The sequence below is a fragment of the Hemiscyllium ocellatum genome, chromosome 16, assembly GCF_020745735.1.
Source record: "Hemiscyllium ocellatum isolate sHemOce1 chromosome 16, sHemOce1.pat.X.cur, whole genome shotgun sequence".
NCBI lineage: Eukaryota > Metazoa > Chordata > Chondrichthyes > Orectolobiformes > Hemiscylliidae > Hemiscyllium > Hemiscyllium ocellatum.
The window spans coordinates 26,742,988-26,815,076 of record NC_083416.1 but is presented as its reverse complement, the minus strand read 5'-3'; the positions used below and the strand labels follow the sequence as shown (position 1 = coordinate 26,815,076).

Below are 72,089 nucleotides of genomic sequence, written 5' to 3'. Positions count from 1 at the left end.
TCAACAACTAGATCTCCTACAACAGCAGCAGATATTACAAGTATCTTCTACCTGAATCCAATCTCTGCCAGGAGTGGAGAATTCCTCTCAGCATCACTCTTAAGATCAATAGAACACTCAAACCTCTCCACCACAGCAAAATGGCAATTCATGGAAAGGTTAGTAGGTTATGCACCCTCTGAAAGAGTGAAGGCTTATTGATAATGGAAAAGGTCAAAAGGAGATTCCTCAAGATACCTCTCACCTGCTGGCCTTCATGGGACACTCCATTGCACAACACTTGTATATGATGTGTTCATTCAACCATTAAGAATGACGTTCTGGATTAGTGGTGCTGGAAGAGCACAGCAGTTCAGGCAGCATCCAAAGTGCAGCGAAATCGACGTTTCGGGCAAAAGCCCTTCATGAACTCTTCCAGCACCATTAATCCAGAATCTGGTTTCCAGCATCTGCAGTCATTGTTTTTACCTTATTAAGAATACGTACCTTACAGCCATGATGTTAATTCTCATAAACTGCTGCTTTTTCCCAAACATTCAGCAAGTCATGTGATGTCTAAATAGTTGAAAGATACCCAAAAATGTCATGCATACAATTAGGTCGCTAACACCATTTTCTTTTAGAAATGAAAATGGTCAAGGACTGTAACACCACCAAGTGTAATTCCAATACATGTCCTTTTACTAGGCAGGGGCTGCTTCCCAATTATCAAAAGACAATGTAAACAGTTACAGAAAATCCAAACCCAGCTCATTTCTCCTTGAAGCAGGTTTCAATGAGGTTATCTTCGATTTTTCATGCTCAATGATGTATTGTTCTGTCATGTTGTCTCGAATACTCCTTGTTAATATCTTGATCCTCAGAAAATTGCTGTCAATCTACAACTTATTCTGCAGCAAGGATATCTCCCCTCTGTGCAGTACATATGAGAGCAGTCCATGAATCAAAACTTTATCATAGGGAGACCTATGGTCTGATAGAATTGGGAGCAGTGTGTATTGCAATGTTGCTGTGTATACAATTTTAATATCATTTATTAAGTTTGAGTTTTAAATTTTGATTTAGTGACATATAGGTTTTTATTTCTGAACAGTGTGACAATTAACTTGTAGGTCTTCCTGTAGCCATACTTTATTAAGCTATGTAAACATTTGTTCATTAAAGTTTCTATTTGAAATTTCTGGATTTAAGTTTAATGGTAACACCCATAGTTTGAGGAGAAAAAAAAGTTTGTTTGGTTCTCAGTTTAGAGCAATTCTGCAAAAATCTTGGATAAAGATGTATGCATGAAACATGGCTGCTAAGAAGAGAAGATGATGTTAAAACTAGATTATCCTAGAGTAAGACATTTAGTGATAATCCCACATCAGAAGTGTTTGGAAACAACCCTGAAGAGTTTATATCTGTAGTGAGTGTTGGTTGCTTAAGGAATTCCAGCTCAGAGTTGATGAGCTGCAGTTTGAGCTTTAAACATTGCGACACATCAGGGAGGCAGAGTTACCTGGACAGTGAATTTCAGGAAATAATCACACCACTTATAGAGTCATATAGCATAGAAACAGACTCTTCAGTCCAACGAGTCCTTACATAATTCCAAAGATAATCCCAAACTAAACGAGTCCTACCTGCCTTGGCCCATATCCAAGTGCCTTTTAAACTAAGTAATTGTGCCACATCCACCTCTTCCTCAGGAAGTTTATTCCACATGCAAACGACCTTGTGCAAAAAATGTGCCTCTCATGTCATTTTTAAAATCTCTATCCTTTCAGCTTAAAAATGTACCTACAAGTCTTGAAATTCCCTGTCTTAGAGTTAAGGTTCGGCATATTTTTCCGATCTATACCACTCATTATTTTTATAAACTTCCATAAAGTCATCTCTCAATCTCCTGTGCTTTACTGAAGAAAATCCCAGGCCTTCTTTATAACTCAAACGTTCTATACCCGTCAAAATCTCTTCTGGGGGGATCCAAGATGGCGGCAACCCAGCAAGACTGAGTCCACAGTGCTCTACCCAAAACTTGGGCAAAGTGGACTATCCACCCCCACCACACTCACTAAACCATTTATAATAGTTGTTAACCTTAAATAGTTACCTATTAGTACATTTAAATAGTCTAATACTAGCTGGAAAATGAGTGAAGGGAAGGGAACAGGCGGCTCTAAGAAAGCAGAGACTCCTCCCCCACCCTCTTCCCTCTTCAGCTGCAACAAAGGTGTCTTCAGCTACTTCAGGAGATTTACCAATGAAGATGAGCTTTGAGGAGATGTTTGCCAGGTGGGAGGCGAAGATTGATGCTTTTATCGATGAATCTCGGCAGAGCAGAGAAGCACTATCAGCCGAGCTGCAGAAGCAGGGCAGAGACATTCAGGAATTGGAGTGCCGAGTCAGAGAGGTGGAGTCGAAGGCCGCAGCCTCAGAGACTGCGATAAAATCGGCAGCCGACCACATCCGTTTTCTCGAGAATCGAGTCCAGAACCTAGAAAACCACATTGATGACCTCGAAAATCGATGTCGTAGAAAAAATATTCGGTTGTTGGGCCTGCCCGAGCAGGAAGAAGGAGGTCAGCTGACAGCATTCTTAGAGCATTGGCTGCCACAACTTTTAAATCTGCATAATGGATCAGGCCGGGTAAGGGTAGAATGGGCCTACTGGGTCACAGTACGTGGGCCCGGCTCAACACAGCGCCCACGCCCGGTCCTGTTCCAGCTGCAGAGCTATAGGGAGAGGCAGATGCTCCTGGAAGCCTCAAGAAATCTGGGAAAAGATCCCCAAGCTATGACCCACAAAGGATCCAGGATCATGCTGTTCCAGGACTTCTCCCCAGCTTTGGTCCGAAAGAGGAAGGCATTCGATGAGGCGAAGAAGCGTTTAAGGGACTTAAATATTCAGTACTCCTTACGATATCCAGCGACGCTACGCCTTAGCCACGAAGGATCCATATATAACTTCGGATCACCGGAGAAGGCTAAGGAATTCTTGGACTCTCTTAAATAAACTGTAAGAGATTGTGGACGCTGGTCTGCCTTTCCCATTATTTTGGTTTACATCCCTTCATCTTTTCTTATCTTTCCCCCTATGTGTGTATGTATATATATATGTTGGGGCATTTGGTTAATGTTGATGGGGAGAGGTGGTTACCTTATTCTATTTTACTTCTGTTTTTAGGAGCGGGGTTGTTTTTCTTTCCCCTGTTATTTTGTGGTATTATATTTAAGTATTACATGTTGAGATTGTAATCTTATAGTTATATATGGTATTAATCTTCCCAAATATATTTAGATGTGGGTGTGGGTGGGGGTGGGGTGTTCACTGTTAACTCTAGCTTTATATTATATTTGAATTCTCCTCATTTTATTGAGGAACACCTGGGTCAAGGGTGGGGCACTGGTTGGAAGAGGGTAAGATGGACTGTGGGAGAGGAAGTGACGCTCCCTGGGAACAAGGGAGAAAATCTCCAATTCGGAATGTTTTATATCTTTTATACTTGGAAAGAGTTTTTTGTTATATTGTTTTGAGTGTATCAGAGAGTCTTTACTTTTGTAAATCTTGTATGCTCCATGCTCGGGATGTTCTAGATAGGGTTTCCCCTCCCGAGGGGTCTCGGATCTGTCCAGATGATTATGGCTGAACAGTCGGTTAAGTGGTGCACCTGGAATGTCAGGGGGAGTAATTCGCCAGTTAAAAGGAAGAAAATATTATCAAATCTTAAGGAGAGAGTTGATATAGCTCTCCTACAGGAGACACACCTGTTTGATAAAGAACACTTAAAATTACGACAGGGCGGATTTGATCAGGCCTTTTTTTCCTCTTTTAATTCAAAAAGCAGGGGAGTCGTTATCCTTGTCCGGAAGAACTTCCCTTTGAAAATTCTAAATCAGATAAAAGACGAATCTGGACGATATATTTTGATTAAAGCCCTCATAAATGGAGAGGAATATGGGATCTTGAATGTGTACTGCCCCCCGGCACACCCCTTTAAATTCATAACGGAAGCTTTTTCAAAACTGATGGCCTTTGGTGCCCGTCATACAATTATAGGGGGAGACTTTAATTGTATCATGGATCCGGAAATAGACAGGATTCCCAAGAGTGCCGCTGGAGTATCTCCCAGATCTAGACAACTGGCGGACTGAATAAAGAATTAGGATTGGAAGATGTATGGAGATGTCTCCATCCACAGGGTAGAGATTTTTCTTTCTACTCTAATCCACATAAATGTCACACAAGAATTGATATGTTTTTTGCCCCATCGATTTTTCTAAATTCTATAGCAACCTGTAAAATAGGTACTATAGCAATCTCTGACCATGCCGCTGTATACATGGAAACTAAGGTAAAGAACAATGGGACATCCGCTCGGCATTGGCGTATGGACCCCTTCCTGATAAAAGATAGCAAATTTTTAAAGTACTTCTCCCAAGAACTTAAAACTTTTTTAGAAATTAATACTGGTACGGCTAGCAATCCGTCAATGATGTGGGAGACCATCAAAGCTTATGCACGAGGTTTGATCATCTCCTATTCAGCGACCCAGAGGAAAATGAAGGGAGAGCAACAGCGTCTGCTCGAAGCTCGCCTAAAAGCAGCCGAAACAGCATACGCTGATAGACCTTCTATCACAAAATTGCAGAGGATTACAGCTCTTAGGACAGCTTTAAACACCGCGCTTACTCAAACGGCTAAAAGGGAAATATTATTTGCGAAACAAAGATTATATGAATATGGCGACAAACCGGGTAGATACTTAGCATTTCTTGCAAAGAAAAAGAAAGCCCCTCAAACTATTCCGACCATCAAGGAAAGTACAGGTACCCTGACTCATGATCATAAAAAGATCAATGCGACCTTTAAAGAATTTTATTCTGAACTATATAGATCGCAGGATTGTGAAGATAGGATTAGGAGGATGCAGTCATTTTTTAAAAATTTGACCTTCCCGGGCCTGACTCCGGAACAGGTGTCGGCCCTAAATACCCCTTTAACAGTCCAAGAAATACTTGAGGCAATTAGGCAACTTCAGAGCGGAAAAGCACCGGGCCCGGATGGTTTTCAAGCTGAATTCTATAAAGAATTTACAGGAATATTGGTTGACCCACTTATGGATATGTATAATTTTGCGCATAGTCAGGTCTGTCTCCCGCCCACGCTGAAAGAAGCAAATATTTCTCTTATCCTCAAAAAAGGAAAAGACCCAGAAGATTGTGCATCTTACAGACCAATATCCTTACTACATGTAGACTTTAAAATTCTCTCAAAAATGTTAGCACTAAGACTAGAAAGGGTACTGCCATATACTATAAAGGAGGACCAGACGGGATTTATTAAGGGCCGCAGATCATTCAATAATATCAGAAGGGTCTTGAATATGATCCAAGCCTGTCATCAGGGAAAGATACCAGGAGTAGTAATTTCATTGGATGCGGAAAAGGCATTTGATAGGGTTGAATGGTCATATTTATTTTACACATTGGAAAGGTTTGGCGTTGGACAGGTGTTTACCAAATGGGTTTCAACATTGTATAATGACCCCAAAGCAGCTGTTATTACTAATGGGTTAAGATCGGATGGCTTCAGTGTGGGTAGGGGCTGCCGTCAAGGATGTCCTCTCTCACCATTGTTGTTTACACTGATAATCGAACCATTAGCAGAAGCCATCCGGACTGATCCTAATATAACGGCCCCGAGGATTGGTACAGGTAAACACAAAATTACCCTCTATGCAGATGACGTTCTCTTATTCCTCAGTAATCCTTTAATGTCAGTGCCTCGTCTAATTCAAGTTATTAATACATTTAGTGCATTCTCAGGCTATAAAATTAATTTTTCAAAATCGGAAGCCATGCCAATGGGTGGTCTGGCTATGATACCCCACTTAATGGACGGATCCCCTTTTCCCTTCCGTTGGTCCCTGGAGGGCTTCTTATATTTAGGTATTTTTATCACGCCAGTATTTGATCAGCTGTATAGGGCTAATTTTGTACAATTAATGGAAAGGATAAGGCAGGACCTCCAGCGATGGAGAGACCTTCCGACTTCCTGGCTAGGGAGAATAGCATTAATTAAAATGAATGTTCTGCCCCGTCTCTTATATCCTATGAAAATGCTCCCGCTGATGCTGCCAAGGCTAGCCCTACGTAAATTATATGGCTGGTTGGGCTCCTTTATTTAGAACCATAGACGGCCCCTTATTAAGCTGAAGAAGCTACAGCTTCCACAGGCAAGGGGAGGACTGGACTTCCCAGACTTTAGGAAATATCAGTTAAGCTCCCTACTAAGTTACATAGCTGATTGGGTTTCATCTGATCCACAATCAATTTGGCTGGATATCGAAGCCTCCCAAGTAAAATACCCACTTATTAACCTTTTATTTTCAGATAAGAGGAAAATCATTACAGACCACTGTAAAAATCCCATAATATTAAACACAATTAAGGCCTGGAATATAATGCGGCAAAATGAGGGTAACTCACATAAAACATCCCCCCATGCACCAATAGTAGGCGCATGGGGATTCCAACCGGGGATTACAGATGCCACCTTTAAACTCTGGAGATCCAGGGGCATCTCATGCTTAGGGGACCTATTTAAAGATGGGATCCTGATGTCCTTTGAGCAGCTGCGTCTGAAATTCGGAATACCTAATGGGGATCTCTTTCGATACTTCCAAGTTCGAGATTATATACAGAGGAAGACTACATTAATAGATAGTTTTTATAAATCAGACAGAGAACGTAATGTCTTACGACCAGCGGGGGCATCCTCCATTAGTACTATATACCATTTGCTACATGATGGAGTCTCAGGAGACATGGATGACCTGCTTAAAACATGGGAGCAGGACTTGGGGCTAGAAATCTCTGAGGATATGTGGAATGACATTTGGGAAAATGCTAGAAGAATTGCTATCTGTAACAGAACTCAGGCTATCCAACTAAAGATACTTCATAGGGCCCATATAGCTCCGGCTCGACTGGCAAAATTTAAGGCAGGAGCATCTCCAATGTGTCCCAAATGCAAAATAGAGGTGGGTACTCTTGCACATTGTCTGTGGACTTGTCAGAAAATCCGCAGATACTGGACTAAAGTGGCAAATACCCTGACAGAAATTTTAGGAACGGAAATTAGGGTGGACCCTGTATCTCTCCTTTTGGGCTTTTCGAACCTCTCATCTCTGGATATGCATGGGAAGAGACTATTTTCTATTCTCTCTTTCTGTGCAAGGAAAAATATTTTGGTGAACTGGGTGGCTGAGGGCCCCCCTGGACTTTCAAATTGGCACAGATTAATTATGGAATATATCCCCCTTGACTTCCTCACAAATATGGTGCACCGAAAGACTGAATTATTTTATAAAATATGGCAGCCCTTTTTGAATTATATAAATGCAGATATTTCGGCTATCCTAACAAGGGCTTTTATTTAGTGAAGATTTCAGACCGGGCTGCTCCGGGGCCCCTTGGGAGAGGAATCCTGCGCGAATACGGGTTTTATTATATTTGATGTTTATACATTCCGAGCATGTAAGAGACTTAGGTATACACTCTGGTTAGTTATAGGTTAGATTAGTAGAAAGTTGAGTTTTTTTTTCTTTTTTCGTTTTTTTTTCTCTTTTTGTTTTCTTTCTTTCTCTTTACTTTGTTAAATTATGACTATTGTATATATGATTTAATTGTACATCAATGTTTGTATTTGAGAGTTTTGTTTATTTTTGTAAATTTGCAAAAATGTTAAATTTCAATAAAAATATCTACAAAAAAAAATCTCTTCTGAACCCCCTCCAGCTTAACAATATCCTTCCTATAATCAGGCAACCAGAACTGGACACAGTACTGCGGAAGAGGCCTCACCAACATCCTATGCAACTTCATCACGACTTCCCAATCCTGAGCAATGAAGACAAAAGTGCTAAACACCTTTTGATCACTCTATCAATATGTGACGCAAACTTCGGAGGATTATGCACCAGAACCACTAGGTCCCTCCCTCTGCTATACAACACTACCCAAGATCCTACCATTAACTGTACAATGGTACAGTTTATTGCACTAAAGTGTAAAATTTCACATTTATCCTGATTGAACTCGACCTGCCATTTTTCAGCCCATTGACTCATTTGATAAAGATCTCTTTGTAATCTTAGAACACCTTCTTTACTGTCTACGGTCCAATTTTGGTGTCACTCACAAACTTACTAACCACGCCTACATTGTCATTAAAATCATTCACAGAAATGACAAAAGAGGACCCAGAACCAAACCCTCTGGTACACCACTGGAGACAGGTCTCCAGTTCGAAAAACAACCCATCATCAACACTTTGTCTCCTGCCATTAAGCCAATTATGTATCCAAATGGCAAGCTCACCTTGAATCCCAAGTGACCTAACTTTACTAATTAGTCTATCCTGCAGAACTTTGTCGAAAGCTTTATTAAAGTCCAAGCAAATAATGTTTACTGCTTTGCCCTCAATTATTTTGGTAACTTCCTCAAAATACTTGGATCAAGTTTGAGAGATACTATTTTCCTGACACAAAACTACACTGATTATCCCTCATCAAGTTTTGGCTCTTTAAATGTTCATAAATTCTATCTTTTAAAATCACCTTCAACTATTTTCACACAACCAAAGTCAGACTCACAGGTCTCCAGTTTCTGAATTTCACCTTACAACCCTTCTCAAATAAAGGTACAACATGAGCCCATCCTCCGTCATCAGACACCTCACTCATAGTTATAATGATGCAAATATTTCTGCAAGGGGTCTCGCAATTTCCTCCCTTACTTCCCACAATATCTGGGATACATTAGATCATATCCCAGAGATTTATCCACCTTTATATTCTTTAAGGCCTCCAGAATTTATTCTTCTGTAATGTGAACCATTTTTAAAACATCAGGATGTATTTCGCTGCATTCTCTAGCCTCCATTTCTTTCTCTACAGTAAAAACTGGTGCGAAATATTCATTTAGGATTTAGGGTTCAACAGAAAGATGACCAACTTGATCTTTAAGGGGCCCTATCCCCTCTCTAGTTACCCTAGTATACTTGTAGAATCTCTTTCAATTATCCTTAATCTTACCTGCCACTGTTACCTCAAATTCCCTCTTTGCCTTTCTGATTTTTTTCTTGAAAATGCATCTATACTCTTTATATTGATTAACAGAGTCAATCGAACCAACTTGTCTCTTTAGTTTTTGACTGGAACCTCAAACTTTATTCAGCCACCATTGCTTAATCTTGCCAGCCTTACTTTCACTCTAACAGGAACATAATACTCTGAACTCTTGTTATCACACTCTTGAAAGCCTCCCATTTGTCAGACATTCTAGTCATAGAGATGTACAGCACAGAAACAGACCCTTCAGTCCAACTCATCCATGCCAACCAGATATCCGAACTTAATCTAGTCCCATTTGGCAGCACTTGTCCCAAGTCCCTCTAAATGCTTCCTATTCATATACCCATCCATGTGTCTTTTAAATGTTGTAATTGTACCAGCCTCCACCACTTTCTCCACAGCTCATTCCACCCGCTGCATGAAAAGGTTGCCCTGAGGTCTCTTAAATTTTTCCCCACTCACCTAAACCTCTAGTTCTGAACTCCTCCAACCTCTAGAAAAAGATATTTTTCTATTTACCCTATCCATGCACCTCATGATTTTATAAACCTCTCCAAGGTCACCCCGCAGCCTCCAATGATACAGGAAAAACAGCCTCTCCTTGTAGCTCAAATCCTCCAATCCTAGCAGCATCTGTGTAAATCTTTTCTGAACCCTTCCAAGTTTCACAACATCCTTCCAATAGGAGGAAAACCAGAATTGCATGCAATATTCAAAAAGTGGCTTAACCAATGTTCTGTAGGACCACAACATGACCTCCCAAATCCAAACTCAATGCTCTGTCCAATAAAGGACAGCATGCCAAACACCTTCTTCATTATCCTATCTACTCTACATGCACCTGCACTCTACTCTTCTCTAGGAACCTGCATTCCATAGTCTTTTTGCTCAGCAATACTCCCAGGACCTCACCATTAAGTGTAAAAGTCCTCCTCTGATTTGCCTTTCCAAAATGTAGCACCTCACATTTATCTAAATGAAACTCCATCTGCCACTCATCAGCACATTGGCCCATCTGATCAAGATCCCGTCGTACTCTGAGGTAACCTTCTTCGCGGTCCACTACACCTCCAATTTTGGTGACATTTGCAAACTTACTAACTATACCTCCTATGTTCACATCCAAATCATTTTATATAAATGTCAAAAAGCAATGGACCCAGTACTGATCCTTGTGGCACTACACTAGTCACTTGTCTCTTACCAATAATTTGTGTCTTACTCCAATTAAAAACTTTAACCTTTATGGAAGGCTCATCATTTTCCATAGCCATTTTGAAATTAATAGAATTGTGATCACTAGACCAGAAATGTTTCCTTTGCTTTTACTTCAGTCACCTTTCCTCCACTTATTGCCGTAAGATCAAACTTTGCTCCGTCTCTAGTAGGAGCATCCACTTGCTGACAAAGAAAATTTTCTTGAATGCATTTGAAAAATTCGACAACATCCAAATCTTTAATACCATGGTAGCCCCAGCTGATGTTTGGAAAATTAAAATTCTCCTTTTTTACAACCTTATTATGCTTACATATGTCTGAGATCTCCTTACATATTTATTTCTCAATTGCCTTCTCACAACTGGGGGAACTATAGTGCAATGCCATTAAGGTGTTCTTTCCTTTTTTATTTTGAATTTCTACCCATATATTCTCACTGGATAATTTTTCAGAAAGTAATGCATTCTTTAATCAAAAACTCTACTTCCCCTCCTTTCTTCTCTCCTTTCCTATCCTTCCTATAGCATCTGAAACATTAAGCGACCAATCTTGTCCATCACTCAGCCAAGTTTCTGTAACAGCTATGACATCCCAATACCATAATCCTAAACATGCCCTAAGTTCATCAGCCTTACCTTTACCTGTCAGACCCCTTGCATTGAAATAAACGGAACATAGTTCTTCAGAGTTGCGACATACACGGACTCTCTCATCTTGCTTTTCTAACTGACATGTTCTCTTCACATTCAGGACCTCTCTCAATCTTCTTATTTACACAGTTACTTATTATTCCATGACCTCCACGCTTCCCTCAGAGCACAAAGTCTTCCTTGATGGAACTAGCAAATCACCTTGCCAAGAAATTGTCCTTTTCCAGTTTGGGTTAAACCCATCCTATTTGAACAGGTCTCTTCTGTCACAGAAGAGATTAGCTGGCACGATGGCTCAGTGGTTAGCATGGCTGCCTCACAGCCCCAGGGACCTGGGTTTGATTCCAGACTTGGGCAACTGTGTGGAGTTTGCACATTCTTCCCGTGCCTGCGTGGGTTTCCTCTGGGTGCTTCGTTTTCCTCCCACAATCTAAAGATGTGCAAGTTAGGTGAATTGGCCGTGCTAAATTGCCCATGGTGTTCAGGAAGGTGTAGGTTAGGTGTGTTAGTCAGGGGTAAACATAGGGGAATGGGTCTAGGTGGGTTATTCTTCAGAGGGTTGGTGCGGACTTGTTGGGCCAAAGGGCCTGTTTCCACACTCTAGGGATTCTATGATGATGATTCCAATTGTCCAAAAAACTTAATCCCTGGACACCTCACCACCTCTTCAGCCATTGATTTACTTCATTTGAGTTTGGCATTAGGAGTAAACCAGATGTTACATTTAAGGTTCTATTTGTTAATACTCCATCTAACCTCATAACTTCACTCTGAAAATCTTTAATAATTTCCCTAAAAATGTCATTCCTACCTATGCATACAATATTAGACTAACTACCTCAAATTAGTATGACTACAAGCAGGGTAGAGGGAATCCCAGGGGTGGTGTTGAAGGACCTCAGCCCTTTAGCTAATCTAACAGGTTTGAGATTCTCGCACACTGTGTGGACAAGAACAGGGATCACAGGGAAAATGAGCAAACTGACCATAGCAACATGGTAAAAAAAGCCATTCAAGAGGGGCTGAAAAAAAAAGTTGTAATTGGGGATAGTATATTCAAGAGAACGGACTCTTCTGTGGCCACGATCAAGACTCCCAAAGGTGGTGTTGCCTGCCTGGTGACTGGGTTCAGGATATTCCATCTGAGCTGCAGAGGAACTTCATACATACCTACAATATAGGTAGAAAGAGGAAAATGGCTCTGCTGAGGGAATATGAGAAGCTAGGGGATAAACTAAACGAAGGTAATAATCTCCAGATTGCTACCTGAGCCACAAACAAATTGGCACAAGGTCAATAAGATTAAAGAGATAAAAGTGTTAGTCAAAAGATTGGTGTGGAAGAAATGTGTTTGAATTCATGGGACATTGGCACCAGTGCTGGGGAAGGATGGAGCTGTTCAGATCGGATGGGCACCAGCTCAATCATGCTGGGATCAGAGTCCATGGCAAAATCTCATAACTAGACCTGTTGATAGAGCATTAAGCCAAACAGTGGAGTGCTGGGTTCAGTTGCATGGCAAATTATGGAAAAGGTTCAAGGGAAGGAGGCCTCTGAAGACGTTATTAAAGACTTACAGAACAAATAAACAGGACAGAGAATATGGAAAGGGTCAGGAATCTAACTACAAGCACGGCAAATAAGGGGATAACTATGAGAAGGGGGTCAGTCAATGTAGGACTAAGGGTGTTGTATTTAATTATGCACAGTATAAAAAACAGGTAAAATGATTTGTTGCGCACACTGAAATTCACAATTATGTGGAAAAGGCAAGAGAACGAAGCTGAGAACCATTTCAAAATGAAACAGGATCAAATGGCAGAGCAGATTCTTTGGGTCAAATGGCCTGATTCTGCTCCCATATCTTATGGTGTTGCAGCAGTCATCTCTGAATGGTGTGAGGACCTTCAAAAGGCAGCAGGAATCTTCAAATTCTCTGGTGCATAATAATCATGGAAGCTCCCAAGATATCTGTTGCACCACCTTTAAGATTTGGCATCGATGATCATATACATTTTTATTGTTGATGGAGTGAGATTCGTTCCTGTTAATGATCTCTGTTGATGCCACTAGAATGCCACACAAGTCTCCAGTTGTTCCTTCAAATAAACCACTCGCAAAGAAGCTCACTTTCGCTGGACATTCACAGCACTGCAAAGGGATTGACACCCAGTACTTCTGAACCAGAGTCCTGCTCCAGAAGGTAACATAGTTTGGTTGCGATGGCCCAGGGCATCCTTAAATCAGCACCTGTACTTTCATTCAGGCCTGTAGATACAGGGTCACATCATTTTCAGCCCCTCCTTAGTTAGTCCGCATCTGCTCCTTCTCACTCTGGCTGTGCAGCAGCCATTGGAGGTGTTGTTGTTGTTGGGCTTGCTAACAAAGTTGCAACTGCTGTCTCTTTGTATGCTGTCTTTGCAGGTGAAGCAAGGGCCACAGGACTCCAAACATATGTTACAATGTAACTAGAAAGAGTGTGCATAATGTAATGGTCTGTTATTCCACATGTTGTCCCAAAATATATAAAATCTCAATATGACCATTAATATGACTAATTGCCTGATGAACAACTTTTCAGGACAAAGACACTTCATATCAGGTTTCATCAATAACAGAAAATAACAATGGTTGGAATCTTCCTAGGTACTAAATTGCAAGGGCAATGGCAAGATACTTGTAAGAACTGGGTGAGAAGTCTAGCAAGGCATTTCTTGACATTTGTTGCTCCCAATCATATTGTTCCTGAAGTTCTGAGTATCAAAACAAGATTCGCACTGGTAAGTGGAGAAAAGCCTTTTCATTGGGATTATCACCATCAATATTATGTAATTTCACTTCATTGGATATATAGGTTCCATTCTACCACCCTCTGGATAGAAACAAGATGTAGAGAATTAACATCATGAAAGTCAAAGCAGGTACAGAGGGCTCCTATGGTGCAGCAGTAATGTTCCTACTTCTGAGACAAGAGACTCAAGTTTAAATCCCATCTGTTCCAGAAGTGTACAATTGCATCTCTGGAACAGGTTAATCAAAACATATAATCAAATCAATTGCATAGGGCTCTTGTAGTGCTATGGTAATGCCCTTACCTCTGAGCCAGGAGACCCAAGATCAAGTCCCACCTGCTCCACAGTTGTGTCATAACATTCCTGAATGCACTGATCATGAAAAACCTCAAGGCAGATACATGGTGAATCTAGCTCACTGCCTGCTCTTCCAAACCTTGATCACTCCATGGACAGTAGCCACTATGGAGCCTCTCCACAGCATCATGGGACATCTCCAATCTTCTTACAGGATACTTCTGCACTTCAGAGTGCACCAGCACCTCTTATTGAAATGCTGCTACAAGGACATGTATGCAAGGGCAGGCACCCAGCTCATGGATCAGACCGTGATTGCTCACTTAGAGATGATGGTGAAAACATAGTTATAACATGACAACTTATGTACAGCAGTATGTCATTCATGCTTCCGAGTGCCCGCAGGAAGTCTTTTTCTTTCCTCCACCAACTTATCAGCAATCACTCACTAACAAATATGATGCCCAATTAGGAAATTCCATGTCACTAGTCGGTTCTGTGGATTCTGGTTATGGTTGATAAGCTTGATCGTAGAACCAGATCTCCAACCACACATTTGACAGATGTTTCTGGAATTTGGAAGTGGCTTTGAAATCATTGCCATTCCTCTCTCCAGTTTTTTTGGTGCACTTTCTCTTGCCAACTGATATTCTAAAAGAATTGTATCCCTTCATACAGGAATTTCCTCCAAGTGTATTGCTTCTCAACAAAGAACACCCATGCATTGATATCTATATTGCATTTCTTGAGGAAAGCTTTCAAGGAGTCTTTGAAGCAGTTCCTTTGTCTTCCTCTTGTTAGAGTGCCTTCCTGGAGTTGGATGAAGAGAATTGGTTTTGGTAGTCAGGACTTGGGCAACCTCAGGAGGAGGGAAGCCCAGCAGAGTTGGTTTCAGATTATCATAGCCTCAATGACAGTGGCAGTAGTTGTTTCAAGGATGCAGATGTTAGTACACATTGACCTCAGAGATGAGGTTGGGCAATCCCAATGGTGTTTTTGTCAAGAACCCAGACACACTGAGCTGGTCCTGCCCAGAGATAAATGCACCGCCTTTGGCTTGACTCCCACAGGCTGAAGGGTGACAGGCAGGGTGGAGGTGGAAGGCCCAACCACCTATGCAGCGCCCTGCAAGATGTCTGGTGGGCTTTTATGTGGCTCTTCCTCTGGATACCTACTCACACTGCGTTTCCTTGTGGAGGAGGAGACAGTGCAGGACAAACTCAAGGTCCTCATTCCCCTGTTATCTTGCAATTTATGCTGAGCATGAATGACTGGAGTAATAGTGTGCCAATTGTGTATGCATCAGAGTTTGAGGCTGAGAAAGAATATTGCAACCAAGGGGTAGAAATTTAGTACGTTAAGTGGAAGTAATAGGAGTGCAGCACACCAATGAACAATGCATCTTACTTGGGTTGCTGGAAATGGACGTTTCTGCATTCCCATAGGAGCAGTTCCGAGCTTCACCAGCCAATGCCAAGATCCTCTCTTGTCGAGGGTAAGGAGCCTATATCATTCAACCCATCAAACATACTGGCCATTTTGGTCCCGATCATCTGAAACGAAAGGGAGGGATTGAATGATATGGATGTGACGCACAGTTAATGCTGGAGCAAGTGGAGGAAAAGACATTAAGTGCCCCCAAGTGAGTGAGCAGGCAGTGTAGACGGCACGTGAGATACCAGGTGATAATGCGCAAGGGAAGATGTTGCACGTAATAATGAGAGCAGAGAACATGAACTTTGGTGGGAGGTGTGTGCAATATCAGAGATATAGAGTGACTGTGGGATAGAGAAGATGGTGGCATTAACCTGTTGGGAACAGAGAATTAATCTTCTTCCCACACTGGTAGGTGTTTTCTCCACACTGAATTGGGTGGCTACTTTCGACTAACTGGCAGAGTCTAGTGGTGTGGCGTCCACAAAAAGGATAGCCACTTCTACATCATCCATTCACCAGCACCTCCAGATTCCTGTCCCAAATTGCTTGTCAGCCATGCTCTGAGAGAATAAGTAAAATCATGGAGGACAGCTCTGTAATGGCAGTGAGATACCCTCTTAAATATATCACCAGTTAAAAATGCCAGGATATTTGTAGTAAGTAGTTAATGAAGAAACTTTCGGTGTTCATGTGAAAACATTTGCTCAACCTTGCATGAGACTTAACAAAGATTACAATTTTAAACATGTGAAGAGTCAACCTTATTTATTGTAACACAGTTAAAACTTTAACAAAAGTCAGGGAACAGAAAGGATTCCTAATCTACTATTATGCAACTTAAATTATTCCCCTTCAAGACATGTTAAGTACATACACATATTCACAATTAAGATAGACAAAAGGCAACAAGTTAAACACAGATACTACGGGTATATAAAGAATATAAACAGGTAAACAACATTCAGAATATCACAAGTTGAGATTTCAAGGGCAGATTAAATTGTCTGACTGTTGATTTTGATAGTTGGCACTGATGACATACTGCAAGGAACAGGCATTCCATGATTTGACAATTATCAGATGGACCTTGATTTTTTTTATCAGAATTCTCTCTTTTAAGCTTTCATGGTTTCTGCCCTTTACCCAAAAGGGCAGAAAGACAGAGAGAATGTGCTTGAGATGCATTCTGTCAGTTTGCAGGCTCTGAGTGTTTCTCTTCCATTATCTTGGCACTTACAGTTTTTCAACGCTGTAGCTCAATCAGAAGGCTGTCATGAAAGAATTTAATTCACTCAAAAGACTAAATCGGTGTCACTCAGTCTTGAATTCTCTATTTCACACTTTAACAGCAACAAGGAATTGCACAGCTCAAAAACCTCGAAACTTCATTTTCAAGTTAGAAAATGTTTCTATTTCAGTTTACACTCCCAAAACAGAAAAGAAACTGGCCCCTACAATAACAATGTCCGTATCAGATAAGCATGAGCAAATAATCTATGGCAAGACCAGAAAGATTACACAAAATATTTGTGAAGTGATGTCTGAGCCCTTAGATCCAACACAACAAAACCTCATACAAAGAACAAAGAAAAGTTACAGCCCAGGAACAGGCCCTTCGGACCTCCAAGCCTGTGCCGATCCAAATCCACTGTCTAAACCTATCGCCCAATTCCTAAGCATCTGTATCCCTCTACTCCCCACCTACTCATGCATCTGTCCAGACGCACTTTAAATGAATCTACCATGCATGCCTCAACTACCTCTGCTGCCAACGCGTTCCAGATACCTACCACCCGCTGGGTAAAGTACTTTCCGCGTGTATCTCCCTTAAACTTTTCTCCTCTTACCTTGAAGGCATGACCTCTCATTATTGAAGCTTTTTTTCCAGGGTGAAGGATTATCTCTATCCACCTAGTCTATACCCTTCATGATTTTGTAGACCTCAATCATGTCCCCCTTCAATCTCCTTTTTTCGAATGATAACAAACCTACCCTACTCAACCTCTCTTCATTGCTAGCACATTCCACACCAGGCAACATCCTCATAAACCTTCTCTGCACCGTCTCCAAAACATCCACATCCTTTTGGTAATGCAGCGACCAGAACTGTACGCAGTATTCTAAATGCGGCCAAACCAAAGTCTTGTACAATTTTAACATGACCTGCCAGCTCTTATACTCAATATCCCATCCAATGAAGGCAAGCATACCATATGCCTTCTTGCCCATTCTATCCACCTGTGCAGCCATCTTCAGGGTACAATGAACCTGAACTCCCATATCTCTCTGCTCATCAACTTTTCCCAAGGCTCTTCTGATTACAGCATAGTTCACTCTAGAATTAGACCTTCCAAAGTGCATCACCTCATACTTGCGCAGATTGAACTCCATCTGCCACTTCTCTGCTCACTCTCCAATCTATCTATATTCTTCTGTATTCTTTGACAGTCCCCTCCTTTCTACTTCTCAACCATTCTTTGTGTCATATGCAAACTTACTGATCAGACCAACAACGCCCTCTTCCAGATCATTTATGTATACCACAAACAACAGTGGCCCCAGCACTGATCCCTGTGGAACACCACTGGTCACCTTTTTCCATTTTGAGAAACTCCCTTCAACTACTACTCTCAGTCTCTTGTTGCTCAACCAGTTCTTTATCCACCTAGCTAGAACATCCTGACACCATGTGACTTGACTTTCTCCATTAGTTTACTATGAGGAACCTTATCAAGCACCTTACTAAAGTCCATGCATATGACATCTATGTTGCCTATCATGAAAAGCCCATTCTCTTCCAAATATAAATAGATCTTATCCTCAGCACCTTCTCCAGCAACTTTCCCACCACTAATGTCAGGCTCACTGGTCTGTAGTTACCTGAAATAAGTTTACTCCCCTTCTGAACAGGGGAACAATGTTAGCAACTCTCCAGTCCTCTGGCACTTCACCCATATTTAAGGATGCAACAAAGATATCTGTTAGGGCCCCAACTATTTGTTCTCTCGCCTCCCTCAGCTACCTGGGATAGATCCCATCCAATCCTGGGATTTTGACCACCTTAATATCCTTTAGCCTACCCAACATATTCTCTCTCCTTATGTCAATGTGATCCAGAGTGAACAAACTTCTATCTCCAATCTCAACATTCACCACGTCCCTCTCCTCAGTGAACACTGATGCAAAGTAATCATTGAGAATCTCAGCCATTTTTGATACACAAAAATTACCTTCTTATCCTTTAATGGACCAACCTTTTCTCGATTTACCTTCTTGCCTCTTATATAAGCAGCAAAAGGCCTTAGGAGTCTCTTTAATTCGGCTCATTAAAAAGTTATTTCATGACCCCTTTTAGCCTGCTTAATTCCTCATTTAAGATTGGTCCTACTCTCCCGATTTTCTTCCAAAGCCTGTTCCGTTCTTAGCTGATGTACGTTTCCCTTTTCCTCTTGGTAGTCGCACAATTTTCTCCTGTCATCCACGGTTCATGAATCTTGCCTTTCCTATCCCTTGTTTTAAAAGGGTCATAACTATCCTGCACTATCTTTGAAAGCCTCCCACCTATCAAATGTGGATTTCCCTTCAAATTGCTGCCCCAATCTACATTTCCCAGCTCCTGCTGAATATTGATATAATTTGCCTTGGCCCAGTTTAGTACACTTCTCTTGGGACCAGTCTCATCTTTGTCTACGAGTATTCTAAAAATTACAGAATTGTTGTCACTATTCCCAAAGAAATCCCCAACTTCTACTACTTGACCTGACTCATTCCCCAACACCAGATCCAATATGGCCCCTTCCCTAGTTGGACTACTGACATACTGCTCTAGAAAAAACTTTCCTGGATGCTCCTTACAAATTCTACCTTATCCAGACCTCTGACACTCAGTGTATCCCAGTCAATGTTGGGAAAATTAAAATCTCCCATCACCACCACCCTGTTGCTGCTATATCTTTGCATAATCCTTTTACCTATTTGTTCTTCTACCTCACGCTCACTGTTGGAAGGCCTGTAGTACAACAAAGTACCCTCCTTTAGCACAGCTGTGATATCATCCCTCACCAGCAATGCAATTCCTCCTCCACTTTTACCTCCCTTCCTGTACTGTCTAAAGCATCTATATCCTGGAACATTTAGTTGCCAATCATTCCCTTCCTTCAGCCAAGTCTCTGTTCGCAATAACCTCATACTCACAGGCACCAACCCAAGCCCTAATTTTGTCTGCCTTACCTAGACTCCTTGCACTAAAGCATATGTACTTCAGACCACCAGTTACTTTGCGTTCATCTGCTCTCTGCCTACACTTCCCTTGGTAACATTAACTTCATGATCCTGTTCCTTAGTCTACTAGTCCACCTCACTGTCTACTAATCTTCTCTTCTGGCTTCCAACACCCCCCCCAACCACATTAGTTTAAACCCTCCCCAACAGCAGTAACAAAAAATCCCCAAGGACATCAGTTCCAGTCTGGTTCAGGTGGAGACCAATTTGTAATTGTCCCACCATCCCCAGAACCAGTCTCAATGTCCCACAAATCTGAACCCCTCCGTCCTACACCATCCCTCAAGCCATGTGTTCATTTCTACACTGGCTAGCATGTGGCACTGCTAGCAATCCTGAGATCACTACCTTTGAGATTCTCCTCTTTAACTTCTCTCCTTGCTCCCTGAATTCTGCTTTCAGGACCTCATCTGATTTTTTACTTAAATCATTGGTGCCTATATGCACCACGACAACTTTCAGAATGCTCCGCAGCCAATCGGTACCATCCCTGACCCGAACACCTGGGAGGCAACATACCATCTGGGCGTCTTGTTTTCGGCCATAGGACCGCCTTACTACTCCCCTATGACTAAGGCCCTACGAGTCTTTTTCCTGCCTTTCTGAACAGCAGAGTCCGCCACGGTGCAATGATCCTGGCAACTGCTGCCCTCTCCTGGTCAGCCATCTCCCCCAACTGTATCCAAAATGGCATACCTGTTTTGGAGAGAAAGATGACAGCGGGGACACTTGCACTGCCTTCCTGCTTTTTTGCTGCCTTTTGGTCACCCATTCACTGTCTCCCTCAGCAATTCTAATCTGCAGTGTGACCAACTTACTAAACGTGCTCCAGTGAGAGCATCCGCTGCTCCAGAGCCATCATGTGGTCAGACAAGAGCTACAGTTGGACATATTTCTTGCAAGAGTAAGAGTCAGGGATGTTGCTGACGTCCCTGAGCTCCCACATCAAGCAAGAGATACATGCCACAAGTCTGAGGTCCCCTGCCATTGTAAGCCTTAGCTTTAACTCAACTAATACCAAACAATGCACTTAAATATATAAAAGAAAAAAAAACCTTACTTTACAGAGTCCTTTTCTTCTGGTTGAGGGGGAGGGGGGATACTACACGTGTAGTATCTGGAGATTAGCCGTTGCCCAAATATATTGTAAGTCTTACCTTCCTGGCAACCTCCTGGTCCCAACATCATCTTCACTCTGTCTCCTGCTGTTCCCAGGCACACGTTATGATTTTACACAGTGTGCAATGTATGTTTTCCAAGGAAGCCCACATCATGCCTAAATAAGGTACTTTGAGGTGTGCAATCTTATCCAAATACATGGAACGCAATCAAAGTTTTCATGCTATATTATAGGAACAGATTCTGCCAGTGAGCCAACACAACGGCCCTACACCACAAAAAGACCACCTTGCGCATCACAAAGTATGTTTCCGAATACTTACAGTTCAATGTAAAAATATATGAAAGATTAGGTGAGATTTTAAAATGAGTTCGCCTGATTGCATTTACTCAGCTGACAATTAGCGTTCACAATATAGTGTTCTTGATTGCTGGAGACTTAATTCTTCGTGTGTATTGTTTGACAATCAGCTGATGAACCACAAACTGAAGGCAGATGGATGGCATTACTAAGTCACTGCAGTTGTAATTTTTGCAACTGCCACTAGGAGGGCAAATTCTAAACATCAACACCTGAAGACAAAAAAAACCTTTACATTTTCAAACTTTTAAATAAATTTCACACACATCACCTGCAGCATCAGCCAGTTTATGCAGTTATTGCACAGTTGACTTCAGGATCAAGATGGCAAAGTTCCAACTGTACATTTTTATGAGTGATTTGTACACTATCTGAGGCTTAAGATGATCCCATCATACTTCATATTCCCTTTCGTGTTGCTGTGCCTGTGGCCTTTATACTCTTTCAGCTTTTCCATGTTTCTATGAATTGTTTTTCTACAGGTATTAATGTCCCCAGTCAACATCAGAGCCCATGATTTTGCAAATTTGTTTTCTTATTGGCCCCTACAGTGTGTGCCCACATACAGACTAGTGACCAGAACTTGTGAAAACATGTTCTCCCAGCCCCCAATAATCTATGAGTTCCAACCTCTTTAGAATAGCCCTATTCACTGTAATCACTCCCTCAGCAACCTAATGCAATTGATCCCATCTCCAAACTTTAGTTGCCTGCATTCCCCAGGACTACCCCCTGACATTATTGACCATTGCTACGGCACTGCCCCAGGCTAATTAGAAGCTAAGCACAGCCTATGGAATGTTGTTTCCACAGCACCCTGACTGTAGTCAATGGGCTATATTGATAGAACCAATCACCAAATTGCTGGACCTTGAAAAAAACCAATCACCTGACCAACCAAGACCAACCCAATGGACTGGAATTAGATAAGTACCTTCTTGATTGAGGGCCAGCCCTGAATAGACACAGTCTTCTTAAGCCCAATAATGATTGCTCCTCTTTCGTTTCCAGACATGAGCATTTTGGTTCAACCACATGCAATGCATTTGCCCATAAACTGCTGGCACATGCTGCAGGTGACATTGATGGAGGCCACTGGCATATAGTGACATGACCAGGCTCCTTGGATGCTGCCTGAACTGCTGTGCTTTTCCAGCACCACTAATCCAGAATCTGGATTCCAGCATCTGCAGTCATTGTTTTTACCATGCTCTTGCCTGTTCAGTGCTCTCCCTCTGCAGTAAAAGAAGAGAATGGTACGTGTATGAAACAAGCTGCCAGTGGAAGTGGTGAAGGTGGGCAAAATTACAACATTTAAACAATAGCTAAATGGGTATATGAATAGGGTAGGCTTAGGGGGATTTGCTGACAAATGGGCCGAGAATAATTGGGATGTCTGGTCTTTGTGGACGAGCTGGACCAAAGGGTATGCTGCATCACTATGACTCTATAACTGAGCATTTATGAAACTTTACTCTAAAAAGCAATACCATCCACAAAGGCGGCAGTTTCCATTTAACTGCAAAATGATTGAATGCTAAGAGCCATCAGGTGCATATTGTGTATATGCATGAAATGTGTGCACACCTGTGCATAACTAGCAGAAGTATGCATGTCATAGGTGCCCTGAACTCTAAACTACAATGTTGAAGGGCCAAAGTGGCACACGTGTCATTGGAACGGCAGGCATGATGAGGTGCTGAACTTGTTCATCTGCCACTGCCAATGGGTCAAAAAAGATATTGGCATTAACATGCAGAGAAACAGCAGTGAATACACAGCTGAATTATTGCCAGGCCAAACAACCAACAAGATGTAGCCAATGTGACTTATGTGCCAGCAATTTGCACCACTAGTTTCTCAGGGAATGTGAGGACAATTGGAAGTGGCATAGAAACAAGGTGAATTGAGCTAATAATGAGATGCAAATACGTGGAAATAAAGTAATTGACACTCAATATATTTTGAAGTCACAGCTTAAAGCGAAAATACAAATATGTTCTTGCTGTCGAGATTCTGACTTTTTCTACTCTTGCCACAGTGGACCAGGGCGGGAAAATTCTGCCCACCATTGACAAATAAGTTGGTTACTAAACAAGAGCGAAAACATTACCACAACCCACAGTGGCATAGTTATATACATTTGCTGATAATCTCCTTGTGGGAGTCCACTGATCTTCCATTCAAAGTACTGCAACTAATTTCCCCAAAAATCTCCATCCACCCACAGAAGTTTTAAATGATTATTCTAAAAACTACAAATGTTAAGGTTTATGATACAATTTATGTCTAATGATTCTGAAAGGGCATTAAATTCAGAGTTTGAATCACAAATACATAGACAACTTTATCTGAACCTACTTCAGCAAAATCTTAAATCAGTGAAAAGAATTATACATAATGTCAATATATTTTGCTTGCATGGTTAAGTTGAACATTTAATTGCAAACGTTTTAGGGATTCAAAGATATTTAAGTTCAAAACATACCAAACCTTTCTTTTTCTTGTCTTTGCTTTTTGCAGCATTACTGTTAGCTGGTAAAGGAAATTTGAAGACATCACAGTTTTCTGCAGTGTATAAACACAAATATACCTAAAATTACTATTTTTAAGCATTTTAGGCATTAACAATATTTGGAGTCTTCAATCCTTAAAATTCTACAATTAGCAAATATGCTATGCTGGATCAGGAATTGTATAACCAAAACAGTTATAGCTTACTGGAATGATTTTCTGCTGATATTGCCACTGTACTGCAACATCTTGGAAACCACAGGGAAAAAATGTGCGTACGTAAATGTAAATACTAAGAATTCTCCTCGACCTATTTAAAAATGTTAACTTATACTGGTATTTTCTCAGTTATAAATGGCAGAACATTAGTCTCTAACACCGATAGTAAAACTAAATAAGGACGAATCATATTCTTACCAAATACAGACAGTAAATCATTTCCCTATAGTGCGTTATACAATGTTCCTAAACACTGTTAAAAATCCACAACACCTCATGAAGGTTCAGCGCTCTGAAAGCTATTGCTTCCAAATAAACCTGGACTATAACCTGATATGTGATTTTTAACTTTGTCCATCCCAGTCCAACACCTGCAACTCCAAATCATGACCCCCAAACTCCTGCACAGTGAATTTCGTTATTATTTTGCACAATGTGAATGAGATACGTCCAACGATGGTTTGCAGAACTATTTGTTCCACGATATTGTCGGTATCTGCATATCCACTGATCCAGTCACCTTCAGAGAAAAAAAACCTGTAGAGGTAGGAGACGGATGAAAAATCATGATTTATAACTTCATGGATAAGTTATGACAGGAAACCAACCATTATTTTGAGTCAATGCTCCTGCATGAGTTTGTTCAAGCGGTAACTCTGCTTGTTTCGTGCGCTTTGGCGGAGTGAAGGTGGTTTTTTTCGTGTATCTGCGACTTTTCAAACCCACATCCAGCCTCACTGGGTCAGTGAGGGGACACGTACTTCCTTCAGGTGAACACACAACATTCCGTTCCTGCTGCTTCTGCTCCTTGGCTTCGTTGTGCCCGAACCTGATAGCCGTGCCGGATAAATGTCGACCGAAACGGTTCACATACACAGCGCTTAAGAAGCCTTTCTTTCCCCGGGGTTTCGCCTTGCCTCCTTCTTCCTGCGCCATTTCGACAATCTTGCCGCGAAACGGAGCGTCAACTGGAGATTCTGTTATCTCCAGTTCAATTAACGGATTCGACAGGATGTAAAGCATATAAACACGACCGTCTGAAGCACGCGCACCGCTTCCCGCCCAAAGCGGGATTGTGCTGTCATTGGCTGAAACGGCCCGCAGGGCTCCCGGGACTTAATATAAAACCGAATGAACTTCAGACGTCGCAAATTATGAACAAAAAAAACAGGAGTTACTGGAAAAGCTCAGCAGCTCTGACAGCATCTGTGCAAAGAAATCGAAGTCAACGTTTCAGGTCCGATGACCAACCTGATGCGTTAACTTGGATTTCTCTTCAAGGATTATGCCGGACCGACAGAGGTTTTCCAACGACTTCAGTTTTAAATCCTTCTCCCTGTGCTCGGTGGGATGGGAATGAGTTGAGCTTTGATTAGTTGATAGGCCCGGCAAGACTCACAACCCACGCTCTGATTGGTTTATACCCCACAGAGTGTCCGACATTGTTTTGTTATTGGTCAACTCACCCCGCGTGCACCTACACCTCAGCCAGAGCTCGCGCGATGGTATTCAAATAAACCATTGCGAGAACAGTAATACAGCCGCTTTTTAATTGTTTTTGAAAAGTTGACAGCTTCATTTAAGAACCAACAATTGACATTAATTCCAGAAAAGATTAGGTTTTAAGATCTCTCGTTTGTAGTGAAGTGTAATTAGGCTACTGTTTTCTCTCTTTCCAGGTACTGCCAGACATGCGAAGCATTTCCAATTTCGTCCTGTAAATTCTGTTATTTTGTATGTTTGACTAATTCTGTGGTCCATTCAGGTTCAATTATCAGTCAGGATTGCGACAGTGGGAGAATTGATTTAAAACATTTCAGCAAAACTATCTTTGTCAGTAGCAGTGTTTTTTTTTATATAAGACCACTTAAGTTTAACATGCTGTCATGGGACTACTTATTCTGTTTGTTTCTTGTTTGTGGCCAGAATGTCCTGCTGCACAAGGACTTGACGAACTCCGAACAACCTTGCACTTATGTCTCGGAATTGTATATCACTGAGTATAAATAGTGTGTGTGAAGTTAGCACATTCTACACCAGATGAGCATGAACCTAATAAACTACAAGTCGGGGTTTGATATGTCTATGTTTACTAAGTGTAGCAGTATTTAGTATTAACGTACAATAAATAGTGCTACTTTGAAGTCTAAACCTGAAGACCATTCTTGAGATTGTCTTCATCTCAACAAGTCTGTCTTGAACACAAGCTCCGTCGTATGTCACAAACCACACAATGAAAGTCGTGTGACTATCTCATCTACCAGTGAGACATGCAAGAACAAAAGAGCAGGTCCAAATATTACAAACAGAAAATGCCAGAAATACACTAACTTACCCTACACAGGAAAGCTGCTGCATGAGCCACTGTGGTGAACCATGTGTTAGTAGACTCAGATTTTCTGGAGTGCAGATTTTACATACATCATTCCTCCGAATCTGACTCAACATTAGAATTTATCACATGTAGTGAAGACGATCACTGTTACTGCAATCTAGACTTCCTCTCCCATCTGAGCAGGAAACCAGTGGATGTTGGAAAGCATTCCCTTAATCTTCTGTTACTTTTCTATTAAAAATCCTGTAAAAACTTAAGCCTGAGAAATCTAGTGTGACTGGGTTCTTAACAGTTATTGAAAGACTAACTGTTGCTAATCAAAATGTCATAACATTGAAAGAACGTATAATATGGTAAGGAGTAGTGGTAAACTACAGGATTGGGAAAGTTTTTTTAATCAAAAAAGAGAGAAAAATAAACTTTGAGGGTAAATTTGCAAGTGATATCAAGATGGACAGCAAGAGCTTCTGTAAATATATAATAATGAAGCTAGAAACCGAAGTAAACATAGGCTCCTGAGAGAATGAGGCAGGGGAATTAATGGGGAGCCAAGAATTGGCAGAGAAGTTGAATAAATATCTTCAACAAACACATCGACCTAGACCCAATATACCGGCCACTGCAGCGGACAGCAACTGACAACTGGAAGCAGCAGAGACACACCACTATAAATGCCGGAGGAATCAGCACAGAAGCGCTTCACGGGAGGCTCCCAAGCACTGAGGATGTCACCTAGAAAAGGGACGAAACGTTTGCAACATAAACTCCCTGCTCGGCAAACAGAACCACAACAACGAGCACCCGAGCTACAAATCTCACAAACTTTGAACTGATAGGTCTCCTAGACCTAATGGGACATAGATATTAAAAGAGGTGGCTACTGCAATAGCAGATGCACTTTGGCTGGAAGATTACAGCGGAATATTATTTGAATGAAGGAAGACTGTAGAAAGCTACAGAACAGAAGGATTTGGGAGTCCCTGTCCATGAATCGCAGAAAGTTGGCATCCAAATTCAGCAGGAAATAAGAAAGACAAAAATGATGTTGGCCTTTATTTCAAAGGGAATATACTATAAAAGCTGGGAGGTTTTGCTGAGACTATAATAAGCACTAGTCTAGCAAAGACTATACAGTCGGGGGGTGGGGGGGCGGCATGGTGGCTCAGGGTTAGCACTGCTGCCTCACAGCACCAGGGTCCCAGGTTTGATTCCAGCCTCAGGCGACTGTCTGTGTGAAGTTTGCACGTTCTCTCCGTGTTTGTGTGAGTTTCCTCCGTGTGCTCCAGTTTCCTCCCACAGTCCAAAGATGTGCAGGTCAGGTGAATTGGCCATGCTAAATTGTCCATTGTGCTAGGTCAGTTCGTCAGTGGGAAATGGGTCTGGGTGGGTTACTCTTCAGAAGGTCGGTGTGGACTGGTTGGGCCAAAAGGCCTGTTTCCACACTGTAGGGAATCTAATCTAATCAACACAGCTATGAGAAGATTGAAATTGGTGGATATGATGTTGTGAGCATCACAGACGTAGCTCCAAAGGAATCAGGGAACCAAATATCCAAAGATAGATGGGGAGATGGAGTAATTCCTTTGTTATTAAGAAATGAAATGAAATTGATAACAAAAAATAATATAGTGTCAGAAGGCATAGAACCTGTGTGTGTAGAGTTGAGGAGTTACAAAGGAAAAACGACCTTGATAGGAGTTATTTACAGGCCTCTGAGCAGTAGTCAGGATGTGGGCTAGAAAACAAATCAAAAGATAGAAAAGGCATGTTTAAAAAGGCCCTGTAACAACATTCATGGGGAATTAAGTGTGCAGGTGGACTAAAAAAAATCAGGTTCCTAGTAGATTCCAAGAAAGAGAATTTGTGAAATGTCTGTGAGATTTTTTTTTGCAGCGGCTTCTGGTATTGACCACAAGGAAACAGGCAATTCTAGATTATGGGGTATATAATAAGGCAGATTTGATTAGCATGCTTAAGGTGAAGGAACCCTTAGGGGGCAGTGACTATAATGTGATAGAGTTCACCTAGCAGTTGGAGAAGAAGAAATTTGAATCCAATGTAATGGTATTACAATTGAGTTAAAAGTAACCACCAACATGTGAAGAGTTGACCAAAGTTGATTGGAAGGGGGTGCTAGCATAGAAGATGGTGGAGAAGCAATGGCAGAAGTTTCTAGGGGTAATTCAGGAGGCACAGCAAAAATTCATCCCAAGGAAGAAGAAGCATACCAAGAGGAGGATGATGCAATTGAGACTGATAAGGGAAATTGAGAACTGTATAAAAGCAAAAGAAAAAGTGTAAAATGTGGTGAAGATTAATGTGGGAAGTCAGAGGCTTGGGAAGCTTTAAAAATACAGTAGAGGACAACTAAAAAAGCAATACGGGGATAAGTGTGAGGGTAAGCTAGCTATTAATATAAAAGAAGATTGTTAGAATTTTGTTTAGACAAATAAAAGGTAAGACAGAGGCAAGAGTGGACCTTAGACTGCTGGAATATGTGGCTAGAGAAGTTCCAAATGGGAACAAAGAAATGCAGAGAATTAGGCACTTTGCATCAGTCTTCATGATGGAAAACACCAGGCAGTTAACAGTACCTGAAGAAAGATAGAGGCAGGGATGGTTGTAATGGCAATCACTTAGGAGAAGGTGCTGGGGAAGCTGAAAGGTCGGAAGTTGAATAAATCTTCCAATTGAATGGATTACACCCCAGGGTTCGAAAATAACTGAGGAGATTGCGGAGGCATTTGTGGTGATCTTTCTGGAATCAGGGAGAGTTTCAGAGGACTTGAAAGTGGCTAATGTAATAGCCCTGTTTAAGAAGATAGGAAGGCAGAAGATGGGAAACGACAGGTCAATTAACCAGACCTCAGTCATTGGTAAGATTTTTTGAGTCCATGATCAAGAATCAGATTGCGGAGTACTTGAAAGTGTATGGCCTCAGGATGGCTCCCTCAAGAGGACATAATGCCTGACAAATCTGTTCGAATTCTTTGAGGAGCTAATAAGCAAATTAGAAAAAGGAGAGCCAGTGGACATGTTGTATTTGGATCTCCTGAAGCCCTTTAACAAGGTATTGCATGAGAGGCTGCTAAATAAGATATGAGGCTTTGCTGTTAAGGGCAAAGTACTGGCATGAATAGAGGATTGACTGACTGGCAGAAGACAGAGAGTGGTGGTATAGGGGATTTCACAGAGTAGATGCAGAAAGAGTGATTCCCATTGTGGGAGAGTCCACAACTAGAGGGCATAATCTCAGAATAAGAAATCACAATTAAGGTAGGAGGAGGAAATTCATCTCTTATTTGGTAGCCAATTTGTGCAATTCCTTTCCACAGATGGCTGCTGAATCTGGGTCATTAAGTATACTCAAAGCTGAGAAAACACAGATTTTTAATCAGTAAGGGAATCTCAATAGTTAAAAGGAATATGAAAAGTGGAGTTGAGGATTATCAGATCAGCCATGAGCTCATTGAGTCTGTTCCTCCATTCAAAGTGTGAATGGCTTACTTCTGCTTATTGTCTTATCATCTTATTCCTGGGCAGGAATACATAATTTTATGTTTGTGAAAATTGTCCAATGTCTGCATTATGATTCGTTAGTAGCTTTCAAAACATTTTTGAAAATAATATTTGTGTTATTTCAATTCTACCTTCATGCAGTATGTATATTTCGATCTTTATTTTCTTCTAGTAAACTCAGAAAAGTGATTTGATTTTTAATGCTTTTCTTTTCCTGGTTGTTTGCCAATGAGAATTGTTTAATGTGATTGGCAGCTTCAAGAGCTTGACATAATTGCATGCAAGGCTGAAAATGTGTTGCTGGAAAAGCGCAGCAGGTCAGGCAGCATCCAAAGAACAGGAGATTTGATGTTTCGGGCATAAGCCCTTCTTCAGGAATGAAGAAAGTGTGTCCAGCAGGCTAAGATAAAAGGTAGGGAGGAGGGACTTGGGGGAGGGGCGATAGAGATGTGATAGGTGGAAGGAGGTCAAGGTGAGGGTGATAGGCCGGAGTGGGGGTGGGGACAGAGAGGTCAGGAAGAAGATTGCAGGTTAGGAAGGCGGTGCTGAGTTCGAGGGATTTGACTGAGACCAGGTGGGGGGAGGGGAAATGAGGAAACTCGAGAAATCTGAATTCATCCCTTGTGGTTGGAGCATTCCTAGGCCGAAGATGAGGCGCTCTGCCTCCTATGCATGCAATTCCATACAGGAAATCCCACTCAAAAACACTACAAGCCATTGTATGCCAAGAGGACATAAATTGGAGAAAGTGAGGACTGCAGATGCTGGAGATCAGAGCTGAAAGAAGGGCTCATGCCTGAAACGTCGATTCTCCTGCTCCTTGGATGCTGCCTGACCTGCTGCGCTTTTCCAGCAACACATTTTCACCACATAAATTGCTCAGTCTCTCAGCAAGGCTTTCTTTGAGATGAGCAGCAAGTACTCTCAATTCGCATTGACCACTAAATCCAAGCCACAGAGGAAGCTATTAGTATCCTTTGCACCACAAATTCTATTCACAAACTGGAGTTAAAAGGTGGGAAAATAACTTCATTCTGAGTGCATTTTAATCAGCTACTTCACAACAGTGATGCACTTGCAAATTCCAGGTAGCTTGAAAGGGTCATAGAGATATACAGCACAGAAACAGACCCATCAGTCCAACTTGTCCATGCCAAGCAGATACTCGACATTAGTCTAATCCCATTTGTCAGCTATTACCAAATATCCCTCTAAGCCCTTCCTATACCATCCAGATGCCCATTTATTGCTGTAATTCCATATGCATACCACCCTCTGCATGAAAACGTTGACCCTCAAGTCCCTTTTAAATCTTTCCCCTCTCACCTTAAATCTATGCCCTCTAGTTTTGGGCTTTCCTATCCTGGGGAAAAGGCCTTGACTGTTCACCCTCTCCATGCCTTTTTTGATTTTATAAATTTCTGTAAAGTTACCCCTCATCCTCTGATGCTCTAAGGAAAATAGCCCTAACCTATTCAGTCTATCGCTATCGCTCAAACCCTCCAACCCTGGCAATATGCTTGTAAATCTTTTCTGAACCCTTACAAATTTCACAACATCTTTCTTCTCCCAATTTTGATTGATGTGATAGACGTTTAAAAGTATATTTGACGTTTTCATTCACTCGTACTACATTTTCCTTTCATCATAGTTTTAAGTTTTTCCAGACCAATGTGAATGATGAGCAAACAATAAAATCAGAAATTAGCTACACTGGTAAGATATTTTGTAATATGAAAGGACAATGCTAAACATCTTATCAAACTAAGAATGAAGAGAACTTTTGAACAGAGGCAAAAGGCAGGCCACATATTTTAATATGGCATGTTAAGCACAAAAAAATTAATTAAAAATACTGAAATCATTCAGAACCAGAATTGATAAAATATAATTCATGACTACGTCATGACCAAGTACATTGAGCCATTATGAGAGAAGATGAACATCCTGACAAAATACTAACAAATGACCCAGAGAGCAAACAAATCATGGAAGTGATCTTTTGAATGATCAGGTTCAATACAATCTTGGTTCAATAACAAAGAGAATTGACAGGCAGGTATGTAAAACATCAACTTTATTGGAAATACAGGTGATTTACTGTTGCGAGTTATTAGATGAAAAATAAACTATTGGTGATTTGGTTTTGGGAATAAAATCATTCAGTTGTGTGTTAAAGTACTTCTGAATATAACAAAAAAAAGGCCAACTTAAGGAAATAAGTAAAATGTTTAATAAGTTAATTTAGGAAGTTTATTTAATAGCGCTTGACAGTAAGTCAGAAAAAAGAGGAAGATTCTTCAACATTTTTTTCTCAGCCTAGTTGCAAAGGGTGCAAAGCATAATTTCAAAGTTACACTGTGCTCTATTAATCAGAAAAGTGTTCATGTCTACATGCAGACTTCTTATTGCCAGGTGGCTGGGAAGATTGGTACACAAAGAAACAGTTGTGACTGCTTCAAACAAACTTGCATACAGTTATCTGTGGTGACAAACAAGCTGGATGACTTCAAAATGGAATCCAAAAGATTTCTGGATAGTGAAAGGGAATCAAGCTCACAAGCCGTCTCACTGTCAACTGCTATCCAGACCCACCTTGCCTTGCCACTGACCATTCCAGACCTTGATGGTGCCGCAATGCCACTGACTATTCATGTTCTGCCTGGGTGACGATTTGCTGAGCACCAAGACTTTAGCCACTGCCACGCTCCAGGCCCAATGCTATTGTCTCCACAACCAAGCTCTCTCTCCAGAAGGTAACTTTAAAAAAAACTAACTAAAAGTTATGATAAGAAGTGGATGAGCCCTGGGCTCAGAGCCTGGGCACTGCCTAGTCTGCCACCCCCAACTTGCTATATGTCAGCAGTCAGGTCATCAATGTAGATTTAAAATATCATCTTGGATCTTTGGCGTGGAGGAGCCGGTGTTGGACAGGGGTAGACAAAGTTAAAAATCACAGATTATAGTCCAACAAGTTTATTTGAAAGCATTAACTTTCGGAGTGCTGCTCCTTCATCAGGTAACTGTGGAGCAGGACCATAAGACACAGAATTTATAGCTAAAGATTAGAGTTATGCAACTGAAATTAAAGATTGAACAAACCTTAGATTGCTGTTAAGTCTTTCATCTTTTAGAATGGGCTGCAAGTTTTGTTTCATTAATACATAAATCCTAGAACTTCTTTTAAATCACATTCTCGAGCATGTACACACGCAAACTCACACTCTGTCACACGCACTCACGCACACATTTACATGCAGACACTCACTCTCTCTCTCTCAGACATGCACACACACATATAAGTCTGTGGGGTGAATTTGCATTTGCAGAAATATATTTGCTGATATACACAACACATAGTGTTGTGTGATTTTTAATCTTGAATCTTGGAGAAACTTGTAATGCAAACAAAACCTAGTACTCTCTCATCCAACTTTCCTGACTTTGGAAAATATTGGAGCAGTCTTTTCTGGTATCGAGCATGTAAGAGACATCAGATATGATGGCAAATAGTAAACTGGAAGTATTTGTGATGTCACCTGCTGCAGCCTGGAATAGTCACACACCATAAAATATAAAGGACGACAATTTCCTTGGTAAAATGAATATGCCCTGATGCTTTGTTCCTCAGGACAATTAGGTTAGGAGAGATTCTTCCTTAAAACCTATTATGTGCATCACCTCCTCATCAATGTCCTTTTCTTCCGTCTGATTCTAGAGTGTTCTGTTTTCATCGTCCACTAAATTCAAAAGACCCACCTATCAGACTACCTTTGATTTCAATAAAACTGGTTTGAAACAGAGCAAAGTTGCCTGGGATTACAAAATAAATTGGAACAGAAGTTAGAATAAATTGTGGAATCAGAAAAGTGACTTATTAGAAGACCTCAACCAGAAATGTTGTAGATGAATGCTTTAAACATTGTGAACTTGCTCACCAGCTTGTGTCACTCGCACCATACATTAAGTTCTGGCCCAGATCACTTTCACAGAAGGGTCTTACAGCATATAAATTCATACAAAAAATTACAGTGAGGCTTTTTCATTTCAGGTTAGTTATGGGGAAAAGGGGTGAAACCGAATCTGTACCTGGTTACATTTCACAGCCACCCAGATATTGGACTCTTAGGTACAGGTACTACCAAACTGAATCTTTAATCTCTTGTTTAAAAGGAAACATCTAAAAATGTACAGAAAATGGAATTGAGATAGATGGGTCCAGTACAAACACTAGGAACTGTACACTCTCAGTGGTTAGCACTTCTGCCTCACAGTGCCAGTCACCTGGGTTCTGTGCAGAGTTTGTACGTTCTCCCCATGTCTGTATGGGTTTCTTCCAGGTGATCCGGTTTCTACCCAAAGTCCAAAGATGTGCAGGTTTGGTGGGTTAGCTATGCTAAATTGCCTCATAGTATCCAGGGATGTGCAAGCAAGGTGGATTAGCCATCGTAAATTCAGGGTTACGGTGTTAGGGTGGAGAACTGTGTCTGGATGGAATGCTCTTCAGAGGGTTGGTGTGGACTCAATGGGCCGAATGGCCTGCTTTCACACTGTGAGGATTTTATGATTCTAAGAACCATTTGTGCTCTAATTACTATAAATATGCTAACACCTTCAATAAACATACTCCTTTGGTACATTTTGATCATTTTCATAGTCAGGGAGTTCTGTTTATGTCCTAAAGGACATATCTGTGAGACTGGATCTGCATTGGTGGTGAGGGAACCAACAAGAATGTAAAGCACACTTGTCTTCATCCTTACCAATCAGCTGGCAGCAGACACATCTGTCCTTGATAGTATCAGTAAGACTGACCACCACACAGACTTTGTGGAGACAAATTCCCACCTTCACATTTTGAATACCCTTCATTGTGTTGTATGGCACTATTACCATGCTGAAAGACTGGGCATCCATAAAGACGCTGTTAGCCATCAACATCAGCAGAATTGTACTCCAGCACAATCTGCAACATCATAGCCCAGCATATGCCCTACTCAACTATTACGTCAAGCCAGGAGATTTTTAAATTATAAACTAGATACTATAAACCGACCGACTCCCACAACTACCTAGACTACACCTCCTCCCACCCTGCCCCCTGTAAAAACACCATCCCATATTCCCAATTCCTTCATCTCCACCGCATCTGCTCCCAGGAGGATCAGTTCCAATACAGAACAACCCAGATGGCCTCCTTCTTCAAAGACCTCAATGTCCCCCCAGACGTGATTGACGATGCCCTCTACCACATCTCCTCCACTTCCCGCTCCTCCGCCCCTCCAATCGCCACCAGGACAGAACCCCCCCTGGTCCTCACCTACCACCCCACCAACCTCCATATACATCATATCATCCATCATCATTTCCGCCACCTCCAAACGGACCCCACCACCACGGATATATTTCCCTCCCCTCCCCTATCAGCATTCTGAAAAGACCACTCCCTCCGTGACTCCCTTGTCAGGTCCACACCCCCCCCACCAACGCAACCTCCACTCCCGGCACCTTCCCCTGCAACCGCAAGAAATGCAAAACTTGTGCCCACACCTCCCCCCTTACTTCCCTCCAAGGCCCCAAGGGATCCTTCCATATCCACCACATATTCACCTGCACCTCCACACACACCACTTACTGCATCCGCTGCACCCAATGTGGCCTCCTCCGTATTGGGGAGATAGGCTGCCTACTTGCGGAACATTTCAGAGAACACCTCTGGGACACCCGGACCAACCAACTCAACCACCCCGTGGCTCAACACTTCAATTCCCCCTCCCACTCCACCAAGGACATGCAGGTCCTTGGACTCCTCCATCGCCAGACCATAGCAACACGACGGCTGGAGGAAGAGCGCCTCATCTTCCGCCTAGGAACTCTCCAACCACAAGGGATGAACTCAGATTTCTCCAGTTTCCTCATTTCCCCTCCCCCCACCTTGTCTCAGTCCTAACCCTCGAAATCAGTACCACCTTCCTAACCTGCAATCTCCTTCCTGACCTCTCCGCCCCCCCCACCCCCACTCCAGCCTATCACCCTCACCTTAACCTCCTTCCACCTATCGCATTTCCAATGCCCTTCCCCCAAGTCCCGCCACCCTACTATTTATCTTAGCTGCTTGGCACACTCTCCTCATTCCTGAGGAAGGGCTAATGCCCGAAATGTCAATTCTCCTGCTCCTTGGATGCTGCATGACCTGCTGCGCTTTTCCAGCAACACATTTCAAACCAGGAGATCGACTTGGTTCAATGGACAGTACAGGAGGGCATGCCAGGAATAGCACGAGGTATACTTAAAAATTATGTGTCAACCCGGTGAATCTATCAAACATGACTATTTATAGACCAAGCAGCACAAGCAACAAGCAATGAACAGAAATAAGCAATCCCACAACCAATTGATCAGATCTTAGCTCTACAGTCCTGCAAGTCATGAATGGTAGTCGACAATTAGACAACTCACTGGAGGAGGAGTCTTCACAAAATTTTTATCCTCAATGATGGAAAAGTCCCACATTTCAATGCAAAAAATAAGACTGAAGCATTCACAGCAATCTTCAGCCAGCAGTACTGAGTAGATGATCCACCTCAGCCTCCGCCACTGGTCCCCAGCATCACAGATACATCTTCAACCAAAAGAGAAAATGCTGGAAAATCTCAGCAGGTCTGGCAGCATCTGTAAGGAGAGAAAAGAGCTGACGTTTCGAGTCTAACTGACCCTTTGTCAAAGCTTTGTCAAATCCCCCACTGTCAACATTCTTGGGGTTACTATCAACCTGAAACTCAATGGTCTTGCCGCATTAACACTGTGGCTATCATGAGCAGCTCAGAGGCTAGGAATACTTTAGTAAGTAAATCACCTTCTGACTCTCCAGAGCCTGAGCATCAACAACAAAGCAGAAGTCAAGAGTGTGATGGAATACTTCCAACTTGCTTGGATGGGTTCTCCTCCAGCAACACTCAAGAAGCTTGACACTGTCCAGTTCAAAGTAGCTTGCTTGATTGACACTACATCCACTCCCTGCACCACCAATGCTCAGTTGCAACAGTGTGTACTAGCTACAAGATGCATTGCAGAAATTCACCAAAAATCTTTAGATAGCACCTTCCAAAACCACAACCACTTCCACCTAGAAGGTCAAGGACAGCAGAAACATGGGAATACTGCCACCTGCAAGTTCCTCTCCAAGCCACTCACTATTCTGACTTGGAAATGTATCACCATTCCTTCACTGTTGCTGGGTCAAAACCCTGGAATTCCCTCCTAAGGTCACTATGGGTCAGCCGCAGCACATGAGCTGCAGGGATTCAAGTTGTGGGCGGCACGGTGGCACAGTGGTTAGCACTGCTGTCTCACAGCGCCTGAGACCCGGGTTCAATTCCCGACTCAGGCGACTGACTGTGTGGAGTTCGCACGTTCTCCCCGTGTCTGCGTGGGTTTCCTCCGGGTGCTCCGGTTTCCTCCCACAGTCCAAAGATGTGCGGGTTAGGTGAATTGGCCATGCTAAATTGCCCGTAGTGTTAGGTAAGGGGTAAATGTAGGGGTATGGGTGGGTTGCGCTTCGGCGGGTCGGTGTGGACTTGTTGGGCCGAAGGGCCTGTTTCCACACTGTAAGTAATCTAAAAAAAAAGACAGTTCATCACTACCTTTGCAAGGAGAACTAGGATCAGGCAGCAACACCCACATTCCTATGAATGAATTTTAAAAATCAAACATGACGAAAGAAAGTAAGGTGATGCATTTTTTAAATTCAGTTATAACTTATTTGAATGGAAGTTATTATTTTGGAATGTTGACAGTTAATGCTTGCAGGATTCCTAGTGGAAAATCTTTTGTCTCTAATTTACTGCTTAGTCTATTTTTGTTCCATTAAAATTTGGGTTTTGAAGTTGTTACATTTATTCTAACCTCTGATGTCATTTTCAATGACAAAGACACTTAGCCGTTCAAGACATTTAAGAAAGAGATCAGACACAAAGGCTGATCAAAGAAATGAGCCTAAGCGAAAAGGGAACAAGAGGAGTTAAATGAGGTTCAGATAAATAGGAAACAGGAAAGATGTGGGCGGCACGGTGGCACAGTGAGTGGGCGGCACGGTGGCACAGTGGTTAGCACTGCTGCCTCACAGCGCCTGAAGACCCGGGTTCAATTCCCGACTCAGGCGACTGACTGTGTGGAGTTTGCACGTTCTCCCCGTGTCTGCGTGGGTTTCCTCCGGGTGCTCCGGTTTCCTCCCACAGTCCAAAGATGTGCGGGTCAGGTGAATTGGCCATGCTAAATTGCCCGTAGTGTTAGGTAAGGGGTAATGTAGGGGTATGGGTGGGTTTCGCTTCGGCGGGTCGGTGTGGACTTGTTGGGCCGAAGGGCCTGTTTCCACACTGTAAGTCTAGTCTAATCTAGTCTAATCTAATAATCAGGGAGAAAAGAATCTTTAAGGAGTGGATTGAAGGGGAAAAATTAGACTGGCATCAGGAATGGAAATACATTGACAAATGCTGATGAGGTAACACTGTCCTCATAGAGGTGACGTCAGAGCATGTTCCAAGCTTTATGCAATGTGAACCAACACATGGTCTCAATCATGTGACTGGTAGCAAACCTGAATAAATGGTGTGTATTTCCTTAATTCTTCTCAGTTTCTATTCTCTTCTGCAACCGATTTTGGATGGTATGTTTTCTCATTTGTGTACATAATTATGTGGAATAAAGCACAAGGAAAATGAAGAGATATGTTATGTTCTAACAAAACTTAATAATTACACTGCAACACTGACACCAACAGGAAAGGCAGTGTAATAGCTAACAGAACACTGACAGAAAATAGTGGATATTTGTCATAATAGAGCCATCAAGATGCACAGCATGGAAACAGACCCTTCGGTCCAATTCGTCCATGTTGACCAGATATCCCAACCTAATCTAGTCCCATCTGTCAGCACCCAGCCCATATCCCTCCAAACCCTTCCTATTCATATACCCATCCAAATGCCTTTTAAATGTTGCAATTGTACTAGTCTCCACCATTTCCTCTGGCAGCTCATTCCATATATGTACCACCCTCTGCATGAAAAAGTTGCCCCTTAGGTCTCTATTATGTCTTTTCCCTCTCATCCTAAACCTATGCCCTCCAGTTCTGGACTCCCCCACCCCAGGGAAAAGACTTAGTCTATTTATCTTATCTATGCCTCTCATGATTTTGTAAACCTCTATAAGGTCACCCCTCAGCCCCCAACACTCCTGGAAAAACATCCCCATCTTTTTAAGCTTTTCCATATAGCTCAAAGCCTCTCAACCCTGGCAACATCCTTGTAAATCTTTTCTGAACCCTTTCAAGTTTCACAACATGTTTCCGATAGGACAGAGACCAGAATTGCACGCAATATTCCAACAATGGCCTAACCAATGTCCTGTACAGCCGTAACATGACCTTCCAATTCCTATACTCAATACTCTGACCAATAAAGGAAAGCATACGAAATGCATTCTTCACCATCTTATCTACCTGTGATTCCACTTTCAAGGAGCTATGAACCTGCACTCCAATGTCTCTTTGTTCAGCAACACTCCCTAGGACCTTACCATTAAGTGCATAAGTCCTGCTAAGATTTGCTTTCCCAAAATGCAGCATCTCGCATTTATCTGAATTAAATTCCATCTGCCAGTTCTCAGCCCATTGGCCCATCTGGTCCAGATCCTGTTGTAATCTTAGATAACCCTCTTCGCTGTTCACTACACCTCCAATTTTGGAGTCATCTGCAAACGTATTAACTGTACCTCTTATGCTCGCATCCAAATCATTTATGTCAATGACAAAAACTAGAGGGCCCAAAACTGATCCTTGTAGCACTCCACTGGTCACAGGCCTCCATTCTGAAAAACAACCCTCCACCACCACCCTCTGTCTTTTACCTTTGAACCAGTTCTGTATCCAAATGGCTAGTTCTCCTTGTATTCCATGAGATCTAACCTTGCTAATCAGTCTCCCATGGGGCACCTTGTCGAACACCTTACTGAAGTCCATATAGATCACATCTACTGCTCTGCCCTCATCATGTTCACCTTTCTATATCCTCTGCCTGACGGAAGAATTTGGAATTAGAATTAGAATCCCTACAGTGTAGAAACAACCTCTTCAGCCTGAGAAGTTGTGTGAGAGCACCACTAGGATGTTAAGGGTCTTTGATGTTGGCATCCTTTCCACAGCAACGAGAAGTGTAAATGAGGTTGGATTCCGTGATGGTCTGGGTAGTGCGCATAACCTCATGTACTTTCTTACAGTCCTTGACAAAGCAGTTTCCATAACAGACCATTATGTATTAGGATAGAATGCTTTCTACAGTGCATCTATAAAAGTTGGTGAGGGTCTTAATGGACATGCTGAATTTCCTGAGCCGCCTGAGGAAGAAAAGGCATTGTTGTGACTTTATGGCCATCGCATCTATGTGGGACGTCCAGACAGATTGTCAATTATCATCACTCCAAGGATCTTGATGCTCTCAACCGTCTCCACCCTAGCACCATTGATTTAGATGGGGGGGTGTTGTTCTTCCTTCTTCCTGAAGTCAGTTATCAATTCTTTTGTTTTACTGACATTGAGAGAGAGATTGTTATTATTGCATCACAACACCAAGCTCTCTATCTCCCTTCTGTATTCTGACTTATCGTTGTTAGATGTCCGTCCTACCACAGTGGTATCATCAGCAAACTTGTAAATGGCATGCATTTGGAATTTGGCTACACTGTTGTGGGTGTACAGGGAATACAGCAGGGTGCTGAAAGCACATCCTTTGGGGCTCCAGTGTTGAGGGTTATCAGGAGGAGGTGCAGTTGTCCACCTTCACCGATTGTGGTCTGTGTGCAGAGGGTGGAGCTGTGACCAAGGTCTCAGAATTTTGAGATTAATCTGGAGGGATTTTGAAGGTGGAGCTATAGTCGATGAATAGGAATCTTACATAGGTGTCCTTCTTATCCAGATGTTCTATGCATGAGTGTACAGGTAGAGAAATGACATCTACTGTGGACCTGTTTCATCAGTTAGCAAATTGCAGGGGATCGAGCCCACTTGCTTCCTCTCTACAATCTGGGACACAACTCACATAAAATGGTATCCAGCTGCAAGGGTGGGTCATCAGCTCCTCATTATCTCTGAAGCCACAACAGATCTTATTTCATTTCTTTGAATGGTATCATTCGATACAAAGTGTTGCCATCTGAAGATTCCTTAAAACTCTGGGTACAATGTTACATGCTTTCGTTCCTCAGTGTAATCCATACAATGATTGGCAAACATGGATGGGATTGTTCTTTAAAAAATAAACACAAACTGTATTTAAAACTTCAATGTATTTGCAAGTAATCTGGGTTATGATCCATTGTTATGACAATACCAAGAGCCAATTGATCACACTGGAGCAGCTAATTCTATGGAATCTGACAACTTCCTATTTCTTGTTCTGAGGAATTTTCTCCAGAACTGGCTGTGCCTCTAACCAAGTTTAGTACCAACACTGACATCTACCCAACAAACCGGAAAAATGTTTTGGTAAATCCTGTCCACAAAAAGGATAAATTAATCAATGACTGCCTTCATATCATCAGCAAAATGATTTAAGACCCAAATACATTGCTATCAAGCAAATGCCACTCATTAATAACCTCACCAATACTCATTTGCATCAGAAAGTACCACTTGGCTTCAACCTCATCATAACATTGGTACAAATATGATCAAAATTCCAAAGATGAGGTAAAACTGCAAAATTGGAGTCATCGGGGATAAGGGAAAGTTTCTTGGTTGTGTCAACCAGCACAAAGGAAGAAATTTGTGATTGAAAGATTGAAGATCAGCCTAGGATATCAATGCAGCAGATCAGAACATAGAACATAGAAAAATACAGCGCAGTACAGGCCCTTTGGCCCTCGATGTTGCGCTGACCCAAGCCCACCTAACCTACACTAGCCCACTATCCTCTATATGCCTATCCAATGCCCGTTTAAATGCCCATAAAGAGGGAGAGTCCACCACTGCTACTGGCAGGGCATTCCATGAACCCTGTGTGAGAACTTCTCTGGTCATGTTCAGGGCATCTTGAAACCCATTGTGCAAGGAACCTCCAGCCTCTGTCATGACACTACAGATATTTTACAGAAACCCAGCACTCACAAACCAGTTGAACCAGAAACATTCGTTGTCACAATGGACATTTTGGCACTCTACACCACATCCCTCAAGAGGACACCATCACGGCAACATCTTCACTACTCAATACCAAAACTGCCAATTTCCAGATGCCATCCTCCAACTCATCTGCTTCATCTGCCATCACAACATCTTCAACAACAAATTCTTTATCCAAATATACGGACAGCCAGAGGGACCAATTTTGCACCCCAATATGCCAATAGTTTCATGCGCAAGTTCAAGCAGGACCTCTGAACAATGCTACACACCAGATATACTGATGACATTTTCTTCCTTTGGAATCATGATGAGGTATCACCAAAATGACTACATTGCGATATCAACAAGTTTTATCCCATCTGTTACAGGCCACACCCCGTCAAACATTTTAAGAAGGTAACCCAGAACCTTTCCAGTTGTTTTATGCAGATGTAAGGTGAATATTTCAGGAGCGGCGCAGCTAGTCAAACCACTCTGTTTCAAGCAAAACAGAATTTATTTACACACAAACAAAGGAAAACCAAATTTAGAATAACATAACTATTTGAAAACGCAACTTAACAAAGAACTGTTCCAATTTCCTGCAACATTCCATGAACACACCCCTCAGCAAAAACATAGGTTCTTAGACGAGAGAGATGTCAGAGAGAGCAGATCAGCATGGAGCTGTGTCTTTGGGTCCCCAGTAAAACACACCCAAACTTAGAAAAAACCCTGAACTCGGAGGACTGGCAACTCCCCTTTCATAGCACAAGTGATTTTTTAAAAAAAACTGAAAGCCTTTTCTGATTGTTGACTTAGGCAGCATCTGTTTAAAGTTTATTAAAGTAGCCAATTCAGACATTTCAGCATCTCTGCCTTTATGACCCCTCTTTAAAAAACCAAGGACAGAATAACCTCATTAAAGCAGCAGCATCATCACACACCATCAGACTTACCATGGACTACTCTTTAGAATTAGTCTCATTCTTGGGCACTTCATCTCCATCAAGGATGGACATCTCAGTACCTTACTGATAACCTCACAATGCTGCACTTCTCTAGCTTCCAACCTAAACATATTAAAGAAACCATCCCCACTGACAAGCCCTATGCACACACAGGATCTGCTCAGATGAGGAGGAATCTGACGGATACATAAAGATTTTGAAGGACCCCCTCATAAGAATGGGATATATTGCTCAACTTGGTAAAAACAAAGACTGCAGATGCTGGAAACCAGAGTCTAGATTAGACTGGTGCTGGAAAAGCACAGCAGGTCAGGCAGCATCCGAGAAGCAGGAAAATCGACGTTTCGGGCAAAAGCCCTTCATCAGGAGTAGAGGCAGGGTGCCTGCAGAGTGGAGAGATAAATGAGAGGGGGGTGAGCATGGGGAGAAAGTAGCATAGAGTACAATAGGTGAATGGGTGTGGGGATGGAGGTGATAGGATAGAGAGGAGGATGTGGGAAGGTAGCAAAGAGTACAATGGGTTAATGGGGGTGGGGATGAAGATGATGGGTCAGAGAGGATGGTGGAGTGGATAGGTGGAAAGTAAGGTAGGACAGGTCATGGGGACGGTGCTGAGCTGGAAGTTTGGAGCTGGGGGGAAGTGGGGGACTGGTGAAATCCACATTGATGCCATGGGGTTGAAGTGCTCCAAGGCGGAAGATGAGGCTTTCTTCCTCCAGGCTTGCGGTGGTGAGGGAGCGGCGATGGAGGAGGCCCACGACTTGCATGTCCTCGGCAGAGTGGGAGGGGGAGTTGAAATGTTTGGCCACAGGGCGGTGGGGTTGATTGGTGTGGGTGTCCCAGAGATGCTTCCTAAAGCGCTCTGCTAGGAGGCATACAGTCTCCCAAATGTAAAAGAGACTGCATCGGGAGCAACGGATGCAATAAATGATATTGATGGATGTGTAGGTAAAACTTTGATGGATGTGGAAGGCTCCTTTGGGACCTTGGATGGAGGTGAGGGAGGAGGTGTGGGCTCAGGTTTTACAATTCCTGCAGTGCCAGGAAGGGAGGGTGGGTTGTTGGAGGGCGTGGACCTGACCAGGTAGACATGGAGGAAACGGTCTCTGCAGAAAGTGGAAATGGGTGGGGAGGGAACTATATCCCTGGTGGTGGGGTCCATTGGAGGTGGCGGAAATATCATTGAATGATGTGGTTTATGCAAAGTTTGGTAGGGTGGAAGGTGAGTACCAGGGGAGTTATGTCCTGGTTGGAGGAGTGGGGTTTCAGGGCAGAGGGGTAGGATGTGGAAAAGATGTGTTGGAGGGCATCTTTAACCAATTGGGAAGGGAAATTGTGGTCTCTAAAGAAGGAGGCCATCTGGTGTGTTCTGTGGTGGAACTGGTCCTCCTGGGAGCAGATACGGTGGAGGCAGAGGAATTGGAAATACTGGATAGCAATTTTTCAGGAGGTAGGATGGGAAGAAGTGTAATCCAGGTAGCTGTGGGAGTTGGTGGGTTTATAAAAGATGTCAGTGTTAAGTCGTTAGTGGAGATGGCGAGGTCCAGGAAGGGGAGGGAAATGTCAGGGATAGTCCAGGTGAATTTAAGGGCAGGGTGGAATGTATTGGTGAAGTTGATGAATTGCTCAACCTCCTCGCAGAAGCACGAGGTGGCACCAATGTAGTCATCAATGTAGCGGAGGAAGAGGTGGGGAGTGGTGCCGGTGTAACTTCAGAACATGAACTGTTCTACATAGCCAACAAAGAGACAGGCATAGCTGGGGCCCATACAGGTGCCCATGGTTATCCCCTTTGGTCTGGAGGAAGTGGGAGGATTCGAAGGAGAAATTGTTAAGGGTGAGGACCAGTTCAGCCAAACGGTGGAGGGTACTGTTGGGGACGTCAGGAGAGGAAGAAACAGAGGGCTTGGAGGACCTGGTCATGGCGGATGGAGGTGTAGGGGGATTGGATATCCATGGTGAAGATGAGGCGTTGGGGGCCGGAGAAACAGAAGTCTTGGAGGAGGTGGAGGGCGTGGCTGGTGTATCGAATGTATGTGGGGAGTTCCTGGACTAGGGGGTGGTCAGGCTTGGGGATCTTGGGAAAGAGGTAGAATCGGGTGGTGCGGGGTTCCCAGACTATGAGGTTAGAAGCTGTGGGTGGGAGATCTCCTGAGGTGATGAGGTTCTGTATGGTCTGGGAGATGACGGTTTGGTGATGAGGGGTGGGGTCATGGTCGAGGGGTGGTAGGAGGAGGTGTCTTCGAGTTGGCGTCTGGCTTCAGCGGTGTAGAGGTCAGTGCACCAAACTACCACTGCACCCCCTTTATCTGCTGGTTTGATGGTGAGGTTGGAATTTCCAAAGTATCACTGCACCACTGAGCGCCAGTTCCAACATGCCACAGCGAAAACCTGCAATGGCCTCCTCAGAACCCAGACCCAGGATATGACCAATATACTATCCTTCATCTTCCAATACTTCAGCAGAGAGATACACCATGTTCTTTGCAGCCTTCAACATGCCATTGATAATGATGAACATCTCACCTTCAAACAACCACCAAACCTGAAACAGACCATCATTCTGTTTAACTACCCAGCCTTCAGGACAACATCGACCTCAACACCACACAACCTGAAACGTCGATTTCGCTGTTCCTTGGATGCTGCCTGAACTGCTGTGCTCTTCCAGCACCACTAATCCAGAATCTGGTTTCCAACATCTGCAGTCATTGTTTTTACCACACAACCCTGCCATAGCAACCTCTCCAAGTTATGTCAGATCTATATGGATTCTACCATCACGGGAGGAATATTACCCATCTGTACACGGCAGATAATCAGGTGGCTCAGCCATTGTTGTCGAACTCATACACTGCAGGCAAGGATGCCCTGAGACATAATATATTGGTGAGAGCATACAGACACTATGACAACGGAGTGAATGTACACTGTGCAACAATCGCCAGACAGGAAGATTCCCTCCCAGTTGGAAAACACTTCAGCGCTCAAGGACATTCAGTTTCTGAGCTTTGGGAAACGTCCTCCAAGGCAGCCTTCAAGATTCACAACAATGCAGAATCACTGAGCAGAAACTGATAGCCAACTTCCATATCTATGAAGATGGCCTAAGATTTGACATTAGGTTCATGTCACGTGACATGTGACCCCACCACACTTTTGTAAGTATAAAATTTTCCATACTGTCCGTTTTGACATCATCGCATTGATAAATTGTTATGATCTCTCTACCTTAGTTAGTTTGTACAGTTTTGGATTACTTTTTATTTTGGTTAGACCCTCGGCATGCGACTCTTATCCATATCATGTTATTCCAGTCAAATAAAAACCAAAAGAACTGCGGATGCTGTAAATTAGGAGCAAGGGGAGGGTTTGCTGGGGGCAAGAGTGGGGGCTCAGCGGATCTGGAAGCATTTGAAATCAGAATTAATGTTTCGGGTCCTGCTGGGCTTTTTCAGCATCTTCCATTTTTGTTCTATGTTATTCCAGTCATTTGGTTTGTCTCCAGCACCACTTTGTTTTTTTCTCTCTAATTATCTCTCTGCTTCATTTAATCAGGTTACAGGTCCTTTGGTTGTTATTCAGCTATAGACACTTTACTCACATCCTCTTACATCTTTTGTCATGTGCAGAGACTTATTATTTGACACTCCACTCAACACCATTTGTATGATCTTTTGACCTCTCTGCCCATAAGTTCTATGTGCTTCCCTCTCACTTCACTTGAAGAAGGGGCTACCCTCCTAAAGATAGTGCCTCCAAATAAACCTGTTGGATTATAACGTGGTGTCGTGTGATTTTTGACTTTGTCCACCCCAGTCTAACCCGGGGGTCTCCACCTCATGGTTTCTTCTCTGATTGTTTTGATGAGTTGTTCTTCAATCCTCCAAACTGCAGGGGTCGCCGAACTGAGCTGAGTATTAAGTTAGCCTTTTAATTTAGTCCAATCAAACGACAGTTTAACGCTGTGTATCTTTTTAAAAATTGCGGTGGCAGTACGGAGTTGTTTCGTTAGTGATTGAGTGTTATTTATCTTTGTCGTAAGTCTGATAACTTGAATTTTAGAATGTGAGTGACTTGTTCGAGCATATATTTAAGTTTAGAAGGTTTTGTATGTTAGACCGCTGTATTAGGTCGCTTAATATTGTTTGGCTTCAAGTAATTGGTAGTTGAGGAACAAACAATAGTCCGAGTGGTATATTAACATACTCTTTGTTTTTGTAACATTTTTACTAGCGATTAACTTGAGATTAATAATTTATTGAGCAGGATACCAACAATTCTAATGTAGATTCATTAAATTACATTCCTATCCTACTCCGGCCAAGTGAAAGCAGATAGTCACATGACTGAAATTCCTATGTTACCGGAAAACTCGAAGATGTTACGATCGGTACCGTAAGTGAATAGTATTGTCATAAACGAGAAGTATCTTTCAACTTAATGCGACTTGGGCTGACTTTCGGTTGAATATCTTCTAAGGTGTACAACTCTTATGGCTCTGTAAATGGATTCCTTGAGGAAAGGTCCACTGAACCTTCCTCTACTGAAGTAGTTGCATCAGAATTTATGGCAAAATAACGCTGTTTTGCATGTCCCGCCAAGAAGATAACGTTGATTTCTTAAGCAGTGAAGTTTAGTGTAGGGCTTCTTTCCCCTCTCTCTCTCTCCCTTCTCTTCCCCCCCCAGTTTTTTGATTTATTTATTTTCAGCCACGTATTGAAACTTCCTCCTCTATTGTATTTTGTAATAGTAACTCCTTTCTTATGAAGCTACTTTGCTCTTGCTTCGGTGTTGAGTTCTGACGTTTTTTCTCATATCCTTATCATTTGTCTTGTCCGACAATGGCTTGCAGTTTGGATTAGCCCGTGAACTAAGCGAAGGACCATCGCGAATCATAGCTGCTATCGTAAATAGCTCGTCTTCTCAACGGAGTCTCTTGCCTTGAATGTTGTTATTTAGTATGGCCGTATTTCACGAATAGTTGAAGTTTCTAAACTTGCAACGTAATGCTCAAGTTTAAATGTTTAATATACAAGCAAGCTTACATTTCTGGGCTACATAGTTATCAATTATTATTTTATAAACTTGATGAAAGCACGTTTTGTTTTAGTGATCTGTAATTGATATGGCGGTGAGAATATTTGTCGAGAAGGAAAACGAGTTACTTAGTAACCATGCAAAGAACCATCCAAAGTTATTTTCTGGTTCAGGTATGTATGTCTAATTCAAACTTTTTTAAAATTGTTCACTTCAAGGTTTCATTAACTTCCTGTTAGATCATTAAAGCTGTAACCTCATGTAATCTTTGTACTTCAACTAGTGTATTAGGAGAGATACAACGATCTCAATTTCCAACTCAAAGTCACCTTAAATTTGGGACACTTTCTTGTGGTGTGATAGTGTCCTTACCCCCGGACTAAAAGACTAGGCTTCAAGTCTTACCTGCTCCAGAGGCCTGTGACCAGTGGAGTGCCACAAGGATCAGTGCTGGGTCTGCAACTTTTCTGTCATTTACATAAATGATTTGGATGTGAGCATAAGAGGTACAGCTAGTAAGTTTGCAGGTGATTCCAAACTTGGAGGTGTAGTGAACAGCGAAGAAGGTTATCTCTGATTACAACAGGATCTTGGTTAGGTGGGCCATTGGGCTGAGAAGTGGCAGATGGAGTTTAATTCAGATAAATGAGGTGCTGCATTTTGGGAAAGCAAATCTTAGCAGGACTTCTACACTTAATGGTAAGGTCCTAGGGAGTGTTGCTGAACAAAGACCTTGGAGTGCAGGTTCATAGCTCCTTGAAAGTGGAATCGCAGGTAGATAAGATGGTGAAGAAGGTGTTTGGTATGCTTTCCTTTATTGGTTAGAGTATTGAGTACAGGAGTTGGGGTCATGTTGCGGCTGTACTGGACACCGGTTCGGCCACTGTTGGAATATTGCATGCAATTCTGGTCTCGATCCTATCAGAAAGATGTTGTGAAACTTGAAAGGGTTCAGAAAAGATTTACAAGGATGTTGCCAAGGTTGGAGGACTTGAGCTATAGGGAGAGGCTGAAAAAGCTGGGGCTGTTTTCCCTGGAGTGTCGGAGGTTGAGGGATGACCTTGTAGAAGTTCATAAAATAATGAGGGGCATGGTTAGGATAAATAGACAAAGTCTTTTCCCTGGGGTTGGGGAGTCCAGAAGTAGAGGGTGTAGGTTAAGGGGGAGAGGGGAAAGATGAGACCTTGGGGGCAACTTCACGCAGAGGGTGGTATGTGTATGGAATGAGCTGCCAGAGGAAGTAGTGGAGGCTGGTACAAATGCAACACTTAAGGGGCACTCATATGGATATATGAATAGGAAGGGTTTGGAGGGATATGGGCCGTTTGCTAGATTGGGTTGGGATATCCGGTCGGCATGGACGGGTTGGACCGAAGGGTCTGTTTCTATGCTGTATGTCTCTATGATTGACTCTAAATGTGTAGTAAAGCTGTGAACAGGATGATTAGAAAAACTTTTTTAACTATAAAATGAAACCCTTTACTTTCATAATATGACCTAATGTAATTACCTAGTGCAGCTTGATGTTATAACTGCTTCAAAATAGTGTATGAAGGCCCCAGGTGTTATAAATTGTTCTTGAATTGAAACTTCAGATTTTAATTTTAAAAGCTTCTCATTGAATTTCAAAAGGCTTAATGCCACACAATCTAGGATGTGATGGATTGATGGATTAAACCTATACTATTACTTACACTCTAGTTCAGTCAAAATTACTTCATCTTGTTTCAGCTACAATTGAAACATCTCTACTACAGACTCCACGAACTGGAAAGGCAATAACTACAACTTCTCGCTTGCAACAATCTGCAAGAAAAGCTCTAGGGGATGTGAACTGTCCATTGCGAGCAGGTAGCATACCTGGTCATTCACTGAAAAAGAGACCAGATAAAATCCACAAGAAGAAAAGCAACACTCGGATCATAAATACTGCTAAGGTACTTGAATGTGAATGCTTCAGTTTTATAGGGAACATGTTTTAACACTTGGGTTAGGCAAAAGTGGCTAAATTTGAAGTTAAACTAAACCATCTAGCAAAGTTTTAATCTTGCCTGTCTTGATTATAAATATAATTTTGATGTATTGATTGGTTTCAACACCATTTTGGAGGCAAGATGGTTAAGTCATAGCAAATTACTACAACCAAGGAGTTCAAGTATGAACTGCTTCAACCAATTCTTTTGTACAGGCCCTTTACAGCTGCAATAAAAATAATTTGTGCTACATCAATATCTATTCCCATACTAACAAGTTTGTTTTGAGTTTTACTGAAACTGTCTTTATTGCTATTAGGCTTTTTGGTGTGTACAGTTGCACTATAAATACTGTCTTGAACTGAATAGTATAGGGTTTTTCTAACTTTTTAAGCAATTAGTTTCGATAAACTTCTTGTACTCCTGTGCAGGACATGGGGTTGCTTTAGGGAAGCTAGAATCTCCTTTTTTTTTCCTAAAGTGAGCAGGTGATGTGGTGCTAGAAACAGCACAGCAGGTCAGGCACAGAAGGATCATGCCTGAGCAGAAGAGCCAACATTTCCTCGGATGCTCCCTGACCTGCGCTTTTTCCAGTGCCACATTTTATTGACTGACTCTGCAGCATCTGCAGTCCTCGCTATCTCCCTATGTAATAAGGCGTATCTGTAGTAGCAACAACTGGAGTAGGACTTCCTTGTTGGAGTGAAATCTGTTTATTCACTAAGTTAGAATGGGTTCCTTGAATTGCACTTTTAGTGGTTTTCTTCTATAAAGTGTAAAACATTTGTCAGAGATGTAGATGAAATCTGCAACACTTTCTTTAAGGGAAATGCATACATTTTGTTTATGGTATATTCTGATCATGTTGTATTCTTCAAAGTTTTTGCAAAAATTGAGACTTGGTTGTGCTTTTTGATTTTCTAGCATTAAGGTAGGAACAGGAGCAAACAATCCAAAAGCAAGATTGAATTCTCTTTTTGGTCTTTGTGTTGTCTTGCACATCCTTGGGCTGTGGGGGAGGCAGAAAACTGGGTGAACATCCAAAACTAAGTTTAACTTGATTTGGAGATGCTGGGCTGGGGTGTACAAAGACAAAAATCACACAACACCAGGTTATAGTCCAATAGGTTTAATTGGAAGTGCACTAGCTTTCAGAGCGCCGTTCCTTCATGTGATTGTCCTGATGAAGGAGCAGTGCTCCGAAAGTTAATGTGCGTCCAATTAAACCTGTTAGACAATAACCTGGTGTTGTGATTTTTTTTTTAACTGTATAGGTTAAAAGCAGCTCTTGTGGTGCAGTGGTAGTGTCCTACCTATTGTCCTGAAGACGTGGGTTCAGGCCCCACCTGCTTCAGAGGTGTGCTATAACACATTAATTAGGCTAATTTACAAAATGTGGTGGTGCTGCTGTTAAACTAGGGTGGACAAAGTTTAAAAATCACACCAGGTCATAGTCCAACAGGTTTATGTGGAAGTACAAGCTTTCAGAGTGCTGCTCTTTTGTCAGGTAGCTAGTGGGTAGGATCATAAGACAAGAATTTATAGTCAGGATCTGTGTCACAATTAAAACAATGTATTGAACAAACCTAGATTGCTGTGAGTCTTTAAGCACTTGAATGGGGTTGCAGGTTTTGATTCACTAATGTAAATTTTGAACTTCTTTAGAGTCACATTCCTGAAATCAAGCTTTTTTTAAAGTGACTTCTCAGCTCCAACACTGTATTAAAGGTAAGGTTAGTCTGTTGCAGAGCATCTGTTGGGATGCAGACAGTGATAGCAACCCCACCTCTGAGCCACACAGCCTGTCTTCATGACTCTCCTGCTCAATGTCATAATGTTCCTGAACAGGTTGATTTTTAGAAACTATACAAGCTTTCAAGTTTGTTGGAAGTGCCTTAAACATTTTGACTATAACACTTATGATTTAAAAACTTTTCCTTTCAGCCCACAGAAAAATCTTCCATTTCTGAACCACCAAAGTGCTCTGAAAAGTCTGAAGACTATCCTGAAATTGAGACTTTTATTCCATACAATCCCCTTGGTAAGAAACAAACTCTCTGAATATGGATTAATGAGTTGTGAAAAATAAAACTTGTGCACTGTTAGTTCAATTTTGGGTTGGAGGAAGACCTTTCTCCAATGGTCAGAGGTTGTGTAGTGCAAGGTGTTTCCATTAGATATATTGCAAACCAGATCTGACCACTAGTAGAGTCTCAATTTACAACATTAAGTTTCTGTAAACTTAAATTCTGAAGGGATTGTGTTTTGAGGGGGAGGTTGACTGTGGTGCTCTGTATCCCTTGAGTGTTCTGAGGACTTTTTTGTTCCTCACACTTTCCCCACCAGCAACCTATACAAAGTTACTGAATAGTTTGTGAACATCAATTAAATTAGGTTTTTGTTAACTATACAGGCATTGGGGTTCCTTGACTTAATTTCGAATTGTGGTAGTGAATACAAGAGAAATTAACACTAAGGGCTTTATGGAGAAGACAAATTAAATATTTCCAACCATAAATTGGGTTCAGTAGTATCCCTCATCTAACATGATTACAAAGTGATATTAGATGTCTAAGACACTTTATAGATTTGTAATATAAATCAATAAGACCAAGTACTTCACGGAATTACATTTTGGACCATAAAAGGCACCATTATAGATGCAACATCTATGTGGGTTGTCTATGTGAACATCCTGATTGAGAAACAAACTGAAACTTGTACAAAAGTACACCCAAACAATTCCGCATTGATCTTCCCTAAAAGGAAACCCAATCCAATGCTTCAAAATATTGTACTTGTATGGACAATCCTGCTGCCTTCACTAATCCTAACAACTTGTTTTATGGATATGTTTTGAGTTGAGTAGCAACCTTTTGTCAACATTTGGAGGAAGAAAACCTCTACTTTTTTTCAAATGGTGTGTGTGTGTGTGTGTATATGAATTACAGATTTTGAGAACTTTAATGTGCCAAAGGAACACAAACTTGATCACGTTTGCCTGGCTGGTCTCCCACTCCTCTGCCTTGAGAAGGAAGAAGCTTTAATAGAAAAGGTGCTGAACAAAATCCCTTCACCTCCAAAATGGCCTTCACTTGTACAAGAATTCAGTAAGTACAGAATTTTGCTTTAAGGCTGGTGTTAATGTCAATCGAGTCCAGTATTTGCACTGAAGTTTCCTTTTTTGTATTGTCACTAAGCTGTCCCTGCTATCAATTGTTGCAATGATCAAGCCCAGACACTGCCAACCCCCTCATTAGCAGCAAGCTGGAAGGTTGTCAATGTCTGCACCCTATAACCTGAGGCTGTTCTTGCTATCTTGTACAGCTCCTCTAATCCTTGCTTACAGTGAGGCCTCTAGGGAAGGAGGAGAGGGTTAGTAAGCAGGATGTAAATGGGATGGGAGAAAAACTAACTTTGTTTGCATTCCAATATAAATATTTTCAATTTGCAGGACTGTTTTTAATGCTTAATTTACTGTAAGACCTCAACAAAAACCTTTTTGTCTGTAATGGAGAAAATACAATTTTCAGGAATGCAGTTACAATATCTAACAAGACTTCATGCAAAAGAGTTGTTCATAATGTTGTCTTGTTGTTGTGGTTCTGTTTGCTGAGCTGGGAATTTGTTGCAGACATTTCGTCCCCTGTCTAGGTGACATCCTTAGTGCTTGGGAACCTCCTGTGAAGTGCTTCTGTGATCTTTCCTCTGTCATTTGTAGTGGTTTGAATCTGTCGCTTCCGGTTCAGTTCCAGCTGTCTGTTGCAGTGGTCAGTATATTGGGTCCAGGTCAATGTGCTTATTGATTGGATGAGTGCCATGCCTCTAGGAATTCCTGGCTGTTCTGTTTGACTTGTCCTATAATAGTAGTGTTGTCCCAGTCAAATTCATGTTGCTTGTCATCTGCATGTGTGGCTACTAAGGATAGCTGGTTGTGTCGTTTCGTGGCTAGTTGGTGTTCATGGATCTGCATCTACTATCATAGAACAAGCCAAACAGAACAGCCAGGGAATTCCTAGAGACATGGCACTCATCCACCGATTCAATCAATAAGCACATTGACCTGGACCCAATATATCAACCACTGCAATGGACAGCTGGAACTGACAACCAGAAGCAGCAGATTCAAACCACTACAAATGGCAGAAGAAAGATCACAAGCACTTCATAGGAGGCTCCAAGCACTGAGGATGTCACCTAGACAGGGGACTAAATGTCTGCAACACAACTTCCCAGCTCGGCAAACAGAACCACAACGAGCACCCAAGCTACAAATCTTCTCTCAAACTTTGAATAATGTTGTCTTTTATATTTTGGAGAAACTATATTTTTTCTTTTGCTTAACCTTTTTGTAGGTTTGTTTGACTTTAACTCGCATGCTGACATTTTGGCAGAGTTGGATGATGTTGAATTACCAACAATTGAAGATGAATTCTGAAGATTTAGAAACTGACATTTCATCTTACCTTTGGTATCAAATGGAAGCTGAAATTTATCTAGATATTGCAGTGTTTGGTTTTTGAATGAATGCACTGTTTTAGTGTGGGAGAACTATTTACTTTTTTTACTTTGAATAATGTACCCTATCCAATCTTTGAATAAAAGTGGTGTAATGTAGTATTGATATTTTGCTGTTAATAAACTGAATATAACTGAATTTTGACTACATGCTTGTCATTGTTCCAGAATAGGGCATTTTGGAAAATTGCAAACTGCATGGACTGTCTGTGCAGCCTCTTAAAGCCTGAGGTTTCAGGTCAAGGAGATTTTTGTTTGGTCCCACTAACTATTTCTCCCTTCATCTCCTTGTTGGTGCCTCTACTTGTTTCCTGTCATAATATCCATTCCAATAACTGCCCCAGTTTTAGCTTTTGAGGGACCATTGCTTTTTGCACTATAACATGATTATCCTTCATGGATCTCTGGGCCTTTAATGTAGCTGTAATGAGAATTTTCTCACTTACCATTGGGAAGCTCCAGTCTAACTTGCCCCTCTATTATGCAATTGGCTTCAAGCTTAATATCTTTGGAGTTGCACACTGCACTCTAACCTGAAGTGATCTTTCCTAGGTAACCCCTGTTTTATGCAAGCAAAAGTGAGTCACTTGTAAAGAAGAAAAATGTTCTGGAAACATCTCAATACCTTTCTTCCTCGAGCAATACTGAAGATTTTGAGGTGGAGAAATTCAAGGCATAACACAGGACTGCATTTGCCATCAGGATATTTGGGGGTGGGTGCAGTGCAATAGTGTTATGTAGAGGTGTGTTTTGTTTTTCTTTTCACATCACTTGGGCAGATCAGCAAAACGTGAATTTTCTTTAGCATAGTTTCCTCCTCAAGGCCTAACGGTGTCAAAATTATCATTTGAAGCTTCCCTCTGTTCAACATAGCCATTTCATCAATTGCCTTTTTTGTAAATCTCTCTAGATGAGGCCCCAGCTCCTAATGAAATCACAAGTTAACTTTTTTTTTGTGCAAAGGGTAGTTCAAAATTTGCCTCTGACCAGTTGTCTTAATATTTTTGATCAATACCCAAGATTGTCAAAATTCACCTGTGAATACTTGTACCTCTTAAGATGACAATATCTATAATTAGATCTAATTGAGTTTTTTCAGAGTGGTTGGCATATTCCATATGCCTGAGGATGTGCTGGAGGCCAGTACAATTGCAACATTTTAAGGGGCACTTGGATGGGTATATGAATAGGAAGGGTTTGGAGGGATATGGACTGGGGGCTGGCAGGTGGGGCTACATTGGGTTGGGATGATTCCAATCCCACTACACATCCATCCGCCATGAGCAGGGCCTCCAAGCCCTTTTCTTTTTTCCTCTCCAGACGTCCCCAACAGTACCCTTCCACCGACACACTCATTCACTTGGTTGAACTGATCCTCACCCTTAACTTCTCCTTTGAATCCTCCCACTTCCTCCAGACCAAAGGGGTAGCCATGGGCACACGTTTGGGCCCCAGCTATGCCTGTCTCTTTGGCTACGTAGAACAGTTGGTCTTCCATAATTACACCAGCACTACTCCCCACCTCTTCCTCCGCTACATTGACGACTGCATTGGTGCCACTTCATGCTCCCGCAAGGAGGTTGAGCAATTCATCAATTTCGCCAACACATTCCACCCTGACCTTAAATTTATCTGGGCCATCTCTGACACCTCCCTCCCATTCCTGGACCTCTCCATCTCCATTAATGATGACCAATGTGACACTGACATTTTTTTTACAAACCCACCAACTTCCACAGCTACCTGAATTACACCTCTTCCCACCCTACCTCTTGCAAAAATGCTATCCTGTATTCCCAATGCCTCTGCCATATCTGCTGCCAGGAGGACCAGTTCCACCATAGAACACACCAGATGGCCTGCTTCTTTGGAGACCACAATTTCCCTTCCCACGTGGTTAAAGATGCCCTCCAATGCATCTCGTCCACATCCCGCATCTCGTCCACGTCCTGCACCTCCACCCTCAGAACCCACCTCTCCAACCATAACAAGGACAGAACGCCCCTGGTGCTCACCTTCCACCCTACAAATCTTCGCATAAACCAAGTCATCTGCCGACATTTCCGTGACCTCCCAAAAGACCCCACCACTAGGGATATATTTCCCTCCCCACCCCTTTCCGCCTTCCGCAAAAACCATTCCCTCTGGGACTACCTGGTCAGGTCCATGCCTCCCATCCTGGTACTTTCCCCTGCCACTGCAGGAACTGTAAAACCTGTGCCCACACCACCTCCCTCACCTCTATCCAAGGCCCTAATGGAGCCTTCCACATCCATCAAAGTTTTACCTGCGCATCCACTAATATAATTTATTGTATCCACCGCTCCTGATGCGGTTTCCTCTACATTGGGGAGACTGGGTACCTCCTAGCAGAGCGCTTTAGGGAACATCTCCGGGATACCCGCACCAATCAAACACATCGCCCCGTGGCCCAACATTTCAACTCCCCCTCCCACTCTGTTGAGGACATGGAGGTCCTGGGCCTCCTTCACTGCCGCTCCCTCACCACCAGACACCTGGAGGAAGAACGACTTATCTTCCGCCTCGGAACACTTCAACCCCAGGGCATCAATGTGGACTTCAACAGTTTCCTCATTTCCCCTTCCCCCACCTCACCCTAGTTCCAAACTTCCAGCTCAGCACTGTCCCCATGACTTGTCCTACCTGCCTAGCTCCTTTTTCACCTATCCACTCCTCCCTCTCCTCCCTGACCTATCACCTTCATCCCCTCCCCCATTTACCCATTGTACTCTATGCTACTTTCTCCCCACCCCCACCCTCCTCTAGCTTATCTCTCCATGCTTCAGGCACTCTGCCTTTATTCCTGAAGAAGGGCTTTTGCCCGAAATATCGATTTTGCTGCACTTTGGATGCTGCCTGAACTGCTGTGCTCTTTCCAGCACCACTGATCCAGAATCTGGTTTCCAGCATCTGCAGTCATTGTTTTTACCTGGGTTGGGATATCTGGTCAGCATAGATAGGTTGGACCAAAGGGTCTGTTTTCATGCTGTACATCTCTATGTAAGAATAGGAAAGACTACTCCCCATTACCTGGGGTTTTAATTGAATTACACATCAGACTTCAACGTTTCTCCCACAGTCTCTTGGGAGACTGAATTAGTGAGTTGGGAAGTTGTCTTAGGCCACTTATTCTTTGGTATCTTGACCACAAAGTAGTTGTTGTGCTTTGTAACAGAATCTACAATTCAAGTAACACTTTTGCAGATTACTTTTTTCAATTGGCTCCAATTTTGTTAAGTCTTTTGAACTAGTCACAGCAAATATGGAAAATTGTTCTACAGATAAAAGCAAGCAGGTTTCAGTACTGAACTGAAATAACATTTTCAGAGCACAGTAGCTGTTCAAAGTGCATTAGTACTGTTTGAATTTGTGAGCTTCCTTTCCATGTTACCTATTATACTACAAACATGTCATTAGGTTCCTGCTAGTTGATTTTTCTCTTCATCTGTGCTATGTCATACAAACACATTGTGACACTGAACCTCCCATTATTGACTATTAAAGTTTAAGGCTTATAAACTGTATTGTAGTTTTGCGAGACTACCTATACTGAAGTCTCTCTGACAAGTGAGCTTCCAAAGATTTGGAAGATCTAAGTTGATTGGGTGGAAGGAATTAAACACTTGCCACAGTGAATACAGGTGTGATCTTCTTGGACAGACAAAGACCCACCCCCAGTCCCAAAGTCATGCTCTTTTCCAACCTGTCAAAGTGCCCAAGCTAATCATTTTAAAGATTAAGTTTAGCTCTAAAACAGCTAATCAGCAATTGGCCTTGTTCATTTTCAATGTATTCCTTGCCTACTTTTGTGGCCTTTTTTGAAAGTGTAGGAATATCATTCTAAAGATCAGATTGCAGGCTTTACTGCACTTGTATGATGTGGAAGTGCTGATGTTGGACAAGGTCAGAAGTCACATGACACCAGCTTGTAGTCTAATAGGTTTACTTAATCACAAGTTTTTAGAGGAAGGCCCCCTCATTTGACAAAGGAGTTGTGCTCTGAAAGTTTGGAGTCCTGTTGGACTATAATCGGGTGTCATGTGACTTCTGACCTTTTTATCAGTGAATAATACAGACAAGAGAATTAGTCTGCCTGTACAGAGGGTGAGCAAGCAGCTAGAAGCTGCTGGTTAAGGGCTGGAAGTTCACTTTGCAAAAATTATTTGATAAAGACAAGGATTTTAGACAAACTTCCAGCTTTAAACTGAACTTGATACTTTCACTAGTAATCTTCTTGTGAAGGACAGTGCTGAGATGAGGGGTTGGGGAAAAGTAAGAACTGCAGATGCTGGAGTGAGTCAGTGTGGCACTGTAAAAGTACAACAGGCCAGGTAGCATCCAAAGACCAGGAGAGTCGATGTTTCAAGCAAAAGCCCGTCATCAGGATTAGACGATAGAAATTATCAGACTGAGAGAATAGATGTAAATGCTTGATACTTAATGAATTTTGAGCAAATTCTAGGTGATTCCATTAAGGGAGTTTTAAAGATATTTAATTCAGTGCTTTACAAATTAAAAGGGAGATATTACATTGTGGCTTTAAGGACTGGTTGCCAACAAAGATGGTATTTAATTGGTGTTTGGCTGCAGAAAATCAGGTGGTGAGATTGTCTTTCTTTCACATTTGGCTTTCTTTGTAAACGTTTTTCTAAGAAAACTGGCATACTTAAATGGTTTTTCAAAGCTACTTCAGACATCTTTCAATAAAAACCATAATTAAGCACTAGATTTAAAATCGGAAAAATTCCAGTTAAATTAGGAACATGAACCAATTTACAAGTAGATAAATGAAAGTGGTTCAGGTCGGAATAAAACAATTTTAAGGAATGATAGTCCCACAAGTGACAACTGTATAGCATTACATTTCACTTTTGCATTTTCCAAAAGCATAACAGGTAACTTTAAACAGCTTATCATTCACCAAGAAATAAATTTAAACAAGATGTATTCATGTTTGGAGGCTAAACCTTGGATGGATTGTATCCGCAATGAAAAGATAAAGTCACCAGCGTTCTATCCAACTTTCACGCTGCCTTCTCATTAAAGATGAGTGGTTTAACCTGAGAGCCACAATGTTTCGGGTGAGGGCAGAGGTTGAACGCATCTTCGTGGGATCACCTCAGTCAGTGTGAGAATTGAGGAGAAAGTGAGAACTGGAGATCAGAGCTGAAAATGTGTTGCTGGAAAAGCGCAGCAGGTCAGGCAGCATCCAAGGAGCAGGAGAATCGACGTTTCGGGCATGAGCCCTTCTTCAGGAAACCCTTTCCTGAAGAAGGTTAAAAATCACACAACACCAGGTTATAGTCCAACAGGTTTAATTGGAAGCACACTAGCTTTTGGAGTGACGCTCCTTCATCAGGTGATTGTGGAGGGCTGGATGGTAACACAATCACCTGATGAAGGAGCGTCGCTCCAAAAGCTAGTGTGCTTCCAATTAAACCTGTTGGACTCTAACCTGGTGTTGTGTGATTTTTAACTTTGTACACCCCAATCCAACACCGGCAGCTCCAAATCATTTCCGGAAGAAGGGCTCATGCCCGAAACGTCGATTCTCCTGCTACTTGGATGCTGCCTGACCTCCTGCGCTTTTCCAGCAACACATTTTCAGTGTGAGAATTGAACCTAACGCAATTTAAAATGTTTTTTATTTGAATTTAAGCAATTTGCTTGAGCTGGGTATTTTCTGATGAAGGGCTCTGGCCCGAAACGTCGAATTTCCTGTTCCTTGGATGCTGCCTGACCTGCTGTGCTTTAACCACATTTTCAGCTCTGAGCTGGGTATTTGCCCATGATTAAAGTGTACCCGCCAGAGTCCGTTCGACTCCCTGATGAAGGGTTTATGCTCGAGACGTCGGCTCGCCTCAAATGCTGTCCGAAGTGTACTTTTCCAACTTTTCAACTCTCCGTTATACTCTGATAAAAACTACAGATACTGAAGGAACTATGCACATCTGGCAATAACGTAAATTCGGTCGGTTGTATTTTGCTCTCTCTCCACTTTGGAGATTTCACCTGAGGAACCTGCGTGTAATTACGCGAGATTTGACATGATAACTCACGCACCGCACATGCGTACATTCTCTTTTCACCAGCGGCCATTGACGTCTCAGCTGGACGGTAAGGATTGAGCTGATAGTATCCGTTAACATCTGACTGTTTTCTAACAACTGTGGTAAAGTGATCCTAGATATTGAGTTGGAGACCGAATCCATTGTCATATGTAGTAATATTTTTAAGAAATAAGTATGGAGTGGAGTTAGATGGGAAGTACAATGTAAGAATCGTTGGGGCCTACAAAACAGGCGGTAGAGGCAGGCGGGGACCTGGAGAGTCCGCGTTCCCCGGTATTATCCAGTTCCTGCTGGGCTTACTGTCCCCCGGTGTCCCTTCACTGTCCAGGAAGCTGGTTTCAGGCCTAATGTAACAAGTCCTCTGATTGATCTAATACCGCCTTACTTTACCTTGTATTTCAAAACTCTGGTCTGATTTCTTTAACTCATGTTTTCCGAACTAACAACGAGCAGCTGGTTTAACTTTCGTGTTTCTTCTGTGTGCAGCCAACATGAAGTTCAACCCCTTTGTCACATCTTCCCGGAGGAAGAACCGCAAGAGACACTTTAATGCTCCATCTCACATTCGCAGGAAAATTATGTCCTCTCCACTCTCCAAGGAGCTGAGGCAGAAATACAATGTTCGCTCAATGCCCATACGCAAGGATGATGAGGTTCAGGTAAGTGAAGCAAACCCTGGACTTTAATGCACAGAAAGTTATTTTTTTAAATGTGCACATTATCATAAACGTATGGCTCCATTTATAGTGTTACCCAGCCTTTCTGTTTCAGATATTGATTGTAATGGGTTTCTAACATTTTAGCTTTTACATTTCATTCATGTCTGTGCAGATGCTACGGCTGTCATAATTATAATAGCAGAAATACAGGGAGGGGGAAAAAAGTGTGAACCGGCATCTATAAAGTCAATGTGTTTTAAGTGTGCGTTTCAATGGAACCGATGTTGTCAGACTTCTCCTGCTTTTTCTGAGAGAAAGTTAAGATGGTGCGGTTCAGAATTTCTTTCCTTTTTAACCTTGTAGTGCTTTATTGAGTTATTGAAGTATATTGATATAGAAGTATTACATTGGATCTACAGTGTAATTTAGTATCAGTGATAGGTAGTTTCTAGATTGAAATAAATATTGACTCTAGTAAACGGGTGGTACAGTGGTTAGCTCTGCTGCCTCACAGCGCCAAAGACCTCGGTTCAATTCCCGCCTCAGGCAACTGTCTGTGGAGTTTGCACATTCTCCCCATTTCTGTGTAGGTTGCCTCCGGGTGCTCCGGTTTCCTCCCACAGTCCAAAGATGTGCAGGTCAGGTGAACTGGCCATGCTAAATTGTCCGTAGTGTTAGGTGAAAGGGTAAATGTAGGGGAATGGGTCTGGGTGGGTTGCTCTTTGGAGGGTCGGTATAGACTTGTTGGGCCGAAGGGCCTGTTTCCACACTAAGTAATCTAAGTAAACGCTGTTTGGTATTGCTTTCAAGAAAGGTCAGATGACCAATTGTGCTGCTTTCATGGTTGTATTAATGTCTGTTGGTCCCATGTCTGTCTTTGCATTCATGTACAATCTAGTACTTAGGGTTGCAGATGCCCAGTTAACATTCCCAAATCTGATCTGCGTTAATTTTATGTTTTTTTTGTGTGGAGCTTGTTTTGAGACTTTGACCTGTCACCTTCCACTTGACCTAGGAATCTTGATAGTGTTTATCATAGTTGAGACGACTTATTGGCATGCTTGGATAAATAAACTATCGCTGTCCTATTTTAACATTCTATCCATCATCCAATTCCTTCATGTTTCCTTACCTGTATTTGGTGTGATAACCCAATATCTTGAATTCCTCGGTTTAAATTCCTGTGTCAGTACTTAGCACTTTCTCAGATCCTTGTTCTTCTGACTGTTAACTCTTCTGCATTCTCCCTTTGCTTTCTTATTGTTGACTGTTCCTCTGATCAACCAGGATGTATGATTTTAGAATTTTATCCCTTAATCCCTTAATGAGTCATTTCTCTTGTGACTCTCCATCAAAGCTCACCTCTCTGGCTAATCTTTCACCTATGCCTCCGAAAATTACCTTAATTCAAATTTCCCTTTTATCTGCTTCCACGAAGTTCCTACGAATGTTTTCTTCTTTAATTCTGCACATATTTATAAATTATGCATGTGTAATTTGAAAGTACAACTTGAATATTCATATAATCCCTCCAGTGTGGAATCGGCCCGTGTGTCGTATTGAATCCTCTAAAGAGAATCCCACCACTCAGTGCTTTCCCCTGCAACTCTGCTTTTCCTTTGGCTAATTCACTTAACTGAATATCCTGGATTCTAGGCAATTTAGCATGGCCAATCCTTTGGACTGTGGGAAGAAACCCACACCGACATGGGAAGAATGTGTAAATTCCACATAGTCATCCAAAGCTGGAATTAAACCTGAGTCCCTGACCTGCGAAGCAGTGCTAACCTCTGTGCTGCTATTTGCTATCAATTTTAGGAATTAAGCATAGTGTTCTTGAGTCTTACTTCCATAGCCATCGTGAATTCAAGAATAATTGTTTACCTTAAAACAATGAAACTGTTTCATCACATGATCAACTTATAGCACAAATATTTTGATTGATTCTGATACTTTGATCTTGAAAGAACAGAGTTCCCATTAATTGCTAAAAAACAATCACGTTGTTCAAATAAGCAACATTCAAATGCCAGTGAAACAGCAAATTTTTAACTTGAATTATTATAATTCTAATATTTAAATTACATGTTCTATATTTATTATCCTATATGCAGGTTGTCAGAGGACATTACAAGGGTCAACAGATTGGTAAAGTTGTCCAAGTATACAGAAAGAAGTATGTAATTTATATTGAACGTGTGCAGCGTGAAAAAGCAAATGGTACCACAGTTCATGTTGGCATTCACCCCAGTAAGGTAGGAATGACGGAAGTTTTTCTGGTTAATATCAGCAAGTGAATCTGTCTACGTAGTTATATGGGCAGTAGAGTAACTAAACAGATGCCCTGCGTTTGGGTTGATCGTTGTAAAGAGAAAATTTTCAACAATACGTTGTAAGTTAATTCAACAATATGTCTAGATTTGAGCATATAGCCAAAGCTGACTGCAGCATTCCTTGTTCTGCATTGAAACAGAGTTAGTGGCCAGCTAAGGATGAGATCTTGCCTTAAGTGAAGGTCAGAAAAAGAATGTAATTTTTTTTCTTGGATAGCAGCATGGAAGTTCACTCAGCAACCTAGCTAATATTTCCTCAATAAACTCTGCCATTTCTGGTGTGGGATCTTGTCTGCGAATTAATTAACTTGTTTTCAAGGTATATTTCACATTTCAAAAACACTTGAAATTTTGAGTCATTGTGAATGTTCTCTCTTTCTACAATATTTAATGATTTTGGAATTTGTCATCCTCAAACTAACACAATTTTATAGTTACTCAAAATGCTGACATTTTGAGTTTTTTGTATAAACTAGTGGGTCACTTCAAGTTAAATCCATTGTTTACAGTTGCAGCTTTTGTTTACTGCAGAATCCAGTTTGAGTAGGCAACTGAAGTATCCATATATAGCTTACACTTTGTTTTAAGCAATTTTGTGATAAAGCCTTTAGCATACTGGATAAAGGTTAGCTTCTGTGGTAGTGCGTATCTCAGGAGGATGAAGAAATTAATTTACTCAATACCTCGAGCTGAAAATAACTTAAGTACACTGCTCTTATTGTTTCAACTCAAATACAGTCAGTTGCATTCTAGTACAACCCTGTTTTATAGAAAAAATCACGCTTTAGAAACAGTACTTAAAAGTGTTGGTGATGTAATCACGTTACACTTTTAAAGTTTGCACTTTAGAAATGGTGCCTCAGTTTGTCAATCATATTACAGCGAATTCAGGTTGACGAAACACACGTTATAGCAGATTGACCTGTATCATGCTCTGATGATGGGGGGGTGTTCACGAAGCAGCCCCCTTCTGTTAGTTGTTTAATTGTCTCGGACTAATCCTGTTCTAGATTGGGACTAGATTGGGTTGGGATACTTGGTTGACATGGACGGGTTGGACCGAAGAGTCTTTTCCCATGCTGTACAACTCTGACTATGACTCTTAAGTAGGCCATTCAGCCCCTCAATCCCAGTTGTAACGATTGTAATCTCAAATTCAGCTTTCAGTGCCAGCATATTTCTGTTAGAGTGAAGGGTAAGGCTGGCAAGAGTAAGGAACCCTGGATGACTAGCTGTTGAGGCCCTAGTCAACAAAATGGAGTCATATAACATATATAGGCAGTTGGGATCAAGTGGATCCCATGAGTCCAGAGGGTGTCCAAGTCCACTTGAGAAAAATCTGGAGGGCTAAAAAGTGATAATAAGATGGCTTTGGCAGGAAAGGAAAAGGAGAATGCATGGATTCTCCAAGTCTATGAAGGGCAAAGAGTAATGAGGGAGAGAAGAGGGCTTCTTAAAGAGAACAAGGTTGTCTATTTGCAGAGCCACAAACAATGGATGAGATTCTAACTGAATACTTCTTGTCAGTATTTACTGTTGAGAAATGCATGGATGCTTGGCAACTTGGGGAAATAAACAGCAATGTCTTAAAGCATGTCAATATTGCAGAAAAGAAGGTGCTCGCTGTCATATAACACATTATGGTGGATAAATCCCTGAGACCTGATGAAGTGTATCCCAGGATTTTCTGGGAAGCAAAGATGGAAATTGTGGGGCCCAGAGTGAACTGTACGATGATTGGAGGGTGGCTAATGATGTGCCATTATTTAGAAAAGCTACATGGAAATGCCTTGAACTACAGACCAATGAGTGTAACGTCTGTGGTGGCTAAGTTGTTAGAGTGGATTCTGAGAGACAGGATCTACAGGCATTTGGAGAGGCAAGGACTCATTCTGCGTAGTCAGCATGGCTTTGTGCATGAGAAATTCTTATAAATTTAATTTGAGTTTTTTTAAGTGGTTACCAAAAAACTAGATGAAGGTGGTGCAGTAGACATCTGCATGGACTTTAGGTTTTTGAGTACGGTTAAATCTCATGGGATCCAGGTAGAGCTAGCCAATTGAATAGAAAGTTGGCTACATGGTCGAAGACAGGGTGGTGACCACACTCTGCCATAGGGGCTAGTGTTCTTGAACCTCATAGAATCCCTACAGTGTGGAATTATTGTTCATTATTTATGGGATATCATTGAATGAGAATTTAGAAGGTATGCTTAGTAAGTGTGCAGGTGACACTAAGATTGTTGGTATAATAGACAGTGAAGAAGGTTAACTGGGAATGCAGGGGGAATCATGATCAACTGGGCAGTGGACTGACGAATGATAGATGGAGTTTAATTTGGATGAATGCAAAGTGTTTGATTTTGGTGGGTCAAACCAGGGCACTGCTTACACAGTCAATTGTAGGGCACTGGGTAGTGTTATAGAGCAAAGAGATGGAGAGGTATAGTTTCATAGCTGTTTGATAGTGGAGTCACAGGTAAATGGGATGGTGAAGAAGGCTTACGGCATGCTTGCTTTCATTAGTCGAACCATTGAGTAGAGGAGTTGGGATGAATTGTTGCAGCTGTACAAGATGTTGCTGAGGCCACCGTACTATAGAAAGGAGGTTAAGGTGAGGGTGATAGGCCCACCCCCTCTCCGGCCTATCACCCTCACCTTAACCTCCTTCTACCTATTGTATTCCCAACACCCCTCCCCCAAGTCCTTCCTCCCTACCTTTAATCTGAGCCTGCTTGGCACGCCATCCTCATTCCTAAAGAAGGGCTTATGCCCGAAACATCGATTCTCCTGTTCCTTTGCTGCCTGACCTGCTGCACTTTTCCAGCAACACATTTTTAAAATTTGACTCGTAAGGAGAGGTTGGATAGGTTGGGACCTTTTTTTTCCTTACAGTAGAGGAAAATAGGTTGACCTAACAGAGGCCTCTAAAATCATGAAAGGTAGACAGCCAACAAATTGATAGGGGAGTCTAAAACTGAGGGCATAGGTTTAAAGTGAGGAGGGGAGAGGTACAAAAGAGTCAGGGGGGACAATTTTTCACATGAGGTGATGAATGTATGGAACAGACTGACCGAAGTGGTCGTTGAAGTAAGTACAATTTTGTCATTTAAGAAACGGTTAGACATGGGCGGGATAGATATGGAGGGATATGGACGAAATGCAGGTGAATGGAATTAGTTTTAATTATGAAAACTAGACAGCATGGACAAGTTGGGCCGAAAGGCCTGTTTCCTTGCTGTAGACCTCTGACCTCTCCAGATTCTTGTTTAACAAGGAAACATCGACCTCTTTCTTCTAAATTTTCGCTGACTCTGCTTTATGAGCATACAAAATCTCGTTCAACTTTCTCTTTTGTTGGAAATGACCAAAGCATCTTCCCTTGACATTCAGTGGCATTGTGACAGTGTAATCACCTACCATTGATATCCCATGGATTACCTTTGATCAGACACCTCACTGGATCCACCACATAAGCACTGAAGCTACAAGAGCAAATCAGAGGTTTGTTACTCTGAAGCATGTAATCTGAATATTGATTTTTCTAAGGCTTTTCACAGACTTGCTTCTCTCCCAAGTATTGCCAGACCTGTGTCTCTAGCAATTTGTTTTTATTTCAACTTCTCAGTACTTCACTTCTATTTAGGTTTAATGAGAGTTGGATTTGTCAGCAAAGTGCATTGGACCAGTATTTGGGTTGTAAGGAATTTCCATCTTGAACACTTGGTTCTTAGTTCAGTATCTTGAAGAAACCATTTTATCTTCTAAAGAAAGTGATAAATATTTAATGCAGCTCATTTGATTGGCACCTTTTTATCAGCATAGGTGACGTGAAGAATAAACTTATGATTCTCTTGATGTGCTGGCCAGCATTTCTCATTCACTCATTGTGAAAATGATTTTGTTTATGAACTGGCAATTTTGTTCATTCTCAAATCATGGCACTTGAAAATAAGCCATTGTATTTTGAAATTCTTTTCAGTTATGACATCTTAAGGAGTATGATTTAACTAATGGGTGATGGTTTTGTTCCCTTTGAGAGAGTGGGGGGGTGGGGGAAGTGGTTTTGAGCATGAGGACTACATCTAAAATCTCATAACTCCACATTTATTTACAGCTATTGACTGGCTGTTTGTCTGTTTCATACAGGTCTCTGATTTGCATTGTTACGTATGAAGAACTAACCGCAAAAATTTATGTAATTTATTGCAGGTGGTAATTACCAGGCTAAAGCTGGACAAAGATCGCAAGAAGATCCTGGAACGCAAGGCAAAATCTCGCCAAGTTGGCAAAGATAAAGGCAAATATAAGGAAGAATCTGTTGAAAAAATGCAGGAGTAATTAAGTGTTCCATTTATGCTACTTTCAATAAAGATTCAAATAACACCCTAGTTTTTTTTAAATGAAATCTTTTTTCAGTATATTTTAGTGTAGATATGTGGATTGTATTTTCCAATTATTTTGAGAGAAATTATTCATTCTTGGTTAGAACTGAATTCGCTTGTGGTTCCAAGACTAGAGTTTTTCACGGCAATATTCCCTTTTCATGTGTGCAAAGTACCAAGTTCAGCTTAAGATAGCATTCCTTTCAAATTTTCCTTCCTGTGGGAAAGTATCTTGCAATATTGTGGATATACCTACATCAAATAGGCCACATGATTCAAGTAGGGAATTCACTATCACCTCCTCATGGGCAACTAGGGATGTGGATTAAATGTTATCCAGACAGCAATACCTACATCCTGTGAGAGAATGAAAAAAACCAGTTTGCAAATACCATACATACAAGGATGCTGTTGGACTGTGTGACAATGAGGAATTTGTGGAGAGTGGGTAGCATTCTGATTAAACTAATAGAAAAAGGAGAGTTAAATGAACGGTACTCATCACTTGGTGTGTGTGTATGTGTGTCCATAAGTCAGACACAGAAGAACTGCAATTGTAGCAAATCCAGAAAAAGCAGAGTTAAAAGGTGTGTAATTTAAGCAGCGTGCATAAAAATACAAGGGTGAAGAAACCACCAGGGTGCTGCAAGTACTGTGCAAAGAAAAAATACTGAGTTGAAGAAACCACTGGGGTGCAAAAAGTATCAAGGAGACAGCCTCCAGACAGACGGACAGTGTAGAGCTGTTGTAAAAACCGCAAGCAAAAGAGACACTGGTTTGAGAGTACTGCATTAACAACCTTTGCTTGTTGGTTGTTATATGTTTTGTATAAATTGTGTTTTTGTCCTCTAGAGCTTGAGATCTGGGGATACTTTGAGTTTAGTTTGTATCTTGGGAATGTATGATGACTTGAATGTGTTTGACTGTATTAAGTTTGGAATATGCATGGTTAAAGTGATGTCACTTTAAACAACGAGTCGTGGTCATAAAAGTAAAAAAAACTAATGAAGTGTTGATTCAGAATTTGTGCCTTAAAGCATGGTAAAAAAAATTCTTAGAATTGGTCATGGTCGATTAAAAATTAATTGAAAATCAAAGAAAAACACACAATACTCATCATCCCCAAATTATCTCAAAACAAAACCCCGTGCTAACAAATTTGCATAGGAGAGGGAACAGAGCTGTCTCAAATGTATACAGGAGGGAATCTGAGAAAAAAGCAGATAAGATTGGAGATGATCAGAATTGTTGAGGTCCTGTAAGATCAATCCTATGGATAGTTTTTTTAACAAAAGCACTCATCAAGAATCTGGCATAAAATGGATGGAGGAAACAGGTCTGGGTAAAGTTTTAATCTCGGGAACGTTGTGTTTAGATTATAATGTTTGGGATTTCATTTTCTGGCCAGAATGAACTTCCGAACATTGTTTTAACATTAGTGGATCTTCAGTTCCGGATGATAAGATTTACTTATTGTAAATGTACTTTGGCTTAAAAACATCCAGGTGATAAGAACATTGGAATGTTGAAAATACAATTCTCTGGACAGTGTTTTTAAAAAAGGGAGAATTTCACGAGATTGACCTGCAGGTAGTTCTCAGATAACGTGCATTCCAGCAGCACAATTTGCTGATAACATCATTGAGGAATTAAGGAACAGTATTTTAGAGAACGCTTACCTATGTTCATAATAGCATGATTCTAGCAGTGATTGTTTTGCAAGCTTTGTTCTGCGCGTGCACTGATATCAGCTGCTGGGACACTGCAACTTTCTCTGAGAGATGGGAGTCAAGAGTGTGGTGCTGGAAAAACACAGGCAGTATCTGAGGAGCAGGAGAATCGATGTTTCGGGAATTAACCCTTTATAAGTAATCAGGCTTATGTCCAAAACATTAATTCTCCTCCTCGCATGTTGCCTGACCGGCTATGCTTTTCCAGCACCACACACACTACTCTGATCTCCAGTATCTGTAGTCTCCAATTTCTCCTTTCTGAGAGAAATACAAATTACACAGTTTCCTTTGAAATGTACAATACTCCTAGAAAAGGCTATAGCCCTGGAAGAGAAGTTGATATTATAAAGTGTAAGAAGAGAATGTGATATAGCTCATTTAGCAGGAATGGGGAAGTTTGTCGTGGTTGTGGGTATGTTTGCTGAGCTGGGAGGTTGATTTGCAGATGTTTCGTCCCCTGTCTAGGTGACATCTTCAGCGCTTTAGAGGCACCTGTGAAATGCTGCTGTCCTGTCTCTTCTGGTATTTATTTGGTTCTGTTTCTGCTGCTTCCAGTTGCAGGTTCCAATTGTTCATTGTAGTGGCCAGTATTGTGGGTCTAGGTCATTCTGCTTGTTGATAGAGTCCATTGATGAGTGCCATGCTTCTTGGAATTCTCTGGCTGTCCTCTGTTTAGCTAATCCTATGATCATTGTGTTGTCCCAGTCATCGTGTGTGGGGCTACTAGGGACAGCTGGCTGTGGTGTTTTGTGGCTAGTTGTAATTCGTGGATGCAGATTGCCTAATATGTGTTTTGTGCAGTCTTTGCTTGAAATCTTGTAAATTATGTTTGTCTTGCACATGAGTTGTCCGAGTGAGTTATCTGAACGTGCTGGTCTGTTTATGGGCTATCATGAATCCCAGTGGTCGGAGAAGTCTGGCTGCCATTTCCGAGACGATTTTTATGTAAGGTAGCCTGGCTAGTGAGTTAGGTCGTGGCATGTCCTCGTCACGTTTGTCTTTTAGGCATCTGTGGATGAAGTTGTGGGGATCTCTTCTTGGTGAAGACTCTGTAGAGGTATTCTTCTTCTGTTCACAGGCAGGAAGTGCTGCAATGTGTTGTAGCCTTTTTGAATAGGGTCCCGTTGCAGCTCCTCGTGTGTGTTTGGGTGGCTGCTGTTGTAGTTCAGGACCTGGTTGGGGTGTGTGGCTTTGCTGTACATTTTTGTGGTGCATTCACCATTCCATTTTCTTTGTACAATCACATCCAGGAAAAGGAGTTGATTGTTTGTTTCCTCCTCTTTCATGAATATCATCCCTGGTGAGTATGGTGTTGATGATCCAGTGTGTATTCTACATGTGATGTCTACATATCTGACCCAAAGTTAGGGTTGGATTTGTAATAGGGCTGTTTGTTCCAATCTTTGCATCACTGCTTCTGCTATGACGTGTGTCGTCAAGTGGATGACAAAAAAAAACTATAATAACCAGGATTGACCTACAAAGGATGAAACCAGAAAGCAACAACACTTCTAGATTTTACGGATCACTCAAAGTACACAAACCCAGACATACCACTCAGACCTATTGTGGCACTGCTGGGAATGCCATCACATAAACTGGCAAAAGAACTCCAACAAAAACTAAAACATCTGAACAACAAATCCAAACTCTCCATGCAATCATCACAGGACTTCTTAGACAACATCAAGAACATAAAGTTAGACAAGGACAGAGCAATGGTCTCATTTGATGTAATGGCACTGTTCACTTCAATTGACAAAGCTCTAGCCATAGTCAACCTCCTGGACAAGTAGAACAGACAACAGGATGGGGAACCTATCAACAAGGACTGAATTTTCAAACTACTAGGCCTGTGCTTTATGACACAGTTCACATTCAACAACCAAATATATCAACAGACCAATGGAATACCTATGGCCTAACCCATCAATGGGCTCACAGCTGAAGCAGTGGTGCAATGATTGAGACAAACAGTCTTACTAGAGTTTTGGTTGGATTTGTGGATCAGATATGTAGATTACACTGTTATTGCTAAGAGGACAGCAATCGAGAACATCCACTGGATCTTCAACACCATACCCACAGGGATCAGATTTATGAAAGCGGAGGAACCCAACAAGCAACTCCCATTCCTGGACGTGACCATACAAAGAACGTGGAATGGTGAATGTACCACAAAAGTGTACAGGAAAGCCACACACTGACCAGATCCTGAATTACAACAGCAACTGCCCAAACAGACACACGAGAAGCTGCATTAGGACCCTGTTCAAAAGGGCTACAACACACTGCAGCACTCCCAACCTAGGTCCACTTCTTTTAGTCATTTATATAAATGATTTGGATGTGAGCATAAGAGGTA

General features: G+C 41.9%; 2 protein-coding genes across 6 annotated transcripts; both read left to right on the top strand.

Moving 5' to 3' along the window:
* Positions 1 to 46,945: 46,945 nt before the first annotated feature.
* On the top strand, positions 46,946 to 54,605 carry pttg1 (PTTG1 regulator of sister chromatid separation, securin). 5 transcript variants are annotated; one of them, XM_060836751.1, is made up of 7 exons: positions 46,966 to 47,032; positions 47,262 to 47,390; positions 48,106 to 48,205; positions 49,764 to 49,969; positions 51,950 to 52,046; positions 52,957 to 53,115; positions 54,361 to 54,604. In XM_060836751.1, the coding sequence occupies exons 3-7, from the start codon at positions 48,121 to 48,123 to the stop codon at positions 54,441 to 54,443; spliced, it is 630 nt and encodes a 209-aa protein (XP_060692734.1). In that variant the 5' UTR covers positions 46,966 to 47,032; positions 47,262 to 47,390; positions 48,106 to 48,120; the 3' UTR covers positions 54,444 to 54,604. The 5 variants fall into 5 exon arrangements, with proteins under 5 accessions (XP_060692738.1, XP_060692734.1, XP_060692739.1 ...); XM_060836754.1 differs by having other exon boundaries at positions 47,014 to 47,032; positions 47,321 to 47,390; XM_060836755.1 differs by lacking the exon at positions 47,262 to 47,390 and having other exon boundaries at positions 46,946 to 47,032.
* A 5,959-nt stretch (positions 54,606 to 60,564) lies between these two features.
* Positions 60,565 to 67,997, top strand: rpl26 (ribosomal protein L26). The gene is made up of 4 exons (XM_060837089.1): positions 60,565 to 60,661; positions 61,102 to 61,274; positions 63,389 to 63,529; positions 67,819 to 67,997. The coding sequence occupies exons 1-4, from the start codon at positions 60,592 to 60,594 to the stop codon at positions 67,945 to 67,947; spliced, it is 513 nt and encodes a 170-aa protein (XP_060693072.1). The 5' UTR covers positions 60,565 to 60,591; the 3' UTR covers positions 67,948 to 67,997.
* The last annotated feature ends 4,092 nt before the right edge of the window (positions 67,998 to 72,089 follow it).

Excerpts from the sequence above, each read along its gene's own strand:
- pttg1 (XM_060836756.1), top strand. The coding sequence starts at position 48,121 with ATGGCGGTGAGAATATTTGTCGAGAAGGAAAACGAGTTACTTAGTAAC. Across the intron at positions 48,206-49,763 it reads AAAGTTATTTTCTGGTTCAG|CTACAATTGAAACATCTCTA; the intron begins GTATGTATGTCT and ends ATCTTGTTTCAG. Across the intron at positions 49,970-51,949 it reads GGATCATAAATACTGCTAAG|CCCACAGAAAAATCTTCCAT; the intron begins GTACTTGAATGT and ends TTTTCCTTTCAG.
- rpl26 (XM_060837089.1), top strand. The coding sequence starts at position 60,592 with ATGATAACTCACGCACCGCACATGCGTACATTCTCTTTTCACCAGCGG. Across the intron at positions 61,275-63,388 it reads GCAAGGATGATGAGGTTCAG|GTTGTCAGAGGACATTACAA; the intron begins GTAAGTGAAGCA and ends TCCTATATGCAG. Across the intron at positions 63,530-67,818 it reads TTGGCATTCACCCCAGTAAG|GTGGTAATTACCAGGCTAAA; the intron begins GTAGGAATGACG and ends AATTTATTGCAG.